This window comes from Haemaphysalis longicornis, unplaced genomic scaffold, assembly GCF_048455015.1.
Source record: "Haemaphysalis longicornis isolate Haplotype H1 unplaced genomic scaffold, Haemaphysalis longicornis Haplotype H1 scaffold_7, whole genome shotgun sequence".
In the NCBI taxonomy this organism is placed as follows: Eukaryota; Metazoa; Arthropoda; class Arachnida; order Ixodida; family Ixodidae; genus Haemaphysalis; species Haemaphysalis longicornis.
The window spans coordinates 97,676,618-97,737,565 of NW_027526422.1; the positions used below are offsets into that span (position 1 = coordinate 97,676,618).

The following is a 60,948-nucleotide window of genomic DNA, read 5'->3' on the forward strand; positions in this document are numbered from 1 at the left end:
ATTCTCCGGACTCCGATTTGAATTGCGCCAAGACTCGCTCCACCGTCAACTTCGGCGGCTCAACTTGTTCACCTGTAAAATTTTAGCATAAATGCCTCTCTTTAATACGGCCGTCTGTCAGTGCGTGCACAAATCAATCTGCCTCACCTCGTCTCCGCTTCATGTTGCCGAAAGTCTACCGTTACCGAAAGCGCGTATCGTAATAAATCAAGATAGTAAAATTAGCGGTAACAGCACAATTAACTCAGCATTTTACGACCATCTTTCCTGTGTCTCATTCATCGTGATCAAACACGCTTTTAGCGTAATAAACTCTGAAAAGGCGAACTTCTCACGAGCCCACGTGGTTGAGACACTAGTTGAGCCAATTCCGCTCGCATCGACATTGACCACATGATCAAAACAAATGCAGTTGAGCATGCGCGTGCACGTGATCACGTGACGCAAGTTTCAGAAAGTAGTGCTGCTCGTGTCGTGACGCAAACTTACTAAATTAAGTAACTTTAGGAGCTGTTACTGCGTATTATGTAAGTAAACGCCTTCATTTAACTTTTCTGCATTAAACCATCGATTTTATGTCTTTCTTGTTGTCATAAAAGTTCTTGTTTTGCACCAAAGCGCAACAATACAAAATACCTGCGCAGTGGCAGCGGTGACCACGACCGGCTATATTTTGTACGACCTGCTCACGCCGCCGTCTCCTACGGGAGCGCGCGTCCCCAGAAATGTCACGTGGGCTCGCTCTCACGCCGGGCGCCCCCGTCAGATGGCTCTGTAATTGATCCTCAACTTCGCTTGTTTACGCACGGCCCGCCGTGGGTTTCCATACGGTGTGCGATGTTCCACGGCTAACAGGGATCGTAATTATCGCGGATGTCGCACGCGATTTTCGAAGTTAATTAGATATGAATGTAAGTCTCATGCAAACGTATTTGTATATATTCGTGCAAATGTATTTTTGCTGTGGTGCGCTGACAACAGCCTCACTCGTAACTGTGGCTATGATAGACTTCTATTCCGTTTGTTTTTTTTATTTCAAGCAAATGGAATATTCGGCTCAATTATAAGTTTACGCTCGGCTAGTCTCTTTCCGGAAAAACGTTTTAGATATCAGTGAGAATAAATACATCGTAAGGTTACGTTACGAAATGAGTGCATTGTGAAGTAAAATGTCTTAAAGAAAGGAAAAAAAAAACGACTCGGAACATTTACATTACAAATTTAAGATTAAAATGGTCTTCGGGAAAGTGGTCATTATTTGGTACTTGGTTGATTTAATTGTTGGTCAACGGGAACTCGTGAAAAGAAATTCCTTTGGTGGAACGGCTGCTCGATTTGCAAAACGCAGGGGATCGCGATCTTTTGAGGTGGAGGGCCGAGTTGTATAAATCCGACACGGTGGAGGGCCGCACGGCAAATCGGGGAGGAGGCGGGGGGGGGGGGGGAAGAGGAGGGGGGGGGGGCTTTGCAGGCAAAGAGAATAAAATCAGCGAATTGATTATTAATCAGGCTAAATGTGAAGATCGATGGGGAGCGATCAATTCTCTGCTGTTGTCTCCCGCTTATCACCCGGGCCATTTGAGGTCAAAACTGACGCGTCGGCCTTCAGATAAGAATTAGGAACAGGGGGGAGGGGCGTACGGTTCTGACAACCGAGCCGCATGCGGCCCGATCGCGGGCCGCAGGTGGCCCGAGGGCCGCGGGTGGCCGACCCCTGGCATAATTACGGAACACAGCAGTGTACCATTGTCGACAACAAGCGCGATGACGTGCTGCGGTTTTTAAAAAACCATTGTAAAAAAAGGGGGTGTAAAGGTGTTGTAAAAAAGGTGAAATAACGACCACGACCACGCACAATTCATTTCGAGCAGTGCATGCGCATGTTGCAATTGCAATTTGCCGGGCGCGACGCGGCCGGGAGGCACGGCCCGAACCCGACAAATTTATAATATTACCCTGGTTTGGCCCGAGCTTGACAGAATGTAATAAAATAAGCCTGCGCCAACCAGTCATTTTTTAAATATCAGCCCTAGTCGGAATTCATGAGCTCGAAAAAAATTTGCGGTCTTTAACCTGGAAACGTACGTAAGCAAACTGCAAGTATATTGGATTTAAATTTTTATTAAACTTGGATTGAGCTTTGTGCAACCAAATTTCCTTGTAGAGTACGTATTTTCAAGAATCTCGGCGAATGTGCTGCATGCACTTCTGACGCACACCGGGGGTTATTAAAAGGAGTTTGAGAAAGGGGGATAATCTTCTTTATTTACACATTTATTGAACAGATATTCCAGCTTCCGTTGATCCATTGAATTCGTTTCACAGAAAAACTCTCCTTCAATATGCTTTTGTGGAGAAAAAAAAGTTGTCCAAAAAGCTCTTTATAGTTCTTCAGACAGGACGTCTTGCTTGCATTATGTAGCCCACCGAGCTGAAGTTCCGTTCGATTTTGTTTTCATTCGCTTTTCTATGTGTTCACTTAACCTAAAGGGTAATTATGAGCAAACTTTTTGTTATCAACAATTTAAAATTTGCGGCACGCGACTGCCGGGCCTCAGGCACTGCGGGCCGGCGCGCGCCGGCGCGCGCCGGCACGCGCCGGCACGGCCAGAAAAAAAAATTTGTTCAAGTTCCAGCCCGGCCCGAGCCTGACAAAATGCGTGCTACAACGTCCGAACCCGGCATGCGGTCAGAGCTGGGCTCGGGCTTTCGGCAGTCCCGGGCCCGCGCAGTTTCCTAGCACAATTCCTATGCAAGTCAATGCGACCGTGCCACGACTTGAGGATCAAACGCAGCGCCGTGGCTTGCAGTGGCGCTCCAGCGAACTAAAAAGAACAAGACAAGCAAAAACAAAATGCGCGCGCTGGGGAGCGGCGGCGTGCGCAGGTCGTACAAAATATAGCCGGTCGTGGCGGTGACAAGGGTGACAACAACGGAGCTTACCGAGTACCGAGCGTCGTCGGCGTCGTTGCTTCATACGTCAGTTGCGTCAGGGTTAACGAGCTTTTAGATGTCGTTTTTCCTTGTGATGTGGCTTTTCCACTTGTCTTAACGCAGCTGCGAGTTTTCTTGTCGCGTACAAGCTCCTTGTTTCCGCAATGGCGACGCGGCAGCCCCCGCCCGACATTTTGGACGACTTGTGCTCCCGTTTTATCATCAACATTCCCGCGGAAGAGCGCAAGGACCCCATCCGCCTGTGCTTCCAAGTTGAGCTGGCGTACTGGTTTTATCTGGACTTCTACTGCCCCGAGAACCCCAGCTACCCGCAATGCACGATGAAGGAGTTCACGCAAATGGTCTTTCAGCATGTGCCTTTTCTGCGGGACCATTTGGCGAACTTGGACGCGATCATCGAGAGCTGGAAAGAGTACAAAATGGCTGTGCCAACGTACGGTGCGATACTGCTCGATGAAACCCTGGACTATGTCCTCCTAGTGCAGTCCTTCTGGGCGAAATCCACTTGGGGATTCCCCAAGGGCAAGGTATGGTGTATATTATTGCTGAAATTGAAGTGTGTACTGCGCGCCTCACTTTCTGCGCAGTAAGTTCCGGATGTGCCGATTGAGCCGGATGGCCCGCACTGGCTTGATTAGATGACTCATCGACGTCGTATTGTTTTCGTGAATACTTGTACACCCTGTTGCGCCTCTCGGGATCTTTGTAGCTGAACGCCAGATTCCATGGACCGAACTACGGAGCAATGTTCAGCTTAGTATGTGAACCAGAAAAAGTATAATCTGCGTAGTTGAATAATTTAACTAAGGCGGGCTAGGTAGGTAGTAATACTAAGAAAAAAACAGCGCTATAATCGAGACGAACAGAGAAACCAAGCACAGCGCAGTACTTTTTTTTTTTACGTCCGCATTGTCTTAGCGCTGGCTTTTTTTTTTTTTTTTTTTGAAGCAGTACAAAGGGAACTTTATTATCTAGACCTGACTGTTTGTGGGCCATACTGTTCTGATAAAAGCCCAACATGCAGCACCAAGCAGGCCCAGTCGGCCTTCCTTGGCATATAACGTGCTGGAGACACTTGTGCAAGACCAGCAGGCGAAGGTTTTTACAGGTTTCCTGGCAGTATGTTATGTGAGAAGTGGCTGGTTAACGATATGTTGAAGCTAATCACGGTTCTCATTGCAGGTATTATCAGGAGTGGGCTGTCATACCCACCTTTGCCATTTGTTGGGCTCGTAAGCCACTTCTGCTCATGTGGCCCCTATCCTAGTGAAGAACCCTCTAGTGCTCCCTTTGATGGCAAACAAACTTTATCGAGCGAAAATGATGGTGCTGCTACACATAAAACAGCCCTTCTGGAGCTTCTTGTAACACGAGGCCCTTACTGTGAAATTTAACTCGTGGACACATGGAGCGCCACGGTAAAAGGGAGCACCTTAACCTTAATCCGAAGTCAAGAGAGGCTCTGAAAGTTTGAACGATGGAAATGCTCAAAAGTAAATAAATGATAGTCGAGTGGGAAGATATGATACCAGTGTTGTTCACTTGCGTGGTTCGTTGTTTGTATAGCTAAGAGCTGGGTGTGAACTGACTAGCATGTTCCTCTGTACTAATTACAACTGTACGTGCTGCTTGGTACGTTCGCTGTGTTTTATGCTGGCAATCGCACATTGCGCTGGGAGTGTGGTTATAAGCTGGCAAATTTGAGGATTAAATTCAGCGCCACCTGATGGGGACACAGAAATTTTTTGGCAAGCTGGCTCCTGTAGTCTTAAAATCATTTGTGGATTAATGTCACCAGGAACACTGCACGAGGGGCACTCGGGAGGTTTGGCAAGGCATACCTCGAACAACCACACCAATCTGTACGCTGAGGCTGTTTTTGCACGAAGGAGAAAACAGGTCTTGGCTCTTTGTCAGGGCAGGTTGGCGTCAAAAAACATCTGTATTGAGGTTCTGACATGTCCTTCTCTGCTAAACACACAATTTATAAGAAAAAGAGCACTCAGAGTAGCATGCAGGCTATTCCAATGATAGTTGCTTCTGTGCCATGTAATTGTGGTGTGCAAGTTGTGGCTGTGGCCCAAGTTGATAATGAAGACTGTGCAACAGTTACCTTTTGCCAACACGATGAGGTCAAGGCTAGAGACCAGAGTTGGTTAACTCGTGCTACTTCCAGGATTGCTCGTGGCTTTTACTTCCTTGTCATTGTCATCTGCGCAAAATATTATTTCTCTATTATGCATTGCACATGCTCCAAAATGGCACATTTCATTCTCCGTATCACATGTTTCGTGAGCCTGCTGTAACCATTCCCCACCCCTGCCTGCATAGGTGAACGAGAGGGAAGAGCCGCACATCTGCGCGGCCCGCGAGGTCCTCGAGGAGACGGGCTACGACATCGGGTCGCTGCTGTCCAAGGACCAGTTCCTGGAGCGGCAGATCCACGACCATGTGATGCGGCTGTACATCGTCACGGGCGTTCCCCGGGACACCCCCTTCAGCCCGCGCACCCGCAAGGAGATCCGGGGCATCGAGTGGTTCGCCATCGCCGACCTGCCCTCGCACAAGCGCGACCAGGCGCCCCGGGCCACCCTGGGCATGAACGCCAATGCCTTCTTCATGGTGATGCCCTTCGTCAAGGGCATCCGCAAGTGGATCTTCAACAACCGGCACCGCCGGCTGGCCTCCTCCGTCCCGCTGCCTCCCCCGTCCATCACGGACGCCGAGAAGCTGCAGCAGAAGCAGCAGCAGTACTTTGCCAGCCTGTGCCACAACGAACTGGCCGACATCCTCCGTCGCAAGGAGCTCCCTGACGGGGAAGCCCCACCCGTGCGCAACGGCATGAACTGCTCGCCCAGGCGTCGGCGGAACGGGGCGCCCCCACTCAGTGCTCCCTCGTGGACGAAGTTCAAACTGGATAAGGAGGCCATCATGGCGTGCTTTTCCTTCTGACTCTCCTCCTCCCTCTCTATCCCTATCCTTCCCTCCCTTACCTGGCCCCACCCGGTCTGGTGCGGGTTTGTTCTGCATTCCTGTCACACGGGTCTTCTTCTGGCACTGTCGCCTGCTTTTCTGCGTTGGTTGACGCTGGTAAGCGCAAAACTAGTGTGGTTCGTTTGAAGGCCATGTGGGGGGAAAAAAGGCCAGTTGGCTTTGCAGCCAACGAGTAAGTTATTGGTCGAAGAAACGGGAATGCGTCGGCCAAAGAGAAAGCTTAAACTGTAGCAAATGTTAAAAAAAGTACGTTTTAACGGAACGTATTTTCACATTTTTTTAAAGCTACTTTTGGCCGGTGTGTTCCCGTTTCTTCAAGTGAATACCCCCAAACCGGCGCACTTCTTTCAAGCCCTCAACTTAAAATGGGGGTTGGTTGCCTAGAAAGGTTCAACCAATGCAGGACAGATGACGTGTCTTTTAACGTGTTTTAACACCTTTTATTTCGAGAGGATACCAAAACGTGCAAATAGGGAGCGCAAAGGCTGGCATACTGAGAGGTGGCAACTAGTTCCAACTGGTGTGGTCACATTGAGGCTATGACCATCCTCGTTTCCCTACCCCCCCCCCCCCCCCCCCCCCTTTTCCCCAACACACCGCCTCATTTTATTTGTGAAGCACAAGGATAAGTGCAGTGTTTAACAAGGGCTTTCTTGTGCGGTGTGGTTCCTAGTCTCCTTCCTCCCTTCCAGGTGAGGCGAGTTTGAAATTTTAATTAACGACTGCACCTCATCCCCAGCTCATTCTTTGGCAGTGGCTTGGTTGATGTCTTGCATGCTCCCACATCCTTCCTTCAAGACTAAGTTGATGAGCAGTTAGGCGTGGAGTTGAGTAGTTCCTGAAGGTGCACTTCGCTGGCCAGTTGGTGCATGCACTGTTGGTTGGTTGGGGAGTGGAGATCGTTTCTTGCTACATTTTTTTGACACCACGTGTGGCAGAGTTCTTAGGTGGTTGAGCTGCCTGACCCCTCTGCTTATTTGGTTGTTCCCTCCAACCATCCACATGCAAACGTTGGCTTTTACATTGCCTTCCCATCTGTTTCTGCCTGCAAGTGGTGCGTCCGTGCCTGTCTGTCCTCAGAAACACCTTGTCGCTCTGGGAACGCGTTTTGCTTGCCATAGTTTGGGATGAAGGCGACAAGTGTGGCAACATTACTGTGACTACTGAGCTGGCCCTTACTCATGTACAGCGTGCGATTACTTATAGTTGTGGCTGCTTCCAAGTCACTGTCATCTTGCCACAAGTCGATCGTTTTTCCTAATTGAAGATATGCTTGTCTTGTCTTTTTTTTTTTTTTTTTTCATTAATGTCGCAAGCTTGGCGGGGGAGACAAGTTCTTGTTGCACGTGTGGTTGCAACTGTCATTCTGTGCTTCATTGCCGTGCATTGTTTTCAGTTGGTGTTTACAATAACCTGCGTGCGCTCAGGGTCTCGTGACATCGTGTGGAACCTTTGTGCTTCTGCGTTTGTCCTTGCATTGTGCCAATGACACCCAAGGTGGCATGCGGTGAAGTGCAGATGTGAAGCTCCCATCTGCGGCAGTTTCGGCTGTCCTTCCTCAATGTCCTTAATCCTACCTCGGCGTAGGTCTGCGGTTATTGCTTGAGGAGCGGTTCTTTAGTATTCGCACGCGTGGAGGTCTGGGAGAGTTGGTATTTGTTTGCAATGTAAGTGCAGCAAGAGGGCAGACAAAAGACAGAATGGGCAGAAAAATGTGCTGTGTAGGAACAGCCGCGACAGCAGGAGCCAAGTAGGTATTTGCAAACAGCACTTGGCTGAGGAGTTTTTGCAATAATAGTGTATTGGACAACAAGGATACCATCAGGGTTGGTCATTTCGGTTTCAGCTGATGCATCCAACGGTAGATGCGTTTGAAGCTGAAGCTATGAATGCATTTCGTACGAGTCGATTACAGTAGAAATTGGTGGCGATCAAATTTGATGCTACTTTAGTTGTCCAGCATACTTGCATTGTGTTGACTTTTTAACTTTGTGATTTTTGCAGCCATATCTACTTTTCACTGCTATTGTTTCTGCATCTTTCTGAGGCATAAAGTAAAATTGAATACATGTACAGCACTTGACCTGTTACCTCCCATTCTGTCTTGTCTGCTTGAAGAGTTGTACTAAAGAGGGTTGTGAATGGCTCTGTTACAATTGGGGCTGTTGGGTCCACAAGAGTGCCTCTATGGCTGCATTTGCTTATGCCTCGGCACTAGGCCCAAAGCCCTTGTATCTCTCGATGAAAATACATGAGCCATTCATCTTGTGTAACACGTTTCGTGGCATGCCCAAAGTTGGCGGCATGATCTGGGTTCACTGCACAGTACAGGCGTACTGTCGTAGAGATCGTTTGGTGTGCCTACTCTCCATTTGCATTGTGGAGTATGCAGTGCACTCCCGGCATCTTTTTTTCACCAAAGTTCTTGCAGTATCATTATCATTACGACGTTCACGTATGACTGTGCCTGTGTGAATTGGGTGCCACTTTTGTTGCGAAAACAGTGTGGTTGGATCGATGTGCAGCCTGTATAGTGTTGTTCCCCCTGTTTCACCTTAATCAGTCAGTTGAGGAATTGTTTAGCACTTTCGAGGTTATCATTCTTTGTTCGTGTAAGGCAGTGTCCAGATGTGTTGGCGAGAAAAAGAAGTACATAATTTTGTTTTGCTTGCAAACTCTCGATTGCTGGCATGTGGCTGGTGGTCATTTCAAAACAAAGGAGGAGGAACGGTTGATTGCCTTGGCAAGCAGCAGTTATATAGTGCGTTTTGTTGGACGTTTGTTTCAGCTGCAGCATGCTGTACTTAATTAGTTGCCTTTGTTAGTCATGTCCTTCTTTTTTCAGTGTTGGCAAGTTTTCTAACAAATATTTTTGTTTGTGTGCCTGAATAACGGGTTTCGATGGCATGGCTTCCTGGATTTCTTGCCAGAACACCCACTTTTTCTAGGCTGTCTTATAAAGCTGTGGTGGAAACCCCCTCAATACTTAATGGGGATGAGGGCCACTCATTCATTTTCATGGAATTATGATCATGGTATGAGTAGCATGAAGGGTTTTTTTTTTTTTTTTTTTTTTAAGAAGTTTTTTTATTTCATTGCAGAGGCTTGCTCTGAAGGTATTTCCAGGCTCCTGATAGGGGAAGAAGCTGCGTCGACCTTGTTAGATTTAAGGCTTTTTGAAGCACCTGCCATTCCTTGATTTTGGTTCGTGTCAGGTTTAGTAACCATAGTTGTGAATGCCCAGTCAATTTATTGTTAAAGACGCAACCTTGAAAGCATTGAGCATTGATTGGCATTCTGAGCTGTAGAAACCGTAACATATGTCCTTACATGTAGCACTTTCTTTTTCTTTGCACGGCAATTGCATACTGTGATTTGCTTGTTGCAACCGCTAAACACTGGTTCCGGAATTGCCCAAGTGTGGTAAATAGAATTGCGTAGCACACTGGTGTGAGATTGGTTTGAAGAGCTGTTGTCTCTATGAAGTGTATTTTGCAAAGTGCTGTCATGTGCAGGTGTCATTTTTTTCCCGACTCATTTGTCGTGGCCTTTATAACGAATAGAAGCTGGTTGGCATATAACAACACAACGCAGTGCAATCTGAAATGTTAAGCAGGCAAGTTTGTTTGCCTTGTTGAATGTTCAAGCTACTTGATGTTAACTTTGCAAAACGCACTTGCCCATCAACGAAGATTTTGTCAATCTTAGCCCTATGTGTTTCATTCTTACTGAGGTGTGGGCGATGCAGCCGTAAATATAAAATGTCATTCTTGTCAAGATATTTTTTTCCATCCACAAATTATGCAAAATACTTATTGATCTGCATGCCAGTCAGCCGATTGATGGCAAGCGTGTTCACTTTGCAGGGTTTCTGTACAAATTCATTCTAAGTACTACAAATGTTCCTGAGGTGCTTTCATGTTTCCAGTTTGAAGCACTCATTTGGCAATAAAAATGCTGACTGACTCCAGGGCATTGGAATGAGTTTGTGGCTGTTTTCTTTTGCATGCAAGGCATGTCCTACACCCGTGTGTAGAACCTTGAGTCGCTATTTTATCCATGCATCGGTTGCTTCTTTATTTCTTACTGGTCTGACCAGCAAGCGTCTGCACCAGAATTTTAGTGTGTATTAGGAGTCTTGGAGGTCTAAATTAGCTTTTACCCCCCCCCCCCCCCTCCCCCCCTCACACACACACACACACACTGCACAATGCTTCGTAGTGCATTGCTTGGCCACGTAAAACGAAAATTCTGCCTTTTAGTTTGTCAAGTGTTTGTTATTGATGTGGAACGTGTACGTTTATGTTGTCGCCAGAGTCCTCCAGTGCTTCTCTGATCATGAAACTCCCGGCCAAGTTTCGTACGGGGACAAAGGCTACCACGAGGGGCGCCACCGCAGATCGGAGGGCATCGGGCGGCCGCCGCTGCTCTGTAGCCAGACTGGCAGGCAGGAACGCAGTAGCAGCATGCCTGTTCGCACCAAATTTTTTCGCCACTCACAAAGTAATAAGTCCATTTGAGCGGCTCACGACACATAAAGCGAAAGCACGCTGCGGATAAGGTGGCGAGCGTCTGTTTTATCTTACTCTGTGGTCCGATCCCTGCCAAACGCGCTCTGACCACACCCTCGGCTGCCCTCCGATCAACACCAGCGCTGCGGCGCAGCAGCGCACGAAGCTCTCCCATAGCGTGACGGCAAAGTTTCATGAACAGAAAGGCATCGAAGGACTCTATTGTCGCATACTACGAGGCAGCAACGGCAGTGGGTCAAATTCATGAATGTCTGAGATAAGTACTTTTGCTTTCACGCACGAGCTATACAGAGGCTTGAATGCATGTAAAAGAGGCTCGTACTGAAACCCCATAAGAACAGTCTTGCAGTCACCTAACATGACTTTTTCGGAGTTTCGTAATGACCACCCAACAGCTGAGGGAACATGTATCCGGTGTGTAATGTGTGGTTACTGCTGTGAGATTGCGCGCTTTGTGCTGAAAGATGCCATTAAATCCACACTGCTTCACTTGTATTGAAGGGAGAAGGGAAGGTGAAATATGCAGCTGCATTGGAATATTTTTTACACTGGAGTATTGATGTAAATCCCTTGATTTATGGTGCAGGTTGGTGCAATGTCACCTGATATATTACCGTAATAGAAGGATGCAGCACACAAACAGGTCTCGATGTCACTTAGGTGGCGATTTGTTGTATCAGATGTTATGTAAAATGTGGCAGTTTCAGTAAACGTGAAGCGATATCGGTAGAAAGGGACAGGTCTGGTACAGCTCTTGAATAGAGTTTGTCATCAAGATCAAAGATTGATGAAGTCGCAGTTTTAAAAAGGTTTGCTGAATGATTCACGTTCATATTCTGGGTTCATCAAGTGGCGAACTAGCTCTCTCATAAGCGAAACGTTTTTATTTGGTTTAGAAATGACCTAGTAAGCGCAATTGCTTCTTGTGTTAAACAAAGTAGGTTGTGAAATGCAACCTTTGTGTGAAGTTTGAACATGAACAAAAAAGCGGTTTGCTGAGGAAAAATACAAGAGCATTAGCGATGCATCTATTTCTTTTCTTCATTACTATGACTGAAAGCCTTGACCAAGGGTCGTTTTGCTAGCCCTATATCAAGGATTAACGTTTTCAGTCATATTACTGAGTGTTGTGAAGTGCCAAATTCACTGTTCATCAAACTGTGGATACCAGCTGAGCTCGATGTGTAACATTAGGCCTAACATAAGGCTTAGAGCTACTAAATACCCAAGCTACCTCTATATAAGCTACATGCTTTAAAAAACTCTGAAGCCTTTATGTGGTAACACTAATCAGGTTGGTCTATACCTGCGATGCTTGGCCAATGATGATGGTGGTTAGGTGATCCAATATCTTTTGTAGCAAGCGCATGTTGAGTAGTGATGCCCTGACTGTGCAGTCAATCAATGAAACTTTTTCGAAGAAAAACAGATTCGCACTGTTCGCACGGCATCTGTTGGGGCAGCACCGTACAATGGCAGGCTTTAGTGGATGCTTTGTCAAGAAAAAAGGAGTCTTAATTAGCTGGAACGTATACTTTGTTACTGGCCTAATTGCTCCTTTATTCTGTGTGTGATTCTGTGATTGGCAAGCTTAAAGGCGCCATGCAGACAAAATGCAACTTATGCTCATTCGGAAGATTGCCTCCTTAGAATAATATTGACACCACTCGTAAGGTAAACTTCGCCCAAATAAGCTACATAATTAGGAAAAAAGTCAAGAATGGCCATACGACTCACTAGCTCATTTCCCGCACTAGAACATATGACGTCATACGTTTTTGCTTTTGCCACCTGAGGCCGGCAAAAGCAAATGCAAGGCAGGGCTTATAAACTTGCAAAATGAGCTATTTTTGCTTAAGTGTAATACATCTTCATTTAATTCATAGCAGTAATCATGGGGGGGAGGGGGGGGAGGCGTGAAACAATGCGCACTGGTACACTTAGAAGTACCAGCGCGTACTGTTATTGGTACTGCATGCACTATGCTTGTTATAGCTGCACAGCAATGCAACGCTTTGGGGTTGTCTCAGACGACACTGGCCGAGTGGCGAAAGCGCCATTGTCTGACGTGACCCTATTTATCGAACATACCCCGTGTTTCACTAAACGATTTCTACCTGCTGCAACAAAAACAAGCCAGGTGCAAATACGGTCAAAAACAAAGCAAAGGCGAATAGCGGTGTGTAGAAACATGATGGCACCATCTAGGAGGACTGACGGTGAATAAGGCTTCGCAATCTATTGCAGACTAAAATGCGCACTTGAGATTCGCTTGAAGACCTATACGTGTAATGTCATTGCAAATGTCACAAAACACATGACTTGGCGAGAGAATCAAAATTTTAACTTAACTTGATTTATTTCTCACTGAATAAAGTATCACTTGCTGCCGGGAAAGCACTGGAGACACTATAAAACAGCAAATCTTTCGAATAAAACGAACGTATTTTGTGTGCGGGGCCCCTTTAAGCTACTCGCCCTCATACATATGTCTTTATCATTTGTGGAAGTCACGTACAGCCGGTTCACTAGGTCCACCAAGGGCCATCGCGGCATTAGGATGTGTTCTCCCCAAGCATCTCTTTTCAGCTCAATTAACTTCACTTGTATTCTCGTTGCAAGCTGGTCATTTTTTTGTGCCATTTCTTGTGTACGCTGGATCTGCGACCTACTGACAAAAGTTTTGGCACTCGTTCATTGTTGCAGAAACCTGGCTGGTGGCAAGAAAGGCTGCCAGTCTAACACAAATTTTTTGTTTTATGTAGGGTAAAATAATGAAAAAGGGCTCAGGTCTATCACGAACGAAAGCAAAGACTTACAATGTTTTATGAAAGTTTTCCTTTGCCCACAATATCGCGGCCTGCCGTCTGGCTGTATCTACTGGATGCATGGTTGCATTAATCCTTTTGCTTGAGCTGAAGGGCACGCAGACAGCCCAGCTGGCGCACCATTGATGGCAAGACTAAGGTGACTGGCGAAGCACCGGCAAAGAAGTCGCTAAACCCTCGCCTAGTCACCGTGGTTCGCTTGCGCTGAAGGCATACAGACGGCCCAGTCGGCACTGAGCGATAAAGCGTGGCGAAGCAGCATTTACACTTGTTTAGTACGTCGCTGCGGCGGGGCTACAGGCAAAAAAAATGTGCAGTTTGTTCGTCCAAAGCTAAAGGTGTAAAGGTGACTTGCGACGCGTTGAAGGACCTTGAAATAATTAGCTTTAGTTGTAGCGCTTCCACTCTAAATCTAAAAATCATCCACTCTGCGAAGGTGCATGAGTGGCAAAGAGGTGGCACAGAATTTCGAAGAAATGCAGGGTACGAACTCCTAAAAGTGGCGGGTGTCTCGGACTGAACGTATACACTCTCCTATCATGTGCTGGAGAGTGCCTAATTTTTTACAGGCTGGGCAGACTTCTTCAAAGTGGTTTGGGACATGCGGGGTGCGGAAAGGACTCTGTCTGAATTTGCCGGATATATATATATATATATATATTTTGCTGTTCTTTTGTGAGCTTGTATGGTGCTGAGGGAGCCTCCCAACCAACCACCGGACGTCCGTCAGCCGTCCAACGTACTATCTTGATCACAGTTAGGGTGAACACGGGAGCGCGTGCGTGGGAGCCGCCTGTCGGCTTTCCGGGTGACATCGCACGCGCATATCACATAGCCTCGTTTCAAACGAACTGCTCATGCGTGCGAAGTTACCTGGAACACCGACAGGCGACTCCCGCACACAGAATGACACGCGCTCCCATGTTCTGCTTAGCTGTGATCAAGATAGTACGTCCATTCCGGCTCTAGTGGATGTCCTTTTCCGAGCCGATGGACATACCATGTACGTCCGCGGGACGTCCGAAATTGGATGAATTTTGGATGTTCAGTAAAAATTCACAGAATGACAAATGTTTTATTTACGAGAATCATATGTTTCTGCAATGAATATTACTATACCGCACAACCCAACGCACCGCTGGGCAGATGTCCTACGGATGTCCGCTGGACCCGGAATGGACGTACATTGGACGGCAGGCAGACGTCCCTGTAGGTGAGCAATGGTTGGCTTTTCGCCTCTTCTGCGGCCATGGCTCGGTAGGTCACTAGTGCCTGCTGGTTGGCAAAACTGTCGCCCTCCACCGCAGAATGGGTCCAGCACCCACACTATAGTTCTATGTTTTCGCTCGGAGGCTTTTTTTGCCTTTGAGCACTCGCATTGGGCAGAAACTGGAAGCTTCTGTAGGACTGCTGCGAATCCGTAACCACTTTGGTTTTGACCGGTAGGGTGAGGGCCAGGCCGGGTAATCGCCAGTTCCTCTGCGTCCGGTTCATCGTTTCGGGGGACGTTTATGAAAACTACCCCTCACTCTGCCAGCGCAGCCTGTTGAGAGCCCGTGCTTTAGCCAAAAGGCCACCCCGTTTCTTGGCCAATCCCCCACGTGGTTATGTACATATGCTATCAGAAAAGGTACAACAACAACAACAGCTTGCGTATGCCATGTTCTTGGGGATTGGCTTGCAATGGTTGTGATGGCTTCCAGCCATTCATCCGCAAGCTGGTCTCTCTCCACAGATTCCGTTGCCTTCCAGCCAATCCTTTGCAAGATGTGTCTGCCCGCCTTGGCCTGGCCCAGCCTTTGCTTGTGATCGGCGAGATTCTGCAAGACCATTGCCACGAGTTTGCTTGTAGATCGCAGCGCTCACAGGATGCTTGATGGCTTTGCCGATGATTACGTACAGCACCTGCGTGTCCCCTGTGTTCAGGAGGAGATAAGGTGTCACGTATGCGATACCGTTGTTACGGGTTAAAGGTTTAGACGAGCCCAAGTTTGCCACTCTCGCTACTCGTGGGAACATATGAAGGGCTTGTTCCGACGTATGCTTTGTTTTCCCAACGGACATTTATACCCTGTTGTCATCCTGGACGATTAAACCGAGAATTTTGAAACGGGGGCATGGCAGGATGTCTTCGCCCTTTAGGAAACTTTTACGTTGCAACTGTGTGCGTTCTTCGGTTCTTCCTCCATGTGTGTGCGGGCGCTACAAAGCCGACGGAAGCCAATCCAGAGAGAAAATAAAATGGCGACTTGTTTGTTGTTCCTGTTCGACACGGTTTCTGCAACCCAGCAGTAGGTCTTTCATCAGAGCGGAGGCTGCGAGGTTTTCGGAGCGTAACCAAAGATGCGCGGCGTGCAGTCCAGCGGTCGCGAGTACGCTTCGTGAGCGGTGACGGGCCATGCAGTGCGCGGGGGCAAAGGGTGCGAAGCCGCCACCAGCAGGGGCGAAGATGTGGTGATTGGCCCGAGAAACTTTTTGAGTGCTTGTGGAGCGTCGTCGATCCCCTCGCTTTGTGGCCGCAGTCATGTTCTCGTACGCGTACCGAATACGGTGCCTGCAGAAGCTGCATTCGGAGGCGTTCATGGGGCTGAACGCGGTGTGCCTGCCGGACGGGCTGCCCCCCGGCGCCGTGTACCGCTCGAGCCTGCCCGCGACGCCCGTGTCGACGCCGATCCGCGAGAGCTGGATCTTCTCGGAGCAGCAGCTGCGCGATCGGCTCTGCAAGACCCCTTCCCCTAGAAAGTGTCGCTTCTTCGACCCTAGGCGCTCCGAGTCCGGCCTCAACAGCTTCGACCACGAGTGGCTGCTCGAGTCGGCTCGGCGGAAGATGGAGACCGCCATGGAAGACGACAAGTCCGACGAAACCAGTCCCGAGGACGCGGACAGCGTCAAGGAGAACGAGGCCTTCTACCAGAAGAAGCTCTTCGTCGGAAACATCAGCTACCGAGTGAGCAGCTTTGTTGACTTTTTTCTGTTTGTGTTTACGTTCGATTGATTGGAACCATGCCAGGATCGTTGTTGTGTCGTCTCGCCGGGTGGCGCTTTTTGCTAAATTTTTGCCCAAACGCTGTCGCCGATTTTCTATCATGACGAAACGAGTACCACAGGACACTGTTTTGTCTTGGGGGGACTCCTGTAGCGTCGAGGCACGTTGAGACGCCCGCCGTTACATGTGCGCGATAAGGAGCGGTCATCGATAATGCTCTTTGCGCCGCTCTTTTCACTTGCCCTCCTTTCGCTTTACGGCTCCCTTCCTGCTCATGCACGCGGCGATGTATTTATGGGCGAAGCGGCACGTCAACGCTGATGGACTGCGCGCTCTCTCCCCACGTTTTTGGTGACCTACATTGGCGTATGCATGCGAGCTTACGTAAGTGTCGAATGTTCGATGAATTCCCTTTTTTTTTTTCTTTATTTCTCTCCCGCATCCAGGTGACGAAACGGCAACTGCGCGATTTTCTTGGCAAGTTTGGGAAAGTTGTGGACTGCACCATTGTACAGGACCACATCAAGCGGTGGCCCAAAGGGTGATGACTCCACGCTTTTCTTTTCAACTCTGCAGGCGTTGCGTCAACGATGATGGGTTGGTCTTGGCAAGTGTGGCGAATATGCAGCAGGAGTCCGTCCTGATGCATGAATGATGATGAATTGGCATTGGAAAATGCAGTTTGAGTTTTAAGACAGAGACGTGACCGTAAAAAGGGCGCTGCAAATGTTACAAGTCACTCAAAAAAAAAAGAGGAAAGCATCTACAACGAAAAAAAAAAATTGCTTAGAACAGGACACATGAGCACTCTTTTCTTTATCCTTAGTGCACCAAGTAGCCCAAACAGCACATTTTATTGTGGCATTTACAACTCCCTTCAGCCCACTCATTGCACTGATTTGCCTTATAGGGCAGAGCTGTAGTTTCCTGCATTGATGTTAAGTCCAGCCTCAGCTGTACTTGGTGCCAACCACCGGCACTTTACCTTGCAGCCACCCAGAAAACATACGAATGCATTGCACCAAGAGACGTGCAAGCATAAAAATTGGCAATGAGCACAGCAAATTCACTGATCACTTGTATTGTCATACTTTCGTTGCTTTTGTCTAGGTTTCCTTTTTTATTATCCCTTTTATTCACCCTGTCTCCATATGGAGACGCGACTTTCTTCGTTGATTTTCTCGTGAAAACGAAGAGAGTTTATGCAGCAGAGCGGTGCACCTAATGTTTGACGCCTATGAAAGGGAAAGAGGTAGCACCAGTTGATGTCGAACAGTGTAACAGCCCTCATAAACTTCGTGTCAAAATAAACGCAAGCACATTTTATGGGAACTCCAGTGAGTTGCCATCCTAAGTTGTCTTTTACTGCGGCATGAATCATTTATAAAGGCTAAAAACACCTGTTTCACGGGAAATAAATATTATTTCACATGAAACAGGTGTGTGAAGTAGATATTATTTCACCTCGTAAATTTGCTCGGAGTGTTATTTTTTCAAGGGAAAAGCAGGATTGAGTCATGGTCTCCGTAAGAGGATGCGACGCCATTTGCATAATAACTATTCTAGAGGTGGAACCTTTTTTTCTTACCTCTAGACATGTGAAACTGCAAAATCGGCGAGTAAGAAATTTTTCTGTAGTGAATATAATATTTCGTGACTAAAAGTGTTATGGTAGCCTGCTGAGACAATTAGTGTATTATAAGTTGCATTCAAAAAGCCAGGAGCTGCCTTTATACTGCTTTTGACGCAGCAAGCCTTTTCTAGATATGAAGTTGAATCTTTAGAGCAGTGCATGATTTGGGTGTTGGTCACTAGACCAGGGCATGACCAGCAAGATAGCTGGTTGTTGCATGTCTTATCACAACCGACTGACCAAACTTGGCAAATAATGCTCTTATCAACTGAGATACAGGCAACATTGTGCATCAACTCAGTGAACCGTGTGGCTATCAATGCTATCGATGTTCTTGAGAATACTTGGAAGTAACTGCAGTGCAAACAGGGAACACACCCTTACACAGAGAAGAAGGAACACCAGGAGGGCTGATTGGCAATTGAAAATATATTGGAAAAAGGGCCACTTATATAAGTACAAGGAAACATGCATGTTTATTAAATGCTACGAAGTAATTAGAAAAGCATTGAGGAGAAGAAAGGGTGTCAAGTGACCTAACTACTGCAGGCAAATTGAACGCCCTTTGCCCAATAGGGCACAATTAGAGAGAAGGTAGCAATATAGAGGACTTCTTGTGCTGTCAACCAAAGCACAACCCTTGTCCCATGGGTGGCCTTATCTTATCCCTTCGTCTTTCTTCAGCATGTATGTAAGGCAAACGGAGAGAGATCTTTGAACATACGCGTAGAGGAACATTGGCCTTGGACCAGAGTCCTTGCTTACTCAGACCTTGCCGTACATGTCGTTTGTTTGACGAGGCGGTCACACTCCAAGGGCACCAATGCCAAAATCGTGGAAGGGCGCAAAATAAAAAAGGCATAGCGCAAAGTTGGCTGACTATCGGTTGGTGTGCTTGTTAGTGGAATCAGGAAATTAGGGGATAGTGATAATTTGCACCACCAAGTCACCAAGTAGTTCTTCCCGGTTTGTGGAGGACCTTGAAAACCCTAAGATTTGAAAAACTTGTTTTCAAGGCCTTGAAGGCTCTGGAATTTTTACAGACCCTTGGAAATTCTTGAATTTTCTTGAATTTTACTCTTCAATAAGCATAAAATCAACTTGAGGCTATGTAAAGACTGAGTCAATGTCTCTTGCTTGCTTCACCCTCTTTAGTGAATGAAAATTTGCATTTTGTGACACCAAAATTCTCATTTGTGTAACTCAACCATACAATTATGAAAAATTGTTGAAGGAAATGTTGCTGAAGCAATTGTTTCATTAAGAGAACTCACCTGAACAGAGGTCTCCTTGTTGAAACATTGGCTCCAACAACTTTGGAGTTTTTTGCAATGATTTGTCATGAATTCAAGCCTCCTTCCCGGCCACGGCAGCCACTTTTCTGATGGAGGCGAAAAGCAAAAACACCTGTGTGTACGGGATTTTGGCTCATGCTAAACATCCCCCTGGTGGTCAAAAGTAATCTGGAGCCCGCCATTACGGCGTGCCTGATAGCCTGCATTGTGTCAGCGCATTAAACCCTACAATCATCATCATCATCATTTAAGCCTCCATTTCCCCCTGAAAATCATGTGTATTTATATTTCCAAGAGACAGTGGGGTCTTTTAAAATTCACACACAAAGCTTTGAAGGTTCTTGAAAACCATTTTTTTTTTTTTTTTCATATCAACCAGCATGAACCGTGTCTTGCATGCTGGTTTGTTTTTCAAAACCTTCTTTTCGCAAACACATGCACACACAAACATGCATACACTTTGTACACAAATGGTCTTTCTTCCAGTGAATTTTCAATTACAAGCAGGGATTATGTTGTTCCCTCTCTGTGTATGTCTGTCCCCTCGTCTCGCCGTATTTACATGCCCTGATTTGCCTTGCTTTCCATTTTCACCATCTTTATGGGCCCGTGCTTGCTAACATTTTAACTAGTTACTGTATCATCGTGCTGAAATGAGGGCTTTTTCGTCTCTCATCACCGTGATAGGTTTGCAGTGTCACCTTCCAGTGGTTCAACACTGTGCATGAAGTCGCAAATGTTGAACCTGTGTTGTAACAAACAAGCCTGTCTTCTCCCGCACAATTAGCTAAAAGTTGGGCGGCTAGAATCAAAAGTCTCTTGCGACAGTCTCTCACGAACCAGAGGGGAGGGCTAATTCTGTCACCGTTTTTGTTATTTCCTTTGATTGCATTGTCTCTTGAAGCTCATTCCAATTTTGACTTGCACATTTGAGATGTCTGAATGACGCATTGTCCTTTCCTCGATAAACGCATCCCCAGTGTTGATGTGCCATGCTTGCTTGCCTTTAATTCACTCCCGCTGGATTTGTAGCTAATTCACATGTGCCCCTCCCATTGCAGGTATGGGTTTGTGACATTTTCCAAGGTCGAAGAGGCCGAAAAAGCCAGAAATACTCCCCCCGAACAGTTGGAGCTTGATGGCAGGCAAGTACCTCCTGCAGCAGAGGCATCTTGCTTTGCTGATAAGAGCCCTAGGAAACTGCCTTTCAGAGTTTATGACACTGCAAAAGTACCTGCGTATCTATATGTGCACGTACGTACGCGTGACTTGGCATGTGTATGTGCACATGCAGAAAGTTAGAAGCGTGACTTGGCATGTGTATGTGCACATGCAGAAAGTTAGAAACATTTCTGTATGTCATACATGAGAATGTATACATGAGTATTGTGGGTATGTGTACATGTGTATGGATAAGTTTGTACATACGGGTTAAGGGTACGCAACAACTTCCATAGTTTTGGTGATTGACTTGGCATTATCCTTTATTAAGTCACGAGCCTCTTAGTAAAGCTCACCTTAGCATCAGTTGAGTTCTACAGACATCACCTACCTAAACCTTGCCTCACATTCAACATTATCTCAGACTTGATTTAACCTTGACATGAAGCCCATGAATCAGTTTAACTCAAAATTCTCTTAGGTGTGATGCACTTCTTGAATGTTAATGGGCACCCTTTAAAGTGGCACCGTTCCATTAGTGGTAACCTTTTAATTGAACCAGAGCAAAAATTTTGGACAGAACTTTTAGGGCATCTAGCTGAGATTTTAAATCTTCAACTACATTATTTTATCAGGCAGTCTTTGCCAGTAAAAAAGCCAAGACTACACGTAGTGGTCATATGTATGCAGTTTGAAGTGAATGGTTCGTAATTTGGTGAGAAGTGCTGGTAAAATAGTGTCAGTTTTGGGATGCTAATGAAAGAAAGTGGGTATTTGTTTCAAGAATATGTTTGATCTTGTTGTGCACAATAAAAATTGCTAGAATGTATGGAGGCACCTAACAAAAAAAAAAAAAATAAAGCAAGGGCAGTCTAGCAGTCTACCTGTACCTCACTCAAACTTGAAAGCTGTGGTCAAAATCTCTGATCTGACCTCAACTTCATCTCGCAACGTGTGATTGAGGTCCACATGAGAGCTAAAGCTCATCAATGGCATCTACACGCTGTGTCCTTGTAGATGTTTCAAAAGTGGTCTTGCGTGTTCATCAACGTGCTCTTCCTCCTCCTCCCCCCCCCTCCCCCCCCCCCCCTTCCCCGTGCAGGCAGTTGCGGCTGCTTCCAGCCAACAAGACAAGGGTTTCCAAAATGCGACAGGATGCCAAGGCTGCAGCTCAGCGAAAAGCCCTTGCTGTGAGTTCACTGCACGCCCCCAAGGGGTCTGATTGTGCACTTGGCTTGTGAAACTCGCTCACGGTGAGGCATATTGAGACATACACTGCTCCCGAACATAACACCACGCTGTGTGGTGCCTTCATTGACTGGTGTCTTCTGGCAGCCTTTCTTTGTAATCTTGACAATGGTGCAAGAATACACTTGTGTGATGACACATTGTCAAGACCGTGTTGACGTGTTGTTTGGCAGGTGAGGTGTAGGTTGCAGCCTTAGCTGCTTACACCGACCTTGTATATAAGGGGTGTGCTGGCATGAGGAGGAGGAGGAAACTCTTTAGGATGATCCGGCGGAATGTGAGTACACAGGAGAAGGCGGTGTCGAAGCAGAGTGGCTCATTTGAGAGGCCTTGCAAATTGGGTCCGCAGCAGAAACGGTAGTGCCAAAGGGTATGCTGCAAACAAACCTATCTATATAGCATTCAGAAATGTAGATGGGTGGAGATGTTTGATAAAAAAACATGCAACGTTAACTGAAAACTCTACGAAATGCGAAAAATATGCACGCTCTTCCATGCAACGTCACCCTGTCCAAGGGTATGCTGAGAGTTAGAACTCAAACATTGCGTATTCCACTTCTGTGGTGAAATATGGGAGGCAGCTTTGACTAGCTTGTCACCTCTAGATCAACGTGGGCTGATTGAGAGGGCAGGGAACAAGCTGCTGCATTAGGGGCTTTGGATTTCGGGCTCCCCTATGCCCAAACTCCCACTCTTTCTTACTGAGCAAAGGTATTTATTTACTCTCTCTCTCTCTCTCTCTCTCGCACACACACGCACGTGCACGCACACACAAACAAAGAAACAAACCATAGTGTCACAAATAATTTCCCCTGCGAAGCTAACTGATACTAGATTGGCCTTATGCAGCTGCCAGCGCTATTCACTGTTGGTTCTTTGTGGGGTGCTCCGCCAATCGGAGTGTGTTTAGACGGTCGCTTGTATGCTGCCCAATGGGTATTTGCTTGGCGCCATGGGGTTTTTCGCTTGCAGAGTGAACTGGACGGTGACGAGGAGGAGGATGAGGAAGAGGAGATGGAGGCGGACGTGACCCCGGCGACCCCCCCGCCCTCCCCGCGCCGGTCGCTGGACCACGTGGACGATCTGCCGGACGACGCCCTGCTCATGGTGCTCGCCTGGCTGGACATCAAGTCACGCATACGCATCGAGAGGGGTGGGTGGCTACCCTGGCTGTCCATCTCTTGCTGGTGACCTCTAGTGTAGCGCTGGGATCAGCACAGCTGGGCTCAAGCGAGGAGGCTGATAACGTCAGAATAACTGTGAAATTTCATGAAGCTGTGTACAGTAGCTCTCAGGTTACAGAAGATCCAACAAGAGAGTGCACATGCGATCCTTCAGCGCAACTCTCACGATAGACTAAAAGGCCCGCGGAGGCGGACGGATATGTAGCATCAACACACAGCATCACTGGATGGTCCAGCTTGGCGGCGCATTCACACATACGGAACGACTAGCGGGCGCGACAGTGTGGAGAAAGCGAGGCGGCTCTTAGGACGCACACATCGAGACACCCTAGCTCTCAATCGCCCACAGTGCCTCCAAACGCCAAGGCACACTTCTTCGGCGCCCACTCTTGTCCCTTCCACATGTGTCGACCACACCGCACCGAAAAAAGCCTCCCTGGCACGTGGTACAACCTAAAACGGTGTGACCACAGTGCCAAACACAGGTTCCATTCCCTGCGGAGGTTCGCGGTCATCGAAGGGATTCATACGAAAGCATTTTCTTTCCCAAAGCATGTGCGGGCATTCCCCAGCCAAGGGGTGGAGCCTAAAGCCTGTCACGTGAGTGGGCTCTGTGGGCCAGAAAGATGGGATTTCTTCATCGTGTGAATCCCACTTTAGAGAAGCCGAAAGAAAAGTCCCCAAACACAGTAGGAGGCTGCGATTCATGGTTATTAAGGTTGTGACGAAACATTCTTTTACTATTTATCAACAGAATGTGGTATTTTTGTTTGTTATGAGTCAAAGTAAAAAAGTTGACAGACGCTTTACCTGTGTCAATCACCTGCTATGCGAAAGCAGTATGCATTCCTGCTTTGTGAGTGTTGTCTAACAGCACACTTTGGGCATGCATAGCACATAGCACTTAAAGGAGCCATGAAGACAAAATACAAGTTGGGTTTATTAGAAAGACTGCTTAGTTCCGATAACAAAGATACCAATATCATCGCGATCTTCGAACAAATAACGGAGATATTAAAAAAAACGTGTAAAGCAGTCGCGACCCCCTAGCCAATTTCCCGCAACTTTTCTATGACGTCACGGAACCTTGTTTGTGCGATTGGCGGCCGCCTAACTGAGCTGTCGCGACAACACATGACTGGACGTCTGTAATGGGGCCTCTAGTTCCGTTTGACTGCATCACTTGAATGCTAATGTGCAGTTAACGCACTGAAAATTGTTTTTTTGTTGGCCCGTATGACGTCATTCCTGCTCATAACACGTCACTGTGGCCAAAATTTGAAAGTTTTTATATAATTCTTGCTTTTTTTTTTCGTTAAAAAACATTTTTTGTGGCTGTAATGGAGCTGAGTGAGATACTGAATCCTAGTTCTTTCAAATTAAAGTTGTATTTTCTCTTCATGGCTCCTCTAAGTAGGCTTCAGAATACTCATATAGTCATCTGAGTACAGGCCCCCCCCCCCCCCAGTGTTTGCACTACTTAAACTGGAGTACTGTGTAGGTAAATTAATGGCTAATAATTACGGAGAAGTTAATTAATCAGGTACACAGAAACAGGCTATTTAATTAAAGTGGAATTCGGAATGCCACAGCTGAAATTCATTCTAGCTAGCTATAGTTTGCGACAGCTGTGGGCAAAATTTGGAAGCACAACATTGCTCCGAATTTCGCCAGCTCATTTTTATAATGCACCACTCAAGTACAACTTAAGACTTCAAATGCTACCAACAATTTGGTAGCAACTGTAGGAAGTTTGAAGCCGCACTAAGCAGGATGCAGTAGCATTGTTGGTTTGCATGCAGCGTTGTTTCGTTTTCCAACGTTTTTGGTCGGTGCAAAAATTTGTACTCGCGAACATTTTGTATCTATTATGTACTAAACTGTTTTTAACAACTTATTTTGTTGTAAATAAGTTGTTACCGTAAATAAACATGGTGCTGTCTGTGCTAAACCATGATTGGGGTAAATACGAAAGTTTCCGTAGGTTTCAAAAAGTGGACAGGTTCTCCTCTTAAGAAAAAGTTAAGCCTCGGTGCACATTCATACAGGTTTTCTCTACGTCCAGTGAAATTAATCACATGGTCCTGCTTATTTATCACACCTGTGTGTGTCAGTGGCGTTGCACATCTGCCACACTAGTTTTTTAGCTCTTGGTTTGGGCCACCGTCTTGGACAGAGGGGAGAATAAGCACGATTGTCGTCGAACGGTGTATTTCATGCTTCTCACTTTTGTGTACATGGGAGTGGAGGGCATGAAAAAGGGGGTACCGCAAACGCGTGACCGTGTGGACGTATGCTTTTCTTGTGGCGCCTGAACATGTGACACGCACATGACTAGGTTACGCCCGCGCACAAGGCGCGAATTCTCGTGCAAAGTGACAACTCGTTGCCCTGTCCGCCTCTTTCAGTGTGCCAGCGTTGGCGGAGGCTTGCACTCCGGCTCTGGAGGACCCAGGACAAGCTGTCTTTCTCGGGCATGTTCTCACTGAGCCAGGGAAAGCGTAAGGTTCCTCCATCCCTGTCTTTCGTTTTCTTTGAGGCCCCCAGAAATGCTTGTACTTTAGGTGGATGTTGATTTGAGCAGTGATGCATTGTTAACAGCTTAACATTGTTAACAACCTAAGGGTGTTGATTTGTAAGCGCAGGCAGCACTTATCCGACTTAATTTGGTTGTAACTAGTTAACGGATGACGTGTAAGGCTCCGAGTAGTACATCATTTAGTGTTACTGCTGCGTTAAAACCAAACTCAGCCCTTGTGGGGAGGCCTGAACTTTGAGGGGGGTTCCTGTGGAGTGCCTGGGAGTATGGCAAGCAGTAGCGAAGGTGCAGTTGATGCCCCCCCCCCCTACTGCCCCTGTCTGTGTGCAGCCCTGACTGTGAGCATCCTTCGTTCCCTCCTGGTCCGCTGCGGGGAGTCCCTGCGCAGCCTAGACCTGCCGTCTGCGTCGCATGCCCTCGACTACAAGGCAGCCGAGGCCATAAGTGAGTGTCTAGTGCTGTGTCATATAGTTCCCAGTGGGTGTTCTCTCGTGTCTTCTGCTTGGGCGTCTCAGTTTTTGGGGAATTTGCCCACTCTACATAGCAGGCTTATAAATGCACCGGGGCGTCAGCTATTCAGCAGGGGAACTGGTGATTTTCAGAGATGTTGACAAGTCTGTTAAAGGTGGAGAAGTTGTGTGACTGGGAACGTGCGCACTTGTCAGTTGGCGGATTTTTGTGCTTTTCTTATTAATCGATAGCAAAATCTGCTTACGCTTATGCATGGATGGGTGACTCAATTGAGTCACCTGCTGTGCAGTCTTTGGGCATTGAATGGGTTTGTAGTGGTGCAGTCTCTGGCCTTCACTTAATTCAGAGTGATGAAGTATTTATGCTTGCGTATGCATTGTAAACTCCCGTGCATTTAAAAAGGGTCTTGGGTCTTTTGTAAACACTGCAGTATTTGAGGTATTTTTATGAAAATTGAGAGATGTGGATGATAGTATGCTGATCAGATATGAGAAGTAATTTCAATTTTGCTTTTCCGCAGAACAAATAGCTTAATATTTAAATTTTTTTCTCACCAAAGTTTTGCCAGATTTTTAGAGAAAACTGCATTGTGGGTGCTTATAATATTTATCAGGGTGTCAAACCGGAACTGAACCGGTATTTTTGCTGGAACTGAACTTGAACCGTTATTTTTTATGCCAGCTGGACCCGAACCGGAACTGAACTGATAAAGAAAAAGAAACGACGGTTACTGGTTTAGGACGAAATGGTTTGACCATCCAATGTTGATAATGCACGGTTAATGTCATTTGGGGCTTTTTTTCTTTCACGCACCACCAACCATTCAAAACGCTCTAAACGCTCTCCTCGTGGTCACATATGTGGAAGGATGGTGCTCCATAATTGAATTTGTGTGGCTGCTGGTCGCGTGAGCAGTGTGCACGGCTGGGCAAAAGATATGTCATGCCTCTCAGCCAGTAGGAGACCAACTTTGGCCTGCCCTTGCTGGGACTGTGCAGGTGCAGTCAGGCCGCAAAGGTGCTGAATGCTCTGCGCACAGGAGAACGCTCACACCCTAAGCGTTTCACTTGTAGCATTTGTGACAATGAACACAGCAGCACAGCATAGGAAGAAAGAGATGCATACTTGCGCTCACTAGCAACCCTATGTTTTTATCTGTTCGGGGCATCAACTTTGTGCAAGCGAGACGGTGCTGTACCAGAAGGAGAGGAAAAATGCCAAAGGGGGGCCACAGGAGTAAATTTCTAAGACACGTGTCGATGCGAAATTTCTGCTGTCAATTCGAAGTTCGAGAGGTTGTATGTCAAGGAATTGAGAGGTGGGCCCAGACGTTGGAGTCCACTGGTTACCACTAGCGCCTCTGTACAGTCTCTTTGTACAGAAAATACTGCTCTTCACCGGTGGTTGGAAGGCCTTGTGTGTGTGCGTGCATACACATGTTTGCTTTATGTGGAAAAGTTTGGCTTGGGACACTAAATGCACCTTAGAGGCCAAACCCAACCTGGCATTACTTTGTAAAACTAGCCTTTGGTAACTTACACAACTTCTTTGTGGCCTCGGAGACGTTTTTTCACAAGAAAAGATAAGAAACAACAAATTTTCAAATTTTCTGCCATGGAACGTCTGCAGCGACATAATAGAGAGAATATTGTCACGAAGACAAGGACGATGCAGTTGTGTTGAATGAGAAACACGTTTATTGGAGCGAACTTGTGCTCCCCTAACAACTCAAAAGAATACAGAGGCGGCGAAGCAGCGGTCAACAAAGTGACTTGCACAGGCGAGTGTCGTCGAATCGAATGCCCCGGCGTCCGCACTGCAGGCTTTTTATCTTTTGGCGCGCGTGGTTCTCGAAACGTCGATTCGCATCGAGAACATAGTAGATCCAAGAAGATTATTCTGGGCTGTTCACGTTAGATCGGAATGCTCTCCCTATCACAACAGATAACACATGCGGCACAGAAAGAAAGAATGGAACACGCGCTTCCCTTGGCGCAGAGATAACACAGACCGGCGCAGCCGGGCGGTAAAAGCAAAACACAAATAAACAAACCCAATGTATGGTTCGCGGCATTACCCCCCCCTCTAAGAGTGCATCGACCCGATGCTAACATAAGCGACAGTCCGAACAAATGAAAATAAAAGTTCGTCATCGTCCGTAGAAAGGTTTTAAGCGAACCACGTGGACGACTTCAGGCCGCGTGCGTCGTCGTGATGTGCCGGAGTCACCATCGGGGATCACTTCGTAGGTAAGTTGGCCAACACGTCGTAGAATCTGGTAGGGTCCGAAATACCGTCGCAGGAGCTTCTCACTGAGTCCGCGTCGTCGGATGGGAGTCCAAACCCACACACGATCCCCTGGTTGGTACTCGGCGTCTCGGCGTCGGAGGTTGTAGCGGCCCGCATTCACCAGCTGCTGGTCGGTTATACGAACTCGAGCGAGCTGGCGGGCCTCCTCCGCACGTTGAAGATATCCGTGGACGTCGGCGTTGAGGTCGTCGTCTTCTACGTGCGGAAGCATGGCGTCGAGCATCGTAGTCGGCCTTCTACCGTAGACAAGCTGAACGGCGTCAGCTGTGTCGTCTCCTGGATAGCCGTGTTGTACGCAAACGTGACATACGGGAGCACTTCGTCCCAAGTCTTATGTTCAACGTCAACGTACATTGACAGCATATCTGCGATTGTCTTGTTCAGACGTTCTGTTAGTCCGTTCGTTTGGGGGTGGTACGCCGTCGTTCTTCGGTGATCCGTGTTGCTGTAGCGTAATACTCCTTGCATCAGCTCCGCAGTAAATGCCGTTCCGCGGTCTGTAATTAGGACTTCCGGGGCTCCATGTCGCAGCACAACTTGGCTTATAAAGAACTTCGCCACTTCTTGTGCAGTCCCCCTCGGAAGAGCGGCGGTCTCTGCGTAGCGCGTCATGTAGTCTGTCGCTACGACAATCCACTTGTTCTGTGATCGTGATGTAGGGAACGGGCCTAAAAGATCCATTCCATTCTGTTGAAATGGTCTCGATGGGACGGCGATCGGTTGCAGAAGTCCGGCGGGTCTTGTCGGCGGCGTTTTTCGTCGCTGGCAGTCACGGCAGCTCCGGACGTAGTGGGTGACGTCAGAGGTAAGGCCGGGCCAGTAGTACCTCGCCTTGATTTTTCCAATAGTGCGGGCTGTGCCCAGATGTCCGGAAGACGGGTCGTCGTGGCACGCTTCCAAAATTTCGTCACGAAGGTCCGCGGGGATGACGAGAAGGTAATTCGCTCTTGTTCCGGGGCTGAAATTCTTCTTCACAAGGACGGAGTTTCTCAGGCTGAATGCTGGTAAGCTGCGTTTGAAGGTCCTAGGAACGGCAACGTTGCATCCCTCGAGGTACTCGATTATGACGCGTAAGTCGGGGTCGGCACGCTGCTGGGCGGCTAGGTCGCTCTCCGTCACGATCCCGAAGAACGCGCTGTCTTCATCAGAGTCTTGTGGTGGTGGGTCGACGGGGGCGCGGGACAGGCAGTCGGCGTCGGAGTGTTTCCTGCCGGATTTATAAACGACTGTAACGTCGAACTCCTGCAGGCGCAAGCTCCACCGCCCAAGACGGCCAGAGGGGTCCTTCAAATTGGCGAGCCAACACAGCGCATGGTGGTCTGTTACAACCTTGAATGGCCTTCCGTACACGTATGGGCGAAATTTTGAAATCGCCCATATAATAGCCAGGCACTCTTTCTCAGAAGCAGAATAGTTTTTCTCCTCCTTCGACAGACCACGGCTAGAATAGGCGATTACCCTTTCGCAGCCGCTTTGCTTTTGGACAAGGACGGCACCCAAGCCTATATCACTGGCGTCCGTATGCATTTCCGTTTCGGCATTTCCGTCGAAATGAGCGAGCATGGGCGGGCTTTGCAGGCGTTTTTGCAGCTCGCCGAATGCTTTTTCTTGGTCGTTTTCCCAGCTGAAAGGGGTGCTATCTTTCGTCAAGCGCGTGAGTGGCTCTGCAATGCGTGCGAAGTTTGCGACGAAGCGCCGGTAGTATGCGCACAGCCCGAGAAATCTCCGCACGCCCTTTTTGTCTTTCGGCCTTGGGAAGTTCGCAATGGCTGAAGTTTTTGCCAGGTCAGGTAGGACTCCCGCGGCGTTGACGACGTGGCCCAAGAACTTGAGTTCCCCGTATGCGAAACGGCACTTTTCAGGCTTCAGCGTCAACCCCGACGTACGAATGGCCTCGAGTACAGACTCCAACCTTGCAAGGTGTTCGTCGAAAGTCCGGGCGAATACCACTACGTCGTCGAGGTATACGAGGCAGGTGTGCCACTTAAGGCCAGCTAGCACAGTGTCCATGACTCTTTGAAACGTCGCTGGTGCTGTGCACAGCCCAAACGGCATCACCTTGAACTCGTATAGGCCGTCTGGGGTTATAAATGCAGTCTTCTCTCGGTCTCTCTCGTCCACTTCAATTTGCCAGTAGCCGGTCTTCAGGTCCATCGATGAGAAGTACTTTGCGTGGCAGAGGTGGTCGAGGGCGTCGTCGATTCGGGGGAGGGGGTACACGTCCTTTTTCGTGATTTTGTTCAGTCGCCGGTAGTCAACGCAAAACCTTAATGTGCCGTCTTTTTTCTTTACGAGTACGACGGGCGCAGCCCAGGGGCTTTTCGATGGCTGTATAATGTCATCGCTCAGCATGTCGTCGACTTGAGTCCGGATGGCTTCCCGTTCGTGTGAAGAGACGCGGTATGGTGACTGTCGGGTAGGTCGGGCTCCATCTTCGGTTATTATTCGGTGCTTCGCTAGAGGGGTCTGACGTAGTTTTGCGCTCGACGAAAAACATTCGCTATAGCGACGCAGTAAAACCCTATAATTTTTTCCGTTGTTCTTGCGGTAGCGCCGGATTCACGTCGAATGGCTGCGGGAGCTTAAATGTTTCTACGGGTGTGCGTTCAAAGTCGGCGACTGCGATCACATCACTTGCTTCTTGCGTTTCTTCGAGGAACGCAATTGCAGCTCCCTTGTTTAAATGCTGGTACTCTTCGGTGAAATTAGTGACCAAAACGTGAGATTGGCGTTGCTTAAAGTGCGCAATGCCTCTTGCGACGGAGACACCGCGGTCGAGAAGCAACCTTCGATCACTCTCTACGATAGCGTCGATGTCAGAAGCAGCATCCTCACAGTAGACGGCGATCATCAAGCTTGCGCGGGGTGGCAGGGTGATGTGATCGTCGGCGATCCTGACAGCAGCACGGTGATCGGGGTTCGGCTGCGGCGTTGTGGAGTGATTGGAGGAAAATGTTATCGACTTGGTCTGCAGATCAATTATTGCGCCGTTGTCCGTCAAAAAGTCCATTCCGAGAATCACGTCGCGGGAGCAGTTAGGCAGAACGACGAACGCCGCAGGGTACGTTGTGCCGTCTATGGTGACGCGCGATGTGCACGTTCCACTTGGCGTCACGAGGTGGCCTCCTGCTGTGCGTATGTGCGGACCGTCCCATCTGGTCATAACTTTCTTCAGTTTAGACGCAAATGGTCCGCTCATTACCGAATAGTCAGCTCCCGTGTCTACGAGGGCGACTACGTCAAAGCCGTCGATGGACACCTTGACGTCAGATGCAGTCGTCCTCGAGTTCCGGGTTCGTCGGGGCGTCGTATCTCTGCTTGTACGTGTTGATGGTCGGGCACTGTGCATCGTCGTTGTCATCGTCTTCTCAACGGACGTGTCGGTCAGGTCGGGTACGCGTCGCGCCGTGTAGCTGTCGTCGTGTTCGGGAGTCTCGTCAGGGTTAGGTCGGGTCGTCGGGGTGAGGGCATGTCGTGAATCACTGTCTTCAGCGCGTCCTTGCGTCGTTGGAGGGTTTCTAGTTTTTCGCCGTAGAGCAACTTCACCTCCAGAAGTTGCCGCCTTTAGTTTCCCCTGCGTGGGCTGGGGGACCTTCCACGGACGAAGTCAGCGTTGCTACGGCGGTTCGGCGATTGGTAGGGGTAGGGCGACGGCGAACGGTTGAAACGCGCTGGGCCACGGCTGGTTTCAGATAGATACTCGTCGATCTCACGTGTTCGTTGGCCAGGGAGAGGGCGAGGTGCGTCGACGGGGAAACCACGCAGTCCGAGTCTTTTGTATGGGCAGCGACGGTAAATGTGGTCGGCCTCTCCGCAGTGGTAGCACAGAGGACGGTTATCGGGAGTTCGCCATACGTCCGTCTTCCTCGGCGTCTGGTTTCGGGCTACCGGGGGTCGGGCGGGTGACAGTGGGCGGCGGTACGGCGGGGCCTCTTGACGGCGTGTTGGAGCAGGGCGGGGTCGACGAACAGCCGCGGAGTATGTCATAGCTTGTGGCTCTCGGGGTACCTCGGATGGCGTAGAAGTTCCCAACGCTTGTTGCACTTCTTCTCTAATCACGTCGGTGAGGGAAGCGACTTGGGGCTGCGGCGGCGTTGGGAGAAGTTTCCGCAGCTCCTCTCTCACTATTGCGCGGATAGTCTCGCGTAGGCTGTCGGCCGGGATCCGCGTGCTGCCAAAGTCGTTCGCATTGGCCGCGCCAACAAAGTTGCGGTCATACTGCTTAGCACGCATTTTGAGGGCTTTCTCAATGGTGCTGGCTTCGTTCACGAATTCGGCGACGGTTTTGGGCGGATTTCGGACAAGTCCAGGAAACAGTTCCTCCTTCACTCCGCGCATTAAGAAGCGCAACTTCTTTTCTTCCGTCATTTCGGGGTCCGCGCGGCGAAATAGCTGCTTCATCTCCTCAACGAAGATCACGACACCTTCGTTGGGGTGTTGCGTGCGCGTTTCCAACAAAAGGGCGGCTCTTTCTAGTGAAGGTCTTAGTAAACTCGCTTTTGAACTGAGCCCAGTTTGTCAAGGAGCTCTCGTGGTTCTCGAACCAAGTGCGAGCCGAATCTTCCAAGTAAAAGAAAACGTGCCGGAACGTTTCTGCGTCGTCCCACCTGTTGAATTTCCGGACGCGCTCCAGTTTCTCCAACCATTCTTCTGGGTCTTCTGCGGGGGCTCCTCGGAACGATGGCGGTTCCCGGGGCTGCTGCAGGACGATTGGCGACGTTGTTTCTTGCACCATGGTGTTGGTTGCAGCGTTCCTTTTCTTGGGCCCTTCTGGCATCAAACCGAACTCGGGCGGTAAATCTTGCAGGCGGGGGCTGGCTCTTGTTGGACTGGCTTGGCGGCTTTTCGAGGTTGTAGTCGGCACGAAGGGTGCGTACCCAGCACCTCCACCAGATGTCACGAAGACAAGGACGATGCAGTTGTGTTGAATGAGAAACACGTTTGTTGGAGCGAACTTGTGCTCCCCTAACAACTCAAAAGAATACAGAGGCGGCGAAGCAGCGGTCAACAAAGTGACTTGCACAGGCGAGTGTCGTCGAATCGAATGCCCCGGCGTCCGCACTGCAGGCTTTTTATCTTTTGGCGCGCGTGGTTCTCGAAACGTCGATTCGCATCGAGAACATAGTAGATCCAAGAAGATTATTCTGGGCTGTTCACGTTAGATCGGAATGCTCTCCCTATCACAACAGATAACACATGCGGCACAGAAAGAAAAAATGGAACACGCGCTTCCCTTGGCGCAGAGATAACACAGACCGGCGCAGCCGGGCGGTAAAAGCAAAACACAAATAAACAAACCCAATGTATGGTTCGCGGCAATATCTAAAGTAGATTTACCAGTGTCGTGCCTTCTTGTCAGCATTGAAGGGGTGCGATGAAACAGAACAAGATGCACCAGTAAATGTCTCTTGGCAGTGGCTTTATGTAGTCTCTAGGATGACATAAGGGCTGGGCGAGAAAAATGGATGGTACATTTTCTTTAATAATGGCCTAATCATTTAAGGTTGACTTTAAAATTGCATCACTTTTATTATAAAAAAGTAGTACGTATTCTGAATTTAAAAAAAATTAATTTCCATGGTGGTTTTAGGCTGTAAAACATTTTTTCCCACTTCACTAATAATACAGCTCCTTGAACCTGTTCACAAACCTGTTCAGGTGCTCCTGAACTGGTTCACGAACCGGTTTGGTGCATGATTTAGGTAGTCAAAACTGGAACTGAACCGGAATGAAATTTATCTGTAACCGAACCGCTATTTTTTTCGGTTCAACACCGTGATATGTATGCAACCTTTGTCTAGAAGAAAGAAGTGCCGAACCAGATACCAGTGGTTATAAAATTGCTTAATTGCAATCTCCAAAGCAAAAGGTATGACCCTTTGAATGAAAGGGCCTACGGTTCCTTGTCAGAAATCTTGACCACAGCTCTGTAAACATTCCTGCATCAGCTGCTGCCCTGCCAGCTGTCAGACATTGGCCTTTCGAGAAATCTCTCAGATTACCGTACTCGTGAAAGTCGCAGTATTTGAAAATGTGGCAGACATGCTACAAGGTCCACTGCGGTGTGCGTTCGTCACGATGGCTGCCACCCTCTCTGTGGCGTTGTCTGCCACAAAAGCGTACACCACCATCGTTAAAAAGAAAAGTTCCATGAGAGCCAAAGACTGTTCCTTTGCCAGATGTGTGCCACAAGCCGTAGGCAAATAGTGTGCAAATGAAAGGGGGACGGAGGTTCCCCCTTTCGATTCCCAGCCGTGGCAGCCGCTTTTCTGATGGAGGCGAAAAAGCAAGAACGCCCGTGTGTATAAGATTTCGGCGCTTGTTAAAGATCCCCAGGTGGTCAAAATTAATTCGGAGCCCTCCTACAATAAAAATATTTAAAGAAAATGAAAGGGGGCGGAGCAAGCAGACCCTTGCTTGCCAGTAGGTGCGAGTGCTGTAGGTACTGTCCGCTTTGTTACCACCCTGGCGGCTTGACCGGTGTCAAGAGGGGGGCAGTTTAGATCTTACCGTTCAGCAAGCCGCAGACTTTCTGATACTGAGACAGACAGCTCCTGGCTGACGCGTATGCGTGCACTTTGTGCGTACAGGCATGCTGTGCCCCAACCTGGAGTACCTGGATGCGTCCGGTGTGCAGCTGACCAATGTGTCCGTCCAGCAGCTCGCCCAGAAGTGCCCCAAGCTCAAGGTCAGAGGCCCCCTCTTCTTTGCCCAGTTTTGCACGTTGAGTGCTGCCGAGTTTAACCCTTTCTGTATTGTGAAAAAAAAAGAAAGAAAAATGTACCAAATTTACTGAAAAATGTTTTTCGCTCAATTAGTAGAGCGTTTTTTTTTCTTCTGAATAACTCGGCACCATTATTTCAATAAAAGAATGTTCCTTTATTTATTTGACGGTGTAAAAAAGATTGCTCTAAGATGGCTTTACACGGTACCATTATTTCGATGAAGTAATGTTCCTTTATTACTTTAACTGGATAGAAAAGATTTCTCAAAGATGGCTTCACCGCATGGTACCAGTGTCTTGCAAAAAAGGGCCGTCAGGGCTCTAAAATGACCGATGACGAGTATAGCCGCCAGAAAGACGAGTATAGTCGCCAGACTACACTCGTTATCGCTCATGACGAATATACTCGTCGTCGATGATGAGTATAGTTGTCACGAGCGATGACGAGTGTAGTCTGGTGACTATACTCGTCATTTTGGTACAAAGTCTTATGATGACTATACTCGTCAACGGGAGCGAAAGGGTTAAACGGAAGTTTTTGAGGGGTAAAGTACCTTAGGGGTCGGGCTGTCGGCATCTCCTGTCGCTTGACGACTGGAAACGTTGACATCTCCTGTCGTCAAGTTATCAAATGATGATAAAAAAAACAAGTGTATCAATAGTAAAACTGGTTCACAATAACCTAACATGATAAACGACTTGCTAAACATGACTAACATAATGAATAAACTAACATATTTCAGGGTAGCTTGACTGCGGTAACGAGAGCGCTTGTTTTAGCGTGGACGAGCATAGCTCGTCTTCGGTGGGGGCAGTGTGCGCGAGCTCAGCTAGTCTACGGCAGGCAAAGGGCTAAAACTGAGCAGGAGGAGGTGGTGTTGCCCACACTGTCCAGATTCGCGCAGCCAGGAGAAGTGGGAAAAGTTCAAGGCACGTTAGCTAACCGTGTCTGTTGACGATTAAACATGCTGGGGAGCGGGTGTCCTTGCACTGCGGTGTTTTGTGCAAACAGGTTGGAACCTTTTCTTTCTGGCATCACCTACACTTGATACAACTATGGAGGGAGAAATTTCCGACGGTTCATTTTATTGGCGGGAACTGAAGCTAATGAGACCTGCGTAAGCTGTTCTTACCGGCCCCTGCCACAAAGAGAAGAGGCCAAGGAGGCTCAGATGTGACTAGAGAGAAAGAGTAACACTGGGTTTGACTTATTGCAATTTAGTCGCACCATGTCCTGCAGTTCCTTTGTCCAGTTTTTCTTGATGTCTGTTCTTCAGTTGGGAGTGACGAGTTAGCTAAAGGGCTTTTTTGTACACTAAACTTACCTGTGTGGCGTCTTTGAACTGGCCTGTCTTGACAGGTGTGATTGGTGCTCGCAGCGAAGTTGGGTTCCATGTTGGTGGAGCACCCTTCCTTCTTTTACGCTACATGTCCGGGGCTCCCTTATTAACAGATTTGTGAGACGGGCAAAGAGCTGCTGGCGTGCTGTCTCCCCCGTTTAGGTCTCTCCCAACTCACAATGTCTTCCTTCCAGACGGTCTTGCTGAGTAGGTGCAGTGACGTGGGGGAGAAAGGGTGAGTCTGATTCACCAAGCATACTTTTTCTTTTTCGTTTTTTTTTTTTGTTATTGTCAGTGCATGAGCATCCGCTAGAGCTTAAAGGGGCACTGACACAAAAATTTTGCATCTTGTTTTTTTTTGTTGCGATAAGTAGCTAGTGACCTACTTATAACCTGTAGATACCTCATTTGCTTCAGCGTGCGACGGTTGTTTAATTAGAGGCATTTTCAATGCGGCCAGTCGCAGTTTCGGTTTCAGCGAGTGCCGCGAAACGATGGATTTTGTGGATTTTGTGTGAACAAAGCTGGCCACGTGACCGTCGGAGGGATATCACAGAGCAGAGCCGCCGTAGCACTGTCGAATACGCATCGACGGCAGTTTCTGCGAATGCCCCCACGTACTGATCTCGTGAGGCGCTTAATTAAAAAGCGACCGTGGATGTGACGCAGGCGCTGCGAGTGCAAATGCTACCACGGCTAAAGAACGATGTGCGACGCTCAAGACAGTGGGTGGCAAGACGCGCGCTGGGAGCAGCCAGCCGGTCTGCCTACAGGTCCGCCAACAGATGTGTTCGGCTTAGCACTGCGGCGGATATTCGAGTGCCGCTCTCGTAAGCAGTGCAGATGACAATTTTTAATGCAACCCGCCATCGCATCATTATAACTCCTTTCTCATGTAAGCCACCATGGTCGGGACTTGGGGACAATTTCGGGCAGCGGTAACAAGCTATCACTTGAGCTACCTGCGCCGGCCTGGGCCACTTCGCGGCCGTGGCCGCCACCTGCACAGCGACCGTGTGGCTAGCTCAGTGGGCTTTTCGTGCCTCCGGCGCGTTTTCGCATCCAATGGTAATAAATAGCAATAAAAACAGTCCCTGGAATCGCCGTAGAACTTTGGTCGCAGCCAGCTGCCCGATTAGCTGACGAAATCACGGCGCCTCCGCTGCCAACAATCGGGTCGTTCGTTCTCGAGAGCAGAAGCTCCGCCCTCTGGCCCTCCGATTTGGAGCGGCGAGCCGGGCGAGCCGGCGAAAAACGGCGGCAGTGCGGAAGCGGCAAACACAAACTCGTGACGTGTTTGGGTGTTGTTTATTTACACCATATCCTCGGGATGTCGATTGCGCGTGGTCCTCTGCTGGCTGCTCGGTTGCGTTTCGCACACTTTAAAATTGATTTTAAATATGTTCTAGGCTGTATTCACCGCAGATATTTTGCAGATGATGTATATGTGTTCCCACCAATCTATCTCCGAAGTTATCTCGCCTTCAAAATTTTGTGTCAGTGCCCCTTTAAGGGAGCGAAAATGTTTGTTGTTACAGTTATGACAATGAAAATAGGAGGACACATGTAGTTTTTTATTCTGATTGTAGATATAAAGTTTGTTTTGGTGTAAAACAACTACATTCAAATTTATTTGCATTTTTATATTTGATTTCTCGACAGCTTTTGCAACAAAAAAAAACTGCTGGAGTGATGCAACTGAACAAAGTACCAGTGAACTGTGCACAAATCAAGGAGTGCACTAAGACTATCATCATTCGATCTGGTCTGTAGCAAAGTTACAAACATTTGAAGTGTGGGCTTGGAAGGTGGGAACCAGAAAAACCAGTTTTGCCTTCCAAGCCTGAACTTCAAACGGTTGTAACTTCTGCTACAGACAAGATAGAATGATTCTGTTAGTCTTATTGCGCTCCTTGATTTGTGCACAGTTCGAATGTATCCGAATAAATTTGAATGTATTCGTTTTACATGAAAACAAATTTTATATCTAGAATCAGAATGAAAAACTACATGTGTCCTCCTATTTTCATTGTCATAACTGTAAAAATAAAGTTTTGGATCAAAGACCCATGTGCCCCCTTAAAGGGGCCATAAAGATTAAAGACAAAATACAGCTTGTTCAGTTGGAGAGAACCAGCCTTTGGTAAACTTCTCAGCTCAATTTCATTCCCAAAAGACGTTTTCTTGACTGACAAAAAACCAAGAATTATTGAAAAACATGCCAACCTTGCGTTACGTTAACATAATATTATAGGCAACAGTAACCTGTATGGGCCAGCACTAAAAGCGTAGCGATAGTGTGTTAACTGCTTGTTAGTACTCAAGTGACACAACTGGGCAGAACTAGAGGCCCCTCTACAATTGCCCATTTAGTACATTTCTTGGCGGTGGCTTAGGTTAGAAGCTGCCAATTGCACCAACAGGGTTCTGTGGTGTCGTAGAGAAATCTTTAGAAAGTGGCTGGGTAGTCAGCACTGCTTCGCCTGTTGCTCTTTGATATCTCTGTTTTTTTTTTTTTTTTTTTCGAAGTTGGTGATGCAATTGGCACCGTGGTTATTGGGACGGATCAGTCTTCTTGGATGTGCCGAACTCGTATTTGGTCTTGGGGGGGCCCCCTTCAAGACTGACGGGCTCCTCTGCTCCCTCTCCCCCCAATGGCCCTATACTAGGCTGTGGTGGCTGCTGCACCTGTGCAAGTACCTGGAGCACTTGGACCTGACGGACATGCACAAGCTGTCGGGCCAGTGCTTCCACATGGCCGGCGTGCGGCTCCGCCGACTCGTGCTCTGCGGCTGCTCAGGCGTGGGGGCCTCGGGCTTCGCCAAGATCGCCACCAAGTGCTGCTTCCTGTCCGAGCTCACGCTCACGGGCTGCTTCCAGCTCACGGACAGCGACCTTGCCCTGCTCTGCCAGGTACGTAGTGAACAGTATCTCCCTGTCGTAGTAAAAGACACTGTCAGCACTGTTCTTTGAGACATTAAACCAATACCAACTTGCCAAAAGGTCGATGCCCCACATTTATCGCTGCTTATTCGGATCGTTCAATTTCTGCTTCATTCGAATGCTTGTTGAGACTACTCAGCCCTTTTCATTAGCTTTGGCCTCTGCTAATGAGATCGTGCTCATGTTGTTACTGGTGGTGGAGTCTTTGGCACAAGCACAGGTCTTCTGCTTGTCCCATTCACTCGGGTGTTCTTTGGAAAGGAGCGAAGCAGTAAACTATTCTTGGATACAAGTTAATAAGAATGGCAGTAGTGCAAGAAGAAATGGACCAAGGCGACAACAGGCTCAGGCGCACCTTGAACGGAGATTGCGTGTAATGTGACACCATCTGGCTTTTCTCACATTTGTCATCGCTGCAGTACTTTTTTTTAAGCAGATAAAGTCAGACAAATCACGGAAATGACTTGAGTCGCATTCAAAATACTCTTTGTAACGTGCTCTTTGCATTTCGCAGAGGAACAGCTGGGTGCGGTGATGAGGCACTGAGGCAACTTCCTTATGTCGTTCTTAACTTATACTCGTGTACAGTAGGCAGTGTGCTTACTGCAAGGCCGTACACTGTGGCAAGACTTCCTGTGTTTGTAATTTATTTATCTGTGAAGAATTTTATCGTTACACGGACGTTGCAAAAATGCAGGATGTGCAAAAATGTAAGCGTCTGCCTCCGAGCAAAGGTGAGCGTAGGTTGTTTAAAAAAGAAAAAAGAATTGTGTGGGATTTCAGGCAAAGCGCAGTAAGAAACAAATGGAATTTGGTGGAAGCACGTGAAGGTCAAGACCAGTATTCCTTTTGAAAAAATTGGGGTACGCACCGTGCTTATGACTGGAATTTTCGTAGCAGCGTTGGGGAAATGTGGCTGTCATTGTACAACAATAGCCATTGGTGGAAGCCTTGACGAGACACTCAGACTTTGCTGTAACTTATTGCAATATCTTGTTGAAATGTGCATCTAAAAGCAGTTTGAGCCAGTCAAAGGCTGCCCAATTGCAATGAGGGATGCCATCCCCTTCCTCCCCTGCCTTTGCCCAGAGTCCAACCACTAAGTTGCATCATTTCTCATTATTACCGACTGGAGCACAGCTCGAAGGGGCACTTGTGCAGTTGTGCCTGACTGCCCTTGTCGCGTTCTTGTTTCCAACCGCAGAACCTGAGGGCACTGAGGGTTCTCACCCTGTCCGGATCGTTCCCCAACCGTGAGCTTGCTTTCTGCACCCTGTAGCCGGAGACCTGTGTTGCGTCTCTGGGCATTTTAAAGCGTGCACTGGCAAGAGGTCTTCCTCCGACGGAGTGACCCTTTTCTCCTCTTCTCTTTCAGTTATCGGTGACAGTATTGCTGCCATCGGGAGCCTGCCCCTGCTGGTGAGTCTGCTGCGTTGATGTGTTGGTGAGGTCAGCTGTAGGCTGGCCAACAAAGATCCAGACTAGAGCCCTCCTTGCTCCTCACTTTTCTTCTTCTTCTTCTTCTCTTGGTGCACAATGCAGGAGGAGCTGAACTTGAGCCACAACAAAGCCGTCGTCGATGCGGTCATCGCGGCCATCTGCAAGGGCTGCACCAAGCTCAGGTCAGTTGGTCGGGTGTTGGCCCGTGTCCCCACCCATTGCACGGGTCTGTTCTCGTAACGCTCGTTGTATGCTCGAGGACACTTCAAGTGCTGTCTGTCCCCCAAAGCAATGCTCTGACTTTTAATCAGCCAGCACCGCCTGTGTGAAACCGCCTGTTGCATCAGCTGACAATGGCCAAACAGCCGCATTTCTGTTGCCCACTCCTGCCCTTCCCTGCTGGCTCTTCTTCCGCCTGCTGTCCGCCTGGGTAGCGTTCATTGGGTGGCTCCTGTTGAAGGGAACTACATGAATTTATCTACAGGGTTTGTCAAGCCGTAGCAAGGGGGTGCTGCTATGCCTCTGTTTAGGTCCCATATACTGTAAAACGATTTACAGTGCAGGCCATTTATAACGTAGCCGCTTATAGTGCGGAAGCAGATATAATGTGAGTTTTCCTGGCCACTGGTAGGCCTCCCGTAGAAGTCAATGCATAAGCGTACTGTTGATGATGCGGTTGCCCCAAACCGCAATACCATTTAATGGTGCAATTTTATGGCAGGTCCGCTGATCGACCGGCGCAGCTGGGGCATTGTTTTGGGGTCGCGATAAAGAATAAAAAAAGATGGAATCAGTCAACCCACTCAGTGCGTGCTCCCTACTCTCCTCCAACTTCGACAGTAAAAAAAAAAGGGGGGGGGGCCTTTAGTTTGCGTCTTCCATTTGCACACACGATAACCACAACTGTCCTTGCTTGATGCACCTCAGAAGATAGCGGGCCCCTCTCCTTATCCCATTGTTTCTATTATAATGTGCTGATAAGCAACCACTCTTTTCGTTTTCAAACATCTGGAGATAGTGAGTCGGGATGCCGAAGGTTTTCCCTTTCTACTTGTACGCTGTGCTTATCTGATAAACAACCACCTTCGGCATGGCGAACGTGAGCGGGGGTGGGGGGAAGAAAAAGGGGAAAAAAAAAAGAATCTCGCTCGCGTTCTTATTGCATTGTCCCGTGGCATCAGGTCATAGACTCCAAGAAACAAAATACAAAGAAGTTAAAGCCGCACTCACGGTTTGTAAGGCTGTGCAGCAGCTTGTAAGACTTCAGCCGTGGCTGATAGGGGAGAAAAAGACGAAATAAAGACCACACCTCTGTTTTTGAGAAGCCTTTATGTGATTGATGATAAACAAAGAATGACTGAAAGGTAGATTGCGATGTGATTGGATTTGCACATGTTTCGTATACAGTGTGGCACCACTTATATAGTACGGACTTTCGCGGCTCCTGTGACACATTGCAAGCGGTCTATACTGTACTTTCCACTGTATATAACTGACACCCTTATGCTATTTCGAAAAAACAGAGAAAAACTCTCTTTGAAAGGGTGTAATAAATGTCAAAACTTTCTTCAAAGGGTGTTTTCTTTTGTTTTCTGCTAGGGTGTAAGGGTGCTAGTTACGGGCAGTGAAACTTCTCCGAAAGGGTGAAAATCATTTTTCAGTGTAGGATGCCTAGTTTGGCCTCTCATCTGTAAAGTTCATCTTAAGCGTAGAAAAAAAAGCAGGGACACAGTAGACAAGGACAAGCGCTGTCTACTGTGTCCCTGTTTTTTTCTGTGCTTAAGATGAACATTATGGAATACCAGCTAGCCCGAACGCAAGCCTCTCATCTGTGGTGTGGCGCACTCCAGGGGACACACCTCATCAGGCATTCCACCGCTCCCATTGGGAAACGAGTGGTGACCTGACAGCCACAGTTATGCGGGCGGTATTGATTTGGTGCACATATGCAGTGTGCTCGCAACGTGTCTAGGGATGGTGTGGAAGATTTAATTCTCTGTTTGGTAGTTTTTCGAATGACCCTTAAAGGAGGAGTAGCATGGGCAGTCGCGTTTTTTTTATGGGACAGTATTCGGTGAAATACGCATTGTTCTTTTTTGCTGTGCGGTAGCACTCCATTCGCTCACTTTTAGTAGCAGCCCAAGCGAGTGACGGTTTGGTCAGTGCGTTAGCATACTCAACTTTAGATTCGGGAAGCGAGTTCTGCAAGCAAGCCAGCAAAATGTAGCAGGCACCCAGCATGTGCAAAGTGCCTTGCTGTCGCCGGCTTTGAAAAAATAGCGTGGAACGAGCGGTCGGTTGTGCGAAGATTAGGGGTGTGCGAATATCAATTTTTTAATTTCGAAGTGAATGCGAATAATAAAAACAAAGTTCGAATGGAATCGAATATTTTTCGAATACGAATACTTATTGTTTTTTGTAAAATTAAAGTTTTCACCATCTAGAGACACAAAAACTGCAACTTTATTTCATAACAAATCATACAAAGTAAATTTAGAAATTACACAATACCATTGCACTCAACAGGTTAAGGTCTGCACTCACTTAAATGTTAACATGGAGAAAGGTTAACTGCTCGACATGTTCGGGGAGCAGTGACAACCTCCTGTTCGTCACGACTACACCAGATACTGAAAGCAGCCGCTCACTTGAGACACTAGTGGCTGGCATGCCCGAGCCCGTGCACATTGCCGCGCGCTGATACAGTAAAATCTCGATGATACTAATCTTGCGGGACCGCGAAAAATATTCGTATCATCCGAAATTCGTATGAACCAACACAGACCAAAAAATTGAGGGCTGAAAAAAGTTTTCGTTTATTTCTTCTCTTACTTTCGCGTGAAGAAATTCGTGATTTTTTCTGCTTTTTTAACCCCCATGTCGCAAAGCAGTTCTTTCTGGAGCACGTAAAGCTTCGCGCTCGTTGCCTCACTCGCTGTGCCCAAGCTCGCTACACGCTGCAACAGTCAAGCGTGAACCGCATGGTGCGTTTTTGCACGCGATTCGCTCGCCTCGGCTCTGCGAGCGCTGTATTTTCACGCCCGCATCGACGATTTCGCGCCCGCGGTAGCGCCTACCTCGGTCAGAAAATGATGCACGACGCGCGCGGCAGAATGGAGGAGCCTGACTACTTGCGATGAGATCGAGACAGCCGGCTTGGATCCGCCGGAGATGGTTAGGCTTAGCACCCCGGCAAATATTTTACGGGCGCTTTCTAGCGGCGCGGATGATGTTTTATAGTACCGTTTTCGCATGCATTATCAGCTCCTTTACCGCACAAGCAACTTCGTGTCTCCCTTGAGCCGCATTTTAAAGAGCGGTTAGAAACGGTCGCTCGAGCGCCCGCGCCACTTCGCGGCTGGAGCCGACGCCATGTTGACGCCGCCGGCTGCGCCGCGCGCAGCGTGGGGGTGGTTTCCCGGCGGTGTCAGCGCGCGTTGGGTGTGCGCAGAGCGTTTTCGCGAGCAGACCGATACAGTCTGCGAAAGCACGTACCGTTCGCCGTGTATATGCTTCGCGACTTTGCTGCTGAGACACGCTCTGAATTTATTATTTTTTTTAAGTTTTGGGTGGTTCGAATATTTCGAACCTAAAAGTGTCGTTCGAATCGAATCGAATACCAAAAAATTCGAATCGAATATTCGAAGTTTCGAATATTCGCACACCCCTAGCGAAGATGCATTCTGGTCCTAAGTGTGCGGTGCTGCACTGCTGTTCCTCAGGTGCTTGGATCTCACCGGCTGCAGCGCGTACGTCACCGACGTGGTTCTCGGCGAGCTGGCGAGGTGCTACGGCTTGCGCCAGCTGAAACTCAACTACCTGGGAAGCGTAAGTAATGCTCGGACGCTCGAGGGCGGATTTTGGCTTTGCTGTCGAGCATAGTGTGGGCTTGATTCTCAGTTGCAGAAGCCAAATCCCACCCAAAGTAGAATTTTTTTTTTAACCTTCTTGGACTTGCAACAGAAGCCTTGCCACTTTCTGGTGGGAAGTGTAGTTTATTACTGGCCATCTGAGAAAGTTTTTCAAGGCAGTCATGCTAGCATTCAAAGAAGGAAAAATCACCTTCCCAATGTCACTGGAGGCTTTTATACAATTTATTACCAGCACATTAGGGACGTTGATATATAGGTAAAAACGTTAACTTTGCACAGTTAAAAGGTGCTAATAAACAGCTAACAAGGCATATTACATATACACTGAATTGTTCCACAAAACGGGCATTTTGAATGGGAAACATAATTTTGAATTAATTAAGCATGCATTTATTTGTTTATTTCGATTTGAGCTGCAAGTATGAGCTTACAAGTATATAGCGTTATGCCAGGGGTCTTTTTTTTTTATCTTTTGTGCAGTTTTATAATTTGATAAGTGGTGGAGCCAGGAAAGTGCATACAGCAAGTGCATACATTAACTCTTTCGCTACCGCGCCTATCAAAATCGATCAATTTGATCGATACTTTTGGAAGCGCATTTTCATAGTGTTCCAGGCGTTTCTTGAACAAGTAAAGCTGTTCGGAGTTAGATCAGAAAATGGCCTTTCAAAATCAGTTTTGTTTTCATTTTCGCAACCGAAACGTGATTTTTGACACGCTTTTGAATCACCTGGGTGTGGAAAAGGGGCGTGGTCATCGCGCGTCATGGCTACCAACGAAGAATGCGTGCAACTCGTAATTACTCTGCACCAGCGCTTGTTTTTTGCTATCAGGGCGTGAATGGGGAACTAGCAAACGATTTTCAATCGTAAGGTTCGCGCTCTGACAGTAAATAATCCCAGAAATTGGCTGAAAATGTCAAGCAGTGCCTGGTTGCAAAGCTACTTTATGATTTTAGGCAGTTTTATTGCCTTTGCGCACGTTGTTCTATGTACTGTGGTAGTTCTACTTACCCCAGGACCATTCTCAAACAGTTTACAACAGTTTCGGTTTCGTTTCTGCATCGTGAAATTCATATTAAGCTCTACTACGCAGTTACCCAACTTCAAGGCTACCTGCCATGGCGCCTGAAGCGTCCGCGACTGATCCTCAAACAAAGCACGGCGCTCCTGATTTCCCCCCACCCTAACCCGATTTCTGCGATAAGAACTTCATATGCAAGTCAAAAGGTCACACCCAGTCGCCAGATATCTGTTCCGCCGAGGACAGCGCTTCAAACCGGCCTTACACAGTGCCAGCTGTTCGCCTTCCAGTTTCGTTTCCATGCGAGGGTATATCCGGGTGTCTATTGTTGCTGCTTAGTTGAACTGTCTATTCGTACGGAGTCTCTGATAAGTTTTTGTACTGTTTCATTTGAAAAAAATTCACAGCATATCCACGGGGTGAATGATGATGAGTGGGCGAAGCTCCTGAGGGGAAATCATCGGTAAAACCGTGACTCTTCAGTGAAAGTTCGCCCACTACATCTGTGTCCGAACATAACGTCTAGAAAGTCTCGCTTAAACCGCGCGTCGGCACCTTGGGGCTGAGCTCGCCTGATGCGTTTTGCAGACGCCTCACGAGCTCTCACTGCATCGGGGTCTGCCTGCCGATACGCGCGCTTTCTCGCCGCTTCCCGTTCTCTGACGTTTTGGAGATCCTCTTCGCGCCGCAGCCGTGCCGCTTCGCGTACGGCAGGGTCCTCGCGCTGTTGCCATGACGCTTGGGCCTCTCGTTCTCGAACGCTGGGATCTTGGCGGCGTCGTCGCGCAGCCAGACGACACGCTTCGGCCTCCCGCTCTCGTACGGCAGGATCTTGGCGGCGGCGTCGCGCAGCTTCACGGAGCGCTTCTGCCTCGCGGGCTCGCACATCTGCAGCCTTATCCATCGGGCGACTCCGAGCGCGCGCCAACAGCGAACGGATTTTATTACAACGCTCCCCGCCATCTAGTAAACAATCCAAGAACTAAACTAGAGGTAGCCACGCCATCTAGTAAACAATCCAAGCGCATCTTTTCATGATATACAAGTACCGCCATCTAGTAAACAATCCAAGAACTAAACTAGAGGTAGCCACGCCATCTAGTAAACAATCCAAGAACTTAACTAGAGGTGGCTACATACATACGTCGAGGATGGACAGACCCACGCCCTAAGGAGCTTCGCCCCTAAAATGTTAGATGGCGCTGCAATAGAGGAGGCTCGTTGTGCTGATCTTTTTTATCGCGCAACTGCTACTCGGCCTTAGACCGCAAGGCACGATTCTGGCGCATCGTACCTCATTTTTGCGAGCAAGGCTACAATTGCGAGTAAGAAGATGATAATAAAGCTCAGCTTTATGTTTTCAGAGATAACTGACCGTGAACGACAACAAGCATCAACCACAGCGTTCCGTTTTCAACTTCATGCATGTTTTTTTCCGCATCGCGTGCTTGTCCCAAATATTCTGCTCGCTGTGAATGCAAATTCAGCCATTGAAAAGATGTTTTTACGTTATGTGGGGGCAAATTGGTGCCTCTGATAATGACAAAACGCCAGATTTATTCCAGGAAACCACCCGAAATTGCACATTTTGAATTGGAGGTTGGGCTTCACCGCATGACACGAGCACCGTGCATGCTAACATTTTTTTTTTATATCTGACAAACTGTTCCGCGCAAGTCGGCATTTTTTCTAGGGCGTTCCTACAAAATGTATATTCTAATTTTTTTCTACTAGCGGTGGTTTGATATACACAACTCCTTTTTTATCATTTTTTTTCGGCAACTTGACAAAAATTTTGGTTTTGATATTTTTTTACAACTATGATATATAAAAACCTTTAAAAAACTGGTATTATTGGAAATGCCGTTAAATAATCTGTATTTTGTGCCCCTGCAATTAGTGCCTAACCAATTTTGTAGCAGGAAAAAAAATGTTTTCTTGGACCCCTAAAATTAATCAATTTTCCGGCGGTAGCGAAAGAGTTAATCACTCTGGCAAGGAGTCTAGAATAACTGAAGCCACACCCTTACTACGTCTGATAAACTTGCAGTTATTTTTCGTTGAAGTGTAGTATCATTTGCTGTGGAAGTCAGTAGAGCTGGCCTGACTACTTCTTGTGTGCGTGTTCACTGTCAGATCACGGACTCTGGCCTGGGCAGCCTCTCCTGCCAGGGCCTTCTGCAGCATGTGGAAGCCCGTGGGTGCCCGAACGTGACCGACGAAGGTTGGTGTCCCTCGCATATCAGTCTTGCCATCAGCCTAAATGGAGCTGGGCTGGGCTTGATTAGCTAACTTCAAACCATAAACCCGGGTGCCCACAGCCAACCTATCTGATTGAAGATGGGCCTTCACAGGTTACCAGCTGCGTTATAGAGTGGTACACAGAGAAATATGGGAAGAAATTTCTCTTGAAGCCGTAAAATGGCATGTGAAATGGCAAGATATGATTCAGGCTTGTTTCCTTGCAAGTTGTCTTTAGGCGACTGTTTGGTGTCGGTGGTATTTTTTGGGGACTAAGAGCTTCTCAAACTCACACCTGCTGACACGCGAACCGGAGGCACAACAGCTGATAGCACCACATCCGAAACTGGGGCGTATTGCTTGCTCGGCTAATAGTTTAGACGTTGCTGCCAGTGGCACAGGTGTTATCTTGACGGGGAGTGCCTTCCTCTGTCCCCCTACCTCGCTCTATCACTCACGACAAGGCGGCTTGTGAAATTGTGATGTCGACGTCTTGGTCGACAGCAGACAAGGTTTGCACAATGGCAGATAAGGTTCGAATTGCAGATAAGGTTCCAACACAGGCAGTTTCAGTTTGCCTGTACAGTTGGACTTTGTGGTAATGAAATTGCCTCAGGGGTGAGAATTAATTTGTTAAACCTGGCATTCATTACAATAGTAGGCAGTTCAACTAGTGGATGTAAAACAGAAGGCACAACAAACACTTAACACGCGCTATGCAATAGCCTGGGAACAGGATGTTTCAAGACAGGGCTACAGTACAAAAATACTTCGTATTTTCACACGTATAACTTACCCAGCCCATGTCGTACCCGCGGAACACAACAAAAGTATGCCAGCGTATTCCCTGCACAATTAATCGTGCAGTACTGCCTTGGTGCCTCCACAAAAGAGGAGTGCCGTGCAGTTACGTTGCCTGTGCTTGTACTATAGCAGACACGTACCACAGGTCTTCAATTTCCTTTTTTTTTAACTTGCGTGGAAAGAGTGTGCGGGCCCCATCTTTCAATCAGATGAAAAGAAAGTGCAGCAAAAAATCTCTGACGATTACTACACTCCTTAATGCAAAATGTGTGCACAGTGTGAACTGCAGTCAGTGCATATCCACTGCATCTCAAGAAGTGATTGTGTGATAACCGAACACATGGAGGCGCATGCTGCTGTGCCATTATCTCGCAGCATGGTGCCGCAGGTGAACAAGTTGTTGCAAATCACGTTTGAACCTGTGGCGCAAATGTCACGTGGCTCAGATGAGCCACAAACGGGACCCGCCGCGGTGGCTCAGTGGCTAAGGCGTTGCGCTGCTGAGCATGAGGTCGCGGGTTCAATTCTCGGCCGTGGCAGTTGCTTTTCTGATCGAGGCGAAAAGCGAAAACGCCCGTGTGTATGACATTTCGCCCCACGTTAAAGATCCCCAGAAGTTCAAAATTATTCCAGAGCCGTCCACTACGGCGCGCCTCATCGCCTACGTTGCGTCGGCGCGTTAAACCCTACAATCAGTAATCAGCCACAAACGGAGGGGGAGCGTCAGGCGAGAGAGTCAGGGGCAGGGCCCTCCCCGGTGGCGATGCATGGCGAAAGTGTGAGGAGGAGGCAGCAAGACATGCTGAGCCGTGGCGACGCGCTGGGAGGTGACGCCTTAGCAGTACATGCTGCCCTCCCCTTCACCAGACGCCGCTCTTCCGTTTTCTTTCTGCCTGGGCTGCCTCGTTCACTTGCTTGGTTACGCGACGCCGCTGCCGCCGCCACGAAATCCCTGTACCGGGCGCCAAAGTGCCGTCTGTTGAAATCGTATGGTGTGGCTCATCTGCAGAGGCTACTGTTATCTGATATCCTCTTTGATGCTGTCACCTTAGCAGGGTGACATATCTGACCTTGAACAGGCCTTCCCCGGACAAACATAAGATAACCTGTGTCCCAGATTGAACAGGGAAACTTCACTTTCCTTTCCTTTTTTTTTTCCTTTTTTTAAATTTATTTCTTTTGTGTTTTGTTTTTGTTAAGTGGCCTAGTGTAGAGCAGGGAAGAAATTTAATGACAGCTGTGATGCGATGCCGCACGCACCATGGCTCGGCGCACGTTGCGTGAATTTCAGTGAGGATGCACATCGAGGCAGAATTTGTGCACTACTGACAGCCCAATTTTACTGCCAAGATTGGTAAATCATGTGTGCATATTACGTGCAAATTTCTTACATTCCACAGCAAAGCATAGTACATACTACGAGTCACTTGCATCATTTCAATGGTTATTCACGGAACACGGATTGTGCCACTTGCTTGGAGGTGCTCGTTAACTGATAAAATTTGCTTATTAAGCATTTTCCACTCGGTGTGGCAGACATTGACATTTGACAGGGATAAGTGCATGCTAGCGTCAGTCGGTTTTGGATGAAGCCGTATGTAAAGCAACTCTCTTCACAGCAAGAGAACTCCGTTTTTAATTTTGGTTTTACCTTATGCTTATGCTTAGCTTTGCTTAAACTTTGTTTATTGTACAGGCAGTGTAGCCTAGCAAAGATTGGCGGCGGATGATTGATCACTTTCAATGCCGTCCCATAGCAGCTATCAGCCACGATGTCTTGCAGTGAGCCAACAGGCAGTGCTGATCTCACCATCGTCATAATTGGCCTGTCGGGTCATGAACAAGCACTTGCCGCACGCTTTTAAAGGAGTTGTGGGGTTTCAGCAATAGGCGTTTTCTTTTACTTTTTTTGATTCTGTTTATAGATGGGCTTTGGCTCTGCGAGCAAATGTAGATATGTACTATTTTTAGCCACACAATAAGCAAAATGACTTGTTATAACCGATACCCGTTTGGATTTTGTACTCTTAGTTATGTTATAAGTAGCACAACTGCCGCAGAAATTGAGTCGAGAACAAGCCAAATTTCGGATTTTCTTCTTCATAATCGATCATTTGTTAAACCAGGTTTGACTTTATTGCGTAGTGGCCCGCATGTTCTGCTGTTGTGCGCCATTTGGAGTTCATTTTATCCGGCATAAATGCAGCTATCTTTTTCAAAGATGGCAAAATGTAGAAGTGCCCAAGTATGCGAACCTTACACAGTTCAAATTAACCTTTTCGGTCCTGGTGGTGTCAGTTGACTCCATCACATAGAAGTTCCTCTAGCGCATAGAGAACGAAATCAAAACTGCTAGTTTTCTGGGGAATTGTTCTTCAAGGATGCCTATTGCGATAGACATCACTGTTGTTGCATTTTAGCGCAGCAGAAAGCTACGAAGAAGAAGAAGCTCCGGGGAAGACAAAATTATGACGATACTAAAAAAAAAAAAAACGGAGGTCCTAGCTTTATTCCCAAGCTTGTAAACGTATAAATATGTGCGCTGTAAAGCTCGTTATTTGTTTGGGGGCTCACGTGGTCATACGGTCAATGAAAACATGCAAAAAAGACAATTTTTTAATTGGCAGATGTTCTAATTAATGGCCTCATTAATAAATCAGCTGATACTTGCTTTACCAGTGCTATTTCTTGTTTTTGGGCGAATGGGGACCCAAAATTTAATAAAACACACAGAAAACACAGAAAGAAAAGGACCATAATGGCTGCAACGATGTGCTAAAAGACTATGCACGCTGGTGAGTGTGTGTGTGTCTCAGTGCATTGCAGTTAAGTGTTGGGGAGAGTTTGTTTATTCATTCATCTGTTTATTATCCGGCAGGGGTGCTGATTCTCCTGGAACTCTGCCGGGATCTGAGGCTGCTGGACGTCAGCGGCTGTGAGCGGGTCACCAACGCGGCTGTGGACAGCGCTGCGGACATTGTCAGCGAGCGGCCACACGTGATGACCCTGGTCGTGGGAGGTCAGTTGGGCTGCAGTTTGACCTGGGCCGTGCCCGACTCACTTGTCTCTGTGAGGCAACAACTTCACTTGGCGTTGTTGCGAGCACATTAGGCCGCGCATGCCTTACGTAGTCACTGAATCATGCGTGGCGCATTAGTCTGTTCACTGTAGGTTAAGAAAGTAGTGCCTACTTTGGGGTGAAGCAGAAGAGGGACGGGGATCAAGTGGGTGCACTGCAGGGCGCCATCCACGGCTGACTTAGTCGTCTCGTTCGGACGTGTTCACACTTCTCACAACAGCGATGGGATGCTTTGACTAGACACCGTCCCCACTTTGCCTCTCAGGAGTTCGACACCGCCTTGGTGCTGAAAATTGGCACCCTGTCAGTTTTAAAGTCCGTGCGACTCACTCTGAACCTCTTGAACCAGTTCACAGCAGTGCAGTGCTGGCTCCACCCTTCTGCATTATTGGCGGAACCAGACCTGCACTTTTTTGGTGTGCTTCTGCTGCTCCTTGACGGGGAGTGCAGGCAAAGCCATGAACCCGTTCTGCACCCGTCAGCACCACCGGTGAGTCGAACGGCGCAGTTTAGGAGCCAACACTGAAACAAACGGCAAAGTGGTGCATGCCCTCAACAGGTTCACGTGGTGCAGGTGAGCCGAGCGGACCCTAAGAGTGGTCTAGCGCGAGGCCGACTTCGGTGCAGGCTCACAAAACGCGCTCTCACTTCTGCTTGCCACAAGTCCCTCTCTTGCCCCCGTCTGCCTTCCCTTTCTGAGTGGAAGACTCGTTCGTTTCCTCCAGGAACCAGCGTCGAGCCCGATGATCTGTACCTGGACCCCAAGGTGAAGCTAAAGATTGATCGGAGCAACTTCTGCGTGGAGCTGTACAGGCCAGACAGGATGGAGCGCATGTGTAAGTGCCGCTCTCAGTCGTGCCCCAGCACAAAAGGTTTTGGCTGCCGCCGTTAAGAGGACACCGAACTGTGATGAAAAAGAAAAAAAAAAAGCTGGCCTATATCTGCAAATTACAGTGTCGTGAATACAAGCGTACCATTTGTAGCAGCAGCATTAGCAGCCGCTGTTCTAATAGTGCGGAAAATGCTTTTTTTAAAGTGGGAAGAGGAGTATTTTTTTTTTCCACAACTACAACCTGTGACGTCGCAAATTGTGAATGGGGAAATGAAGTTAGGGGGAGCCTCCTTTTTTAAGTGTTTTTGTGAAAAGTTAGTTACGGACATCGCAGGGGTGGGGCAACAGCTGCGCCAATTGCGGCATTTTGATACGGTTTCATATTTTTGACCCAAGCTGCGCCAAAACTGTGAAATTCATTCAAATTGTTCTGCGCTGCGCCAACAGGCCCGACGAGGTGCAACATTTCTGTTTAGGTAACTTCAACGAAGAATAAAGGACGCTGGCAACCCGACGTTCGTACGTCACCCACTCCAATCCAGCCATGCAGACAGCTTGTCTTCATACGCGGTCATGGAGGAAAGAAACGCTTTCTTTCCTCCGTGCACGCTGTCCATAGCCTGTGGCTCCCATGCCTTTCCTAGTTCACTGCACCTATGCTGAAACTGGTCGCTCCAAAGCGTATGAAGGGACTTCACTGCAGGGCCACCGGTGTATTCGATGAAAACATCCTCCATTTGGATATTTGGGTCTCAGTGCGCTGTTGGGTGGAGCGCTGTTCAGCAGAGCTCACTTGCATGACATGTCGTTAACGTTTACCCGTTTTGCGTACTAACGCCTGAAACACTGAAACTGGTCGACTAATGATTTTGATGGCACCGTGAGTGCGGTGATCCTTGTGCTGTTAAAGCAGCCGTGCAGACAAAACACAAGTTTGATTCATTCAAAAGATTGCCTCATTAGAATCATACTGACACCACTTTTAACGCACGCTTCGCTCAAATAAGCTATATAGTTAGGAAAGAAGGGAATGGCCATGCAACCCACTCGGCTTGTTTCCCGCAACAGAACCTGTGATGTCATATGCGCCCGGCTGTGTGATTGGATGAGGCTGGCAATAGCAAACGCAAATTAGAAATTAGTCATCACTTATAAGCTTGCCAAACTACTTGCGCTTAAATGTAGGGCACATTCATTTTACAGCAGTAACAAGGGGGGGGGGGGGGGGGGGGTAAACAATGAAAGTTACGAATATGCGCGTAAGCATAAAAGTACTGGTGCACACTTCTGTTGGTACTGGGCGCACTATGCTTGTTTTAGCTGCACAGCATTTTACCGTTTTGGAGTTGTCTTTCATGACACTTGTTGATTGGCGCAAGCGACGTTGTCTTATGTGGCCCTGTTTGTCGAGCATACCCCATCTTTCATGAAACGATTACTTTCTACCGTAACAAAAACAAGCCAGGTGTAAATACGATAAAAAAAAAAAAACCAACGGCAGTCAGTGGTTCGTGGCTGAGTATGGTAGCGCCATCTGGGAGGACTGACGGCAAGCAAGGCTGCAGAGTCGAATAACACTGTGGAAGTTTGTTCTGATATGCGCCGTTATGACTTCATTGCAGGCGTCAGGAAAATGGACGATTTGGCGGGAGACTCAAAATTTTAATTTAAATTGATCAATTTCCCAGTGAATATGGCATCATTTGCTGCCGGACAAGTGCTGGGGTATAGTTACTATAAAACATGAAATCTTTTTAATAAAACAAACTTGTATTTAGTCTACATGGCCCCTTTAAGCCATGAAAAAAATGGCAAAGGCATGATAGCGGGCGCTGAGTGCACCAGTACAGTTTATCTCCAACAACCCAATCTCGATAAGCATCTCCAGCTATCTGGTCAGAAGCGTGTGTGGCACAGAGGGCAGTCCTGCTCTGGCAACCATGGTAGCCCGGCGAAAAAATGGCGGGAAAATTTGCGGGTACGCCAGCCGAAATGCTACCAAGCGCTGTAGGTGCTGCTGTAAACGTACTGCGCACTTTTAATAGGCAACAACCCAAATGTTGGTGTTCGCCGCTGACCGCCATGACCGCCAAGTGCATAACAAAGGCACAAAGCGCGTGTCGCTTGCAGTAACAGGAGCTGCTTGCCGCACACTTGCACGTGGTCGCGAGCGGAGCGGGTGTGAATAATTTTCCTACACAAACATGCTGGTTTGGTGCGTACAGCAAGTGCACCGGCAGTGACGGCATGAGCTTAGTAGATGACGCACTGCACAAAACTGGCCGGTGATTGGAAGCCTTGAGTAGACACTTCAATACCTTGGCGAACTAAAAAATGTCGAAGGCAAAGCATTTATGTCTTACCAATGGCGTCTGCACTAGTCGTATCTGCTGCTAGTTAGCTTCCGATAATATTAAAGAACAGTTTTGTCTTGTAGCCTTATGCTGCTCTGGTGGAAGAGCTATTTAGTATACAATGAGGTTGCGGCTGATCATTTATTAGGGCACTTTGAAGTGCAAATATAAATATCATTTGCAGTTTTTATAGCATTCATTTTTTTTTTTTTTGTTTGCTTGATATTGTAAATACTTTAAGCCTGATTTTCAGGTTGGCACACATACACCATGCCTTGCAGCTTCCTGGAGAATTCGTTTGCCACTTTTGCAGGACCTTGTCCACTGAAGCTAAAGCATGTCTGCACTGACGTTAAATTTTTTGGGAACCGTTTGTGTTAAACTGCTCCTAATTTGGGATTTGGGCACTGCAAAATGAAGGTATCTATTTCCCGTAAGCTGCTCCAAATTTGGATTTTTCTGCTCCAAAACCAAGATGATCCTGCTCCAAAACTTGCTTCTAATCCTATTTGGCCTGTAGCGCTCCTGACATAGTGAAATTAGGGTATCTTGAAATTTTACGACTTTCAGCTAGTTAACACTGCCTAACCGACAGCTTCACCGCTGGCAGCAAGACGCGTTTTAGTTTCGACTTCTGTTAAATGTTTTGTGCAAACTCATTCCTGGGATTTACATCTGCGAAAGCGAGAGCTATATTTCATCTCGAGTGCAAGCGTGCGTGTACATGTGTAATGTATGTGCATGCGTGCATGCATGCGCATGTCAAGTTGCTATTATACAGTTAAATCTCGATATAATGAAGTTGTACTTGGGGGCAGAAATTTCGTTAAATCGAGAATTTCGTAAAATCGAGGTTTCCATTTTACAGTTCATTTAACCAGTTATTGAGGTTTCAAAATCTTGCCCATTGCCCAGAAACAACTGCTATGTAGTTACCTCTCCACTTAAAGCGAAATTTGTACTAAAACTGGCTGCGAAAATTGTGTGAATTAAAAGTTTCAACACTTAGGCAATGGAATTCGGATAGCCGACGGTAGTGCATGTGTCGTCGTAAAACCGGTGCTTTTTCCGCAACGCCTCATTAAATGTGATAGCAGACTAGGTTTCCACTTTTTATTTTTTCATTTCGGTCAATACTAAACGCCGCTGTTAGTCAATTGAACCCGCATCCATGCCCCGTGAACTTCACCCCGGCGAGGTGCTGGTTCGAAGTTACGCCTCTTTTCGTCCGTTCAGTGGTAGACTTAGGCGCGGCATTGAGGGGTGTGGCGGGCCAACAACGGAAGGATGCTATGAAACTTTCAAAATACTTTTTTCAGGTACAAAAACTCTGCAGTATGGGCGCGTGATGCAACCACGACACTAGAGATAGCCATGTTTGTGAGTCGAGCGGAGTACACACAGTTCGTGTGTAGCAGTGCTTACGTGCTTCCGCTAAAGCGGAAAGCTTGCATTAAATATCTTCCGGCAAATTCGATTAAGCAATTACTTTTATGCCCACTGAGCCCTATAAAGAAACCGATTTCCCCGCATCGCAGCTGTCTGATGAACACAGGTGAAACGAAGATGACCACGTTCACAGAGAGCAATTTATTGCCACCAGCACTCAATGTTTAAGCCGTAGTGAAGAATAATGTAAGCAGTGCTTGGCATTTCTTGACCTAGTATGCTGACAGCGCTAACAAGGCTTGCTCGTAAACATTCGCGTGCGCCTGCGTGCCTCCGCAGAACGTCGATGGCATCCATCATTTCGGGGGCCGTCGGTCTACCGTTGGTTTCACCGACACTTCCTCAGGCTCTTATTCGGAACACTTTTCCTTCCCTTGAAGTGCTCACGCTGCTTAGAAGACTGACCTAATGATGCACGAACAAAATATTAATGTGGTTATCAGCGAGCACAACCTAGGGCAGCAGCACCGTGAGGAAGGATGCGTAGAAAAAAAGCTTGAAGTAGGCTTCGACAGCCTAAGCATAGAGGGCGCTGGCGTTGGCAACGATGGAGACGTCAAAATGGTGGCCGCACTATTCAACCGTCTATGGCCGCTAGTGGTTTGAGCCGCTTCTTTCACCGCTTTTCTTTCATTTTAGCCGTTTAAGAGTTAATGTGAGTACTGAATGTTTTCAATGTGGGCTCTGGGAGGCAAAATAAAATGTGCCTTGTTTTCGTTCTTCCTTTCTTTCGTTATTCCTTCCTTTCGGTCTACTGGAATTTCGTTCTTCCTTTCTTGCCGTCACTTCGTTAAATCGAAAACGCCGCACAAAAGTACTTTGTAAAATCGAGATAAAAAAACATGCATTTAGCAAAATTTTGATAGATAACTTGAAAAAATTCGTTATATCGCGAATTTCGTTAAATTGAGGTTCGTTATAACTTATATGGAGGTTCAACTGTATTACCACAGTTGAGTATGGGACCAAGCGGGCTGTCAGCTTTACTACGCATCCTCCAAGGTGTCAGCACCACACGGCCCTACAGGCTGCTGCTATGCTGGAATTTACTGTAGTACTCTGTGGAGCAGAGATTTCGCGATGTGCCCATTTGAGTCACGAGAAAAAACAGAGAGGGATGGGCAAGAAAAATTCAAGCTCTACTTGTTTATTTCAAGGCAAACAAAGCACCGCATGTTGTGCAGCAGAAGCCGAAGGGGCTACAAAAGATGTCTTGTCTCTTGGTTTAAATCAGACAATTATGTGGCCTTTAAAGTTGGGCTTTGTAGTGTGTAAAGTGTTTGAAGTCGGGCTTAATGGTGTGTAAAGTATTTAAAGTCAAACATGGTGTATAAAGTGTAAAGTCTGGCTTTATGGTGTGTAAGGTGTTTAAAGTCTGGCTTTACGGTGTGTAAAGTGTTTGAAGTCGGGCTTTGCGGTGGGTAAAGTGTGCTGCATTTCGTAGCTCCATGTGTAAAGTCTCGCATTGTTTATTGCTGAATGTCTGGCCGCTGTGGTTTGAGTGGTGAGGAAGTACCGTGGGGCGTTTTGTAGGTTCACCACACTGGTGATCCGTCTGTGCTGCATTGCTGTGCTTGCTGTGTAAACTGCAAGACGCCATGCTAAGTAGAGTTCACGACAGGGGGCAGATGTGGTGCCAGTGGTGTTGCCCTGATCGTGGTGGCGTGGGTTGTTTCTTACACTGTGCATCCCCTTTCACAGCTTACCCCGACCATGACGAATGGGACGGGGATCTGGATGGCTACGAAGGTATGGACTATGGATTGGATTATATTGGCTAGGTAGCAAGAACATTGTGTGTGTAGTGGCAGCGTTGTGCAAGTGTTTGGAGAAAGAAAAAGTTCTTCCGAGCTCACTTTCGTGTCGTGAGGTTGTTTGTTCTGGTGCCCTACAGTTAGGCAGTTGCAAGAAGTGCTCATACCTTGTTACCTTCTTTCTTTTTTGGCTGCCATTCACCAGCAAACAGGTGAGGGAAGCTGTAAAATTTTTGAGATTATGGCAGTCGCAAAAATTTGGTGCAAACATTGCGGCGCGGTATCTTATGTACCGTGATAAAATTGATACTGTTAGCTGTTCTGTTAGGAGATCTGCTGTTGCGGCTGCCAAGTGCTTGCCAAAGTCATGACAAAGCATCCATTTACCAAACAGAGTACACTAATTTAGGATGTTTATGTTCCTTCGCTTTAGCTTACTGCAGCGTGCAAAATCAAAGTAACTTTGTGGCTTTTCTAGCTCACGTGACGCCATGTTGTGAACCTGTATTCCAAAGTTTTTCTAAACTTGCTATGATTTTTTCACACTTTTTTTTTTTTTTTCGTAAGTTAGCTGGGGGGAACCGTTGCTGTGAAGCAGTGTTTAATCTCCCCCCTACCCTCTTGTGTTGACAGGCGATGGCGAAGCAGAGGCAAGGGCCCAGGACTTCCTCGAGAACGACGACCCCCTCTTTGAAGAGGACTACATGATGTCCTGAAGCCTCATCTGCGGGGAGGCGGTCGTGCCAGGGCTGTAGTTTTGCAGCCATCCAGATGCCCTGCTGCACCCCTGCCGCTGTCCAACCTGCCTGTCTGGGGCAGCGTTCCTCATCTCCCGCAGTGCACGCATTTTAGCCCCTCCACCCGTCTCGTAAGGCAGTGTACATAGCTTGGATAAGGGCACTGGCACTTCTGCTGCCTGCCTCTCTGTGTTTAGGCGCCTAGCTGTTGTAGTTTTTTTTCCTCCCCCACTCCTTTTGCTCTTTCCTTTGTTCTGTTTGTTGTGTGAGTTCGTAGCGATTCCCCGTGCGTGCGTTGCCAGGGCCGTTGAGTTTGCCCCCCCCTCTAGCATTTCAGCCGCAGCAAAACGTCTGCGTTTGTGATATAGGTTTAGGCTTCTCAGCGGAAGGAGCGCCTGTGTTGAGCGTCACCGGAGTGTGTTGGCGGGAAGAAGTGTGCAGGGCTATGTAAATGGCTGTGGGTTTAGGAAATAGCGGGACTCTTATTTTTTTGTTTTTTCCTCCCTTTGCATGTTTCAGTGAATATAACGTGTATCGAAGTATTGTGTATTTAATGTATGCCTGGCAGAAAGGAAAAGGAAAGATGTTTTTGAACTTGTGTTCCGGAAAAAGTGTGGTGGAAAAAATTTTGTTTTGATGCGTGTTTTTGAAGCAAGGGCTTTACGCTACTGAATTAGGGCCCTGTGTTCAGGCAACAGTTGATCCGTTGCAAGTTGGTTGCAGTCGGCAGTACGGCTGCGTTCCTGTTTAGTTTCAGCTGTGCAGTAGGAGGCAGCAGGAGTGTTTGAGCAAACTTTAATTGTGTAGCATTGTCTGGCCACCAGCAAGGCAAGAAGTCAAACTTTGACCGTTTTCTCATAATCTATGCCCTCACCTCTTGCAAGCACTCTGGTGGGAAAAGTTTGAAAGTTCTCGTCCGTCTCTGGGTGCTCCGTAGGCCTTTTGCGTGATTTAATTTGCGCTTCCAACGCTTGCTTTCTGGTGTTGCCGGCCTTACTGTGTCCAGTAGGTTACATTATGAACTATTGCACTGGTATAACAATATGTGTTTGTGACACAGAGGTGGTTACCTGTAGACTGCGCTGTTTATAGCCCACATCAATTCAACCGCTTGTAATGCCCCACCCCCGCAGCTTTTATTCGAAATGCTGGAAATCTAAAGCATGTTTAAAGCCTACTGCTGTGATAGCACAGATATAAAACGTAACAAAGCAGAGGCAGAAATGTAAGCAGAGCATAAAACATTGGAGATTTGGCGGGAAGAGAAATTTCGATTGAAACTTGGTTGAGGCTGCACTGTTGGAAGGAAAAAATCTCCCCCGGTGCTTGGGGGGCTGCAGTTCCTGTGTTTCTGGCCACGACTGTCCCGTTCAGGGTCGAAAGCTTGGCCCGCTAGTGCGGTGGCCTCTGTTGAGAACGGTTGTTGACTGCTGTACACGATGCTCTATTTTTGTCTGTCCCTGTTGTTTGCAGCAGCTGCAAATAGATGGAGAGTATACGAAGTAAAGATGGGCGGCTTGCCTATTCTTTGTTGGCGGTGCTCGTGTCATGTGTCTTCTTTTGCTGTCCGTGTACAGCTTCGTTTGTGCTGAAGCTGTACACGTTTTTTTTAGAATCGGTACCATTTTTTAAGTGTGTACCATTTTTTAGGCATCTAGATGTTGTGATTTTTAATGTGGTACTGCGGTAAACTTAACCGTTATTTCGTTTTGCCACTGCCTTTTTGAAGAAAAAAAAAATACAAGTACCGTATAGGATTACCACCTGACTAATTTATCGAAACATGCAACTTTCTCCCGAATTGTGCTGCTGATTGGTACTAAAGTAATGTGGTGTTTGTGTCGCCTTTAATTTTTATTTCTGGGGAAAACAGAAGCGCTGTGAAGCAGAACAACCCCGTTTAGAATGAATTTTCATTGGCGAGTTACAGGTATATAGTATGCCAATTCCCTGTTGCCAATCGCACAGCCAAGTCTCTTGGCTTTGTCTGATGGTCTCTGGAGTGGCCGATAGCCCTTGCTGTTACCACTGCACAGTTCCCTCATGTTAGCATTGCACAGTTTTCCTTCACACTCGGCCCAAGCGTGAAGGCAATTTGAGCTGTGTGAAATTTATCGTGTCTTTTTTTTTTTTTTAAGACGTGTTGATGCAAGGTGTGGGGGAACTAGTTTTCTTAAAATAAGGTGCATTTTTCAGCTTTCTGTCGGGTTTTCACATCTT

At 47.7% G+C, this 60,948-nt stretch overlaps 3 protein-coding genes across 3 annotated transcripts in view; 2 read left to right on the forward strand and 1 right to left on the reverse strand.

Moving 5' to 3' along the window:
* Nucleotides 1-362, reverse strand: part of Nle (notchless protein homolog 1) — a 16,839-nt gene extending 16,477 nt beyond the window's left edge. Inside the window, exons 1-2 of the mRNA XM_077678111.1 lie at nucleotides 148-362; nucleotides 1-72 (exon numbers count right to left, since the gene is read on the reverse strand). The exon at nucleotides 1-72 is cut by the window's left edge and continues 80 nt beyond it. Of these exons, the coding sequence (XP_077534237.1) occupies nucleotides 1-72; nucleotides 148-163 (88 nt within the window). The 5' untranslated portion in view covers nucleotides 164-362. The remainder of the gene's footprint in view (nucleotides 73-147) is intronic.
* A 2,569-nt stretch (nucleotides 363-2,931) lies between these two features.
* On the forward strand, nucleotides 2,932-9,930 carry Dcp2 (decapping mRNA 2). Its single transcript, XM_077678112.1, has 2 exons — nucleotides 2,932-3,482; nucleotides 5,287-9,930. Exons 1-2 carry the CDS (start codon nucleotides 3,099-3,101, stop codon nucleotides 5,905-5,907), a joined length of 1,005 nt encoding a protein of 334 aa, XP_077534238.1. The 5' UTR covers nucleotides 2,932-3,098; the 3' UTR covers nucleotides 5,908-9,930.
* Nucleotides 9,931-15,484: 5,554 nt separating this feature from the next.
* LOC144146149 (putative RNA-binding protein EEED8.10) lies at nucleotides 15,485-60,264 on the forward strand. Its single transcript, XM_077678113.1, has 19 exons — nucleotides 15,485-16,256; nucleotides 16,742-16,836; nucleotides 20,285-20,372; nucleotides 21,491-21,574; nucleotides 22,605-22,785; nucleotides 25,225-25,317; nucleotides 25,686-25,799; nucleotides 34,727-34,824; nucleotides 36,395-36,435; nucleotides 38,870-39,113; nucleotides 40,348-40,396; nucleotides 40,519-40,562; nucleotides 40,686-40,765; nucleotides 44,306-44,411; nucleotides 47,615-47,702; nucleotides 51,402-51,542; nucleotides 52,328-52,438; nucleotides 57,939-57,986; nucleotides 58,625-60,264. The coding sequence occupies exons 1-19, from the start codon at nucleotides 15,834-15,836 to the stop codon at nucleotides 58,705-58,707; spliced, it is 2,211 nt and encodes a 736-aa protein (XP_077534239.1). The 5' UTR covers nucleotides 15,485-15,833; the 3' UTR covers nucleotides 58,708-60,264.
* Nucleotides 60,265-60,948: the final 684 nt, after the last annotated feature.

Excerpts from the sequence above, each read along its gene's own strand:
- LOC144146149 (XM_077678113.1), top strand. The coding sequence starts at position 15,834 with ATGTTCTCGTACGCGTACCGAATACGGTGCCTGCAGAAGCTGCATTCG. Across the intron at positions 22,786-25,224 it reads ACGCATACGCATCGAGAGGG|TGTGCCAGCGTTGGCGGAGG; the intron begins GTGGGTGGCTAC and ends CGCCTCTTTCAG. Across the intron at positions 44,412-47,614 it reads AACTCAACTACCTGGGAAGC|ATCACGGACTCTGGCCTGGG; the intron begins GTAAGTAATGCT and ends GTTCACTGTCAG.
- Dcp2 (XM_077678112.1), top strand. The coding sequence starts at position 3,099 with ATGGCGACGCGGCAGCCCCCGCCCGACATTTTGGACGACTTGTGCTCC. Across the intron at positions 3,483-5,286 it reads GGGGATTCCCCAAGGGCAAG|GTGAACGAGAGGGAAGAGCC; the intron begins GTATGGTGTATA and ends CTGCCTGCATAG.